Raw genomic sequence first — 65,646 nt, forward strand, 5'->3', positions numbered from 1 at the left:
TCACAAAATGAGTAAGTTCAGGGGAATCTAATGTCAGCATGGTGGTTATAGTTAATTAATATTGTGTTACATACTTAAAAGTTGCTAAGAGAGTAAATTTTATGTGTTCTCACCTACAAAAGAGAAATGGCAATTATGTAATATGATTGAGGTGTTAGCTAATGCTACTGTGGTTAATCATCAACACATTGTACACCTTAAATTTACACAGTGCTCTTTGTCAATTATATCTCAATAAAGCTGGAAATTAAATTGGATTTAAAGTGGTTAAAAAAGAGTCTTTGGCCACACTTGATTGCTCAACCATTGTTTTTGTCAGAGCTCGATAAGCTTCTAAAAACAAGACAATTTTCAAAACAACCATCTCTCTTCTCCCTGCCTCTTCACTGGCAGCCAATACCAGGGGTTAAACAAAAGTTGTGTAAACAAAAGTGTGATCATAGACAATGCTCTTGTGGGGAAGAAATCTTTCTTTTTATTCCTTCCTATCTCCCATTTATGTCACATGCTCCAGTGTCCTGTGAAGGCAAGGCAGGAACTCAAGTGTCCTTGAACAGACTTAGCCTCCTTCCTACTTAAGAGCCCACTAGGCGTTTACCATTGAACCTGGCAATGTTGCCTGGCTCTTCTGTGGCCAGGGAGCCACAAAGTAAAGTTAAACTTTTCAATTAAAGATTGGATGATGATATTTTTACATTTTCTCTGGTCAATTAGCATCTAAAAAATTTCTTGGAAATTTGAAATATATACAAAAGTAGACATAAAATAAACTGCATATCCCTGTCACTGAGCTTCAGTAGGTACCAACTCATGGCCAATTTTATTTCACCTATACTGCCTTGCACTTCCCTTCTACATTATTTTCAGCAAATTCTAAATGTCATATAACTTTAACTGTATGTATCTCTAAAAGGTAAGGACTTTCTCCGTCATCTTTTTTTTTTTTTTTAAACATATCTACCATGCCACTGCAACAACTAAAAAATAGAAGTCCTTAATATCTTCAACTACCCACTCAATGTACAAAGATCATTGTTTCATTTTTTTCTTCAAATACAGGTAGTCTTCACTTTGCACTGTAGTGTAGGACTGTAAAGTGACCATGCAAAAATAATTTACATAATTAATGGTAAAATTATTATTGATCTATGATATTTGCAAATATTAAACAATTAAACATTAAAAACTCTCCTACTTTGGTTATAAATAGATAAGAAAATGAAAAAATCTAGTAAAACTAGTATTTATTTAGTACATAGTAATACATTTAAAACATTAGGAACATCAAGTGTTTTAAGTGTTTTAATTCTTTATAAAATACCTATCAAGAATAGTTTGAGCAGTGCTCGCTCATTTTCTGGTCCTGTAACTTACAATATGAAGGCACCATCTCTTGTATGTCTTGGCAAGTTGTCATACTTCTTTCTAACTTTGGATCCGCTTCCAACATTTTATCCTTAGTGCCTCCAATATTGTGAAATGTATCCAAGAGTTTGTTTAACATAAAGATTTTTGCTGATGTCACTTCCTCTGGGAGTCTTTGTGTCTTTGTCTCTTTGCCACAACCGCTTTCCCCATTTGTGTTGCTAAGTTTGCCTTCACTGATTTCCTCTGGCTGCAGATCTAGAGTCTCTTAGATGGCTGCAGGGTCAACATCCCCACAGTCAGCTGTTTCTTTCATAACTCCATCTAGATTCTGTGTGAATTTCACTTCCAGCGATATCACTTTTTGTCTCTTTGCTGAATTTTCATCTTTGTTGGTCAATTTCTTCCTTCAATTTTCTGTTTTTGTAAAGTGGCATGCAGGTTTATCACTGAGAGACCAAGAGGCTACACAACCACACACTTCACACACTTTACTGTTTTTGTGTGTCCTGAATAATAGTTGCACAGTGACCAACCACCAACAGACTTTGAAAGAAGTGACATGATTAGTCCCCGAACATGTTGGAAAACCTGTGTATATGGAGGACTGACTATGATCATTATACTGAGCCATTTTATATAAGGGACTTGAATATCCTTTACTAGGTGTCCCTGGGGGGTCTGGAACTGATCCCCCATGGATAGTGAGGGATGACTGTATAGTGATTTGTGGGCTGAAGACCTAGTGGTGACATCTGCATTTTATGCAATTATTCATATTTAATATACTGTGGTAACTGAGATTTGAACCACGTTGCTGGAGGACTGGTGTTATAAAACTAAACTGGCAACAGAAATCTGTTCATTTGTGAACAATATAAAGCAAGGACTGCCCACGGTTTGTTTAAATCAAGATCAAATTAAGGTTCACATATTGTGAATGGTTCATAGATCTCTAAGTCCCTTATAGTTTTCCTCCTTTTTCTTTTCTTTTCTTTTCTTTTCTTTTCTTTTCCTTTTTCTTTTTATTCCCATGCAATTTACTTGTTGAAGAAACTGGGTTGTTTATGCTTTGCTGTTTCTACCAGCCTGGATTTTGCCATTTTCATCTCCATAGATTTGTTTAACAAATTTCTGTCTCCCATAATTCCTATTAACTGGCATTAGATCCCAAGGCTTCTAGTTGGCTCCTGAATTCTTCTGAAATACCCCAATATGTTTTGATAATTCCTTTGAATTTTGGAATAAGATATCCTCTGTTTACTTGTACATATTCTAAGCTTACTTGCAGAGATGGAAGTTACCACTTCTCTAAGGACCCCTCGTTCCTTTCAGTGGGAAATGGTATGTGAAGACCAAACTGGTCACTAGAGTTTCTCCTTGCTATTGCATTGGTCACTGGATTGGTCTTTTCAGCGAATTGAACAAAGAGACAGATATAGATAAACAATATAGTGGATTTTAACCAACCAAAGGAATGCATTTTATGCCTATTTTTATGTCTATATTGCTATTTCTATATCTACTATATATACCTATTTCTATATCTACTATAGAGAAAATATGTCAAAAGGTCACACTATTGCTTCCAATCCAAATTCGAGACTTCAAGGCTTTTACTTGCCTTCGTCTATCTTCTATCTGTATATTCTTTTCCCCTGCCAAGGAGCCCAGCTCTCAACAACAATAACAGTGATAAAAATTAGGATAGTATGTAATTATTCACTTGCTCACCACTTCAGAATTATAGTACAACACTACACCCATACTATAGTCATTGAAAAATATTTAATTTCATTTTCCCTCGTTTCCTTCATCTTTAGGGTATATTCCACCAGAGAGATGCAGGCAAATTACTGTGCTTTAAAGTCAATTGGAGTAGTGCCTCTCTGTGATTATGCTGCCTGCTGGAGACACATTTAGGTAACTTTGCTTTTATTTTACTTCTTCTTAGCTCTCTTTTTCCCTGGTCCTCTCTGGTGAACTCGCTGGCCTAATGGTTTAGCTTGTTCTTGTGGCACTACCAGCCTGCTCTTTTTTTTCTTTCTTTCTTTCTTTTTTCTTTTTCTTTTTTTTTTTAATTGAAGTATAGTCAGTTACAAAGTGTCAATTTCTGGTGCACAGCATAATGTCCCAGTCATGCATATACATGCATATATTCATTTTCATATTCTTTTTCATTATAGGTTACTACGAGATATTGAATACACTGTGTATAAAATAGCTACCAGCCTGCTCTCAATTGCTTCCCACCTGAATCTCCATGGTTTCTGAGAGCACCTTCAGGCTTGCCCCACACTCTGTTCCAGATGAAGTCACTTCATTCGGGGAGAGTTCTCCGTTCCAATGATGTGACTCCACCTGGGTAAAGTCTCTGGGCCATTGCTCCAGCATTGGGGGCAAATGCAGTTTCCTACTTCTCTTGAAGGACATCCCAGCTTTATAGCAAGGTATTGAGTAGAGTTAGTACACTCTGACCTTCCAGGTTTTCCTCTCCTGGTGTAAAACTTCCACCCTGTGAATGAGCTAGCATGACAGTGATCAGAGGCCAAGTGTTCTTGGCTGCCACACCTGAGATTAGACTCTGCCCTGCAATTGGGACTGAGATGAGTGCTGAGGGGCGCCCTGACTGCTCCATTGCACTCATTTGGCATTTAGCCTCTGTGACACCAAACTGCAAGCTGGGGGAATGAGAAATGCCATCGGCCTGCACCCCCAAGGAGGTACTGTAGTCCTAGACTGTGAGCCGGGGGGAAAGGGACCCCCTCCCCACCCTCTTGGCCATAACATCCCAGAGTAGAGCTTCCATCATAACAAGCTAGGGAAGGAAAATGGGAGCAGGTTATGGCTGAATTGCAATAGGCTTTTGTTGTTTCTACCAAGACTTACTACATTTTCTTGAATAATATTTTTCCATTTGCTGTATGCCATTAGGACAATTTCCAGAGACTTTACATGGTTGTTTGATAATTTGAGCAGTAATGGTTGTTCCACTGGGGATCAGGTGCACAGAGCTCCTCACCTCCCTGTCCTGGAAGTTGCCCTCCAGCTTATTTCTGATTCCTGTGGGTTTCAGTTGTTCTGATCTTTCACCTCCCAGGTGACTCTTTTTTTCTTCCCACTGAGTATGTGCCAGGTGCTTTTTATATATAGTTCCCATTTTGTTTCTCACACATCCCTGTGAAGGAGGTTCTGAGAGTTGTGATGATCAGGGGTTACAGATCTTTCCAGAAATTACATCTCATTCCTAGATTTTAAGCCATTAGAAAGTTTAAACTCATTTCTTTTTTTTTTTTTAAATTAAAGTATAGTTGTTTTACAATGTTGTGTTAGTTTCTGGTATACAGCAGAGTGATTCAGTTATACATATACATATTCTTTGTCATTATAGGTTATTACAAGATATTGAATATAGTTCCCTGTGCTATACAGTGGGTCCTTGTTGTTTGTCTATTTTACATATAGTAGTTTGTATCTGCTAATCCCAAATTCTTAATTTATTCCTCTCCCTCTTTCCCTTTTGGTAACTGTAAGATTGTTTTCTGTGTCTGTGAGTCCATTTCTGTTTTGTAAATAAGTTCATTTGTATCATTTTTAGATTCCACATATAAGTGATATCATATGATATTTGTCTTTGACTCACTTCACTTAGTATGATAATATCTAGGTCCATCTGTGTTACTGAAAAAGGCACTACTTTCATTCTTTTTTATGGCTAAATAGTGGTTCATTGTGTGTGTGTGCGTGTGTGTGTGTGTGTGTGTGTGTATATATATATATATATATATATGCCCAGTCATCTGTCTATGGACACTTAGGTTGCTTTCATATCTTGGCTATTATAAATAGTGCTGCTATGAACGTTGGGGTGCATGTATTATTTTGAATTAATTTCCTCCAGATACATGCTCAGGAGTGGGATTTCTGGATCACATAGTAACTCTTTTTTGTTTTTTTTTAAAGAACCTCCATACTGTTTTTCATAGTGTCTGCACTAAATGACATTCCCACCTTTTCTCCATACCCTCTCCCTTTTCTCCACACCCTCTCCAGCATTTGTCATTTGTGGACTTTTGAATGACGGCCTTTCTGACTGATGTGAGGTGATACCTCACAGTAGTTTTGATTTTCATTTTTCTGATAACTAGTGATGTGGAGCATCTTTTCATGTGCTTGTTGACCATCTGTATGTCTTCTTTGGAGAAATGTCAATTTAGGTCTTCTGCCCAATTTTTGATTGGGCTGTTTATTTTTTGCTATTGAGTTGTCTGAGCTGTTCATATATTTTGGGAATTAGGCCCTTTAGACTCATTTTTAATCAGAGGGAAGTCACCTGACATTTTACCACACAAAGAAAGAACCACTTTCTAGTTATGTGTTCCTCTCTAGAGAGGTTACCAAGCCCTGCTCTGCCCTCCCACTGAGTCTCAAATAGCAGAAAATCTCTTCAGAAAAATAGGATGCTCACAACAAGAGAAAGCTCATATTTTCAGCACTACCCAGATTCAGGCTTGTGGCTCTGTTGTTGAGTTTAAGTCTTTGTTAATGCTGAAGTGATTCGGTCTAACATAACCCAAAGCCTGTAAAGGTGTACTAACAAAGGGCTTGGATTGACCTATATCAGTTGTTTCTCAGTCTGTTTAGTGGAATGTTATAAGTTACTGCAGGACTTCTCATGGCTTTTCATACACAGAGGTACATTTTTGATTCTCTAAGTGTGGAATATTATATGCACTATTTCCCAGCTTGTTTGGCCATGCAACCCAGTTTCCTTGTGCCACTTACACTCTGTGTTTTGGGAGAGGTTGGACTAAAACATTTATTCATTAAGGAAAGGACAGGGGAAATCCTTACAAATGACTGGAAAATCTTTGCAGAAGAACTGTGTTTCTTTCTGCCATCCTTTAGGGTCTGGTGTGGAAGATAGTACCTAGTTTTTGTCTCTTAAAGGGGGAGCTCATTTGATAAACTGTTCAGAATCTGCAGGGGTCTGTGAGGGCATAGCCAGCTTCCTGTTGAAGCCTAATCTGCATTCCCAACTGGAGGACTCTGGGATAATCCCATAGGTACCTGTTGATCCTTGGAAGAAATCCAGAAAAAGACTTTGGGGCAGGTGGTTAACTTGGCTGTAGCAAGAGCACACTGTTGTATCCTCCAGTGCCAAGCATGGTGCCGGCACTTGTGCATGATAGGAATTTAATAAATACTTGTATACATACTTGAAATCAATAGTAAATCAGTGCACAATTCAGAGTCAAGCTCCCCCTCGTCCCCCACAAAAAGAAAAAAGGAAAATTGGCCCTGCCCGCACATTTGGGGCTTATTCTGAGGGGAGGGAGAATCAGAGAGTTGCTGCTGCTGCTGCTGGTCCCCAGGTGTGGGTGCTTGGAGGGTGTGGTCAAGGTTGCAGAAAGTTCCATCCCACTGAAAGCTCCTAAACCCAATCCCTGGAAGGCTACTGGAACGTTCTCCACACACAGAGTAACCTGAAAGTACTAGACCAGTAGTTCTCTGAGTGTGGCCCTGACGCCCGCAGCACCATGCATTACCTATGGGTTTGTTAGAATTAGAAACCTATGTTCCTCTCTCCCAAACTATTGAATTAGAATCATTGGCAGTTTGTCCAGGAAACTGGTTTCACAGACCCTCCAGGTGATTCTTATTCATTCACATTAATGTGTAAAAATCACACTGACCTTGACTATGATTTTGAGGTCAAAATGATTGCTATGGACCACAATTTTGTCCTTCCCAAATTCGTACGTTGAAACTCTAAGCCCAACACGATAGTATTGGAGGTGGGGTCTTTGGGAGGTAATTAGGTCAGGAGGGCGGATACCCCGTGCCTGGAATCAGCGCGGTTATAAGAGGGATCCCAGAATGCTCTTTGCTCCTTCTGTGAGGATGCCACAAGAAGATGGCTGCATGTTAAGCAGGAAGCTTGCTCTCACCTAATACCAGATCTGCCAGCACCTTGACCTCAGACTTTCAGCTTCCAGAAATGTGAGAAAAAAGTATCCGTGGTGGTGGCATTTTTCTGTAGCAGCCTAAACTAAGAGAGTGATAATCATCAGAGTGGGGGTTGTGAAACCTGGATGAACATTAGGAAAATTTGGAGAACTTGAGAAAACACTGAGGCAAGACCCCACCCCAAACCAATTAAGGAAGAATCTTGGGAGAATATGATTAGGTTATTGACAGCTTAAATGCTCCACAGGTAATTTTAATGTGCAGCCAGCTGAGAACCACTGGCCTGGCGGGTTGGGCTATCAAGGTGCCTGAAAGCCAGGATGCTCAGGAGACCGGGGGAGCAGCACAGCAGTGCCCAGGGAGACTGAAGCTTGTCACCTGAGGACAAGATGGCAGCATGATGCCTGGCCCCCGAGGTTACTTCAGAGGCACTTATTTAACAAGTGGTAGTACTGACCCTGAGGCACGAGCTCTTGCTCATCTCGTATGTATTTACCCTTTCATGCCGGTGAGGGCTTGGGATGCATGCTGTCCCTTGTCCTTAGAGTTTCTGAAACAAGGTTTGTGAGTAGAGACCTGGTGCCCTGAGTGGGCAGAGGTGGTCTGTCTCTTACCAGGCGAAGCCCGCATGGAGGAAACTGCTGATGGTGAGCTAGTCCTCGTGACAAATGGACCACACTTGGCTCTGAGGATGAGGGTTGTGGGCAGACCTGGGATTTGTGGGGTGGGGCTCAGGCTGGGAAGTACAGCTTTTCCATTCAGTGGGAAAATGTCTTGCTTTCTCAGAAGCTCCCATTTCTTGGCCCCATATTCACCTTGTCTTAAAAGCCCTGGGTTGGGAGCGACCTGTTCTTGGTTGGCATGTGGGTTTCCAACTGTGTGACTGTAGCCTCGGGCAGCCAGGGATGCTGTGCCCACACCGTGGCCAGGCCTGTAGAGTGCTGAGCCTTACTTATGACATATTTATAACTGAATACAGTGTTTTCAATTTGCACAGAATAGTTAGAATGTTCTATTAAACTTGTGAAACATGAAAAAAAAAAGTGGTGGTAACATCAAATAAGAATTCTTAACCAGAATTTCAAAAAATTATTGGGTGCCATCTCTGTGTCCTAGATGCTATGGATACAGCAGCAGTGAAAAAGCCAAAGTCCTCAGTCTGATGGGGCTTATATTCTAGCGGGTGGGGGCAAAAATAAACAACTGGTTACACTATGTAAAATAGCACACGGTAATGAAGGAGAAAATTTAAGCAGAGATTTAGAGGGATCATTTTATATAGCATAGTCAGAAAAGTCCTCATTAACGTAACAGCTGAGCAGAGACCTGAATGAAGTCAGGAAGTAAGTCATGTGGGCCTCTTGAAGAGTGAGGAAATGGAGGCGCCAAAGCAAAGGCAGAATCATGCTCGGTAAGTTGGAGGAACAGTAAGGAGGTGCTGTGCTGAGATCAGAGAGGTAAATAGAATCATGAGAACTAGGGGGCGGGGAGAAGGGGAGATGATATGGTCTTCTGTAAGAACACTGGTTTTTACTCGAAGTGATGAGGGAAACCACTGGAGTGTTTAGAGTGAGAGGTGAAGTGCTGGGTGTTATTTTCTAGCAGGGTCACTCTGCTGCTGTGTTGAGACTAGACTGGAACAGTTAAGGGTGTAAAGGCAGTTAGGAGTTTATTGCAGAAGGCCCAGTGAGAGACCACAGCAGCTTGGACCAAGGTGGTAACAATGGTGTAGCTGAGAGGTAGTTGGATTCTGCATGTACCTTGAAGATAGAAGCAACAGACTGTGACAATAAATTGGATATAGGATGGGAAAGGAGGAGTGGACTCAAGGATGATGCTAAAGTTTTTGGTCTGAGAAGTTTTGAGGATGAAATTGTTATTGACTGGGAAGACTGAAGGAGAAGCTGGTTGGGGGGGTAAGGGATGGGCAGGATTCAGGACATGTTTTAGACGTGTTAAATTTGAGACCTCCAAGTGGAATAGCAAGTGGGCAGTTGAATATATGTCTGAAGTTCAGGAGAGAGGTCTAGAGTAGAATCAGAAATATGAAAGTCATCAAAATGTAGATTGTTTCATGCCACGAGAGTGAACCTAGATCCTTGCTACTTACAGGATTAACATTACCTAGAAGCTTGTTAGGGCTGCAGAATCTCACTATCTCCAGAACTATTGAATGAGTATTGACTTTTTATCATGATCCCCCAGTGATCTTAAGAGACTTTAAAGTTTGAGGATGCTTTCAGATTAGATGACCTAGAGTCTGAATTCTGAATGAATATAAAAAATAAGGACTGAGGACCATCTAACTTTGGAGGCCATGGAAATGAGATGAAGATGGAGATGATAGGAGGAAGGAGAATTCAGAGAGAATAGTGTCCAAATCCAGGTTCAGAATGTGTCTTAAGAAGAAGGAAGTAATCAATTTAGTAAATGTTGGAGGTCAGTTAAGATGAGGAGTGAGAATTGACCACTGGAAGCAGCATTACAAATGCTATTGGTGAATTCTACAAGAGCATTTGAGTGGGGTTCAAGAGACTGGAGAGACAGAAATTGGAGACAATGAGTATAGACTTTTATGAGTTTTATTTATAGGAAAGGAGAGGAATGGATTGTAAGTGGATGGGAAATGGAAGTCAAGACTTTTGTTTTTAAGATGAGAAAAAGAAAATCCTTTCATTATATTGGATATGGGAATAATCAGCTAAGGGGAGGGGGAGTTGATGGAGCTGCAGGAAGATTTGAGAGCTGTCCCAGAGTACCTTGAGTGAGAGTGAAGGGACCTAGGACACAAGAGGAGGGATCATCTTTAGTGAGGAGGATGGACATTATTTATGGGAACAAGAGAAAAGGCACATTGATAAATGTGGGTGTGGAAATTATGAAAGTTTTCTTTTGATTGACTCAATTTTATTAATTAAATAGTAAGATAGACTTAAGAACATGAGGATTGGAAAGGAAATATTGGGGATTTAAGCAGAAGGAAGTGTGAACTTCTATCTAAGACAGTTTCCACAGTCTTTTAAAGTCATGGCACACATAAAAACATGAGAATACTTGGGTAAATAGGAGGGCATTTGGAGCCCTGGGCCCGTTTACCAGGGTAGGATGCAACTGGATCAGGGGTTCTGGTTGACAGAAGTCCTACCCAGATGCCCATATGACTAACAAAAGTAATAACTTCTGCACCCTGGTTCTGTTTGGTACATGGCTTCCAAGTGAGTTATGGGAATGAATGGACCAGAGGAAAGTAAAGAGATAGCCAGGTGTCATGAAAGGATCCATGTGTGATATAGTTCACAAATCTGAAGAGAGACAGGTCAGGATGGTTGTGTGTTTTTTAACCATCTTCAGCTCTACAGGCGTAGTCATACAACAGGTGGAGAACTGGATTTAACTGGGTTCAGGGTTATGCCAAGTAAGTACAACAGGAAGAAAGGGGGGATGAGGGAGTTGAGGAGAATGGAAAGGAATGACTCTTAAGTTTGGAGCAGGTGTATAAACTAGGTGAGGAGAGAAACTAGGATGCAGAATGGGTGAGGAATATTGAAAATGTGGGTAGTTCAGTGGACTGTGAATTTTGTGGTGTCTGAGTTTTGGGAGTTGGGATCCCAGGGGGAAGAAGATGATCAGAGAATAGAATGATGGAAATTAAGATCATGATGGGATACAGATATTGATAACAACAAAGCCAGGGTACTTCATGAGAGTGGGTAGCTGAAATAAGGTAGAAGAAAAGGTGCTAGTAAGCTGAGAGGTCAAGGTATCAGAGGAGAATATTAAAATCAGTGAACCTGGAGAGCAAATCTTCAATAAATGAGAGAGAGAGAGAGTAACCCCAAAGAAATATGTATGACCATAAAAAAAGACTAATACCATTTGCTGGAGGAGTCTGATGTCAGAACTTCAAAGAAGGACATTTGTGGAAGAGGAAGATACAATGTGTTAATGGGACAAAGAGGTTGGGAGGACATCCTCCTCCACCTCTGGGTCTGGTGGTACAAGATGTGTGGAAAAGAAAGCAATCCCCTTGAGGGTCCCATAAAAACAGTGTGCTCAGAGGGAGCCAGGTTTTCATTAAAACCATGTGGAAAGAGAAAGCGTGGTCCAAGTGTTTGAAGATGCAGGAGATTTTGCTGTGATTCCTGGGAGGCTGTGAGGAGTTTGGGAGCTGGGGAAGTCTGAGAGATGGGATCAGGTTGGGGGATATGTGGAGAGACAGGGGATGAGAGCTCAGGTGATGAAGGGGTGGGCTTCTTGTCACATGTGACTACTGCTCTTACGGTTACTGGTGAGCAACTATTCCAGATTGTTCAGAATTTTCTACCTAAGAAGCTATAGGTTATCAAATGTCACTTTTCAGATAACATGCTTTTTCTAAGACAAAATATTTTCTTATTATCTATTTGAGAAAATGGCTTGACCTTCCCTTAACGCCTTCTTGAAAATGTCCTCAAAATCATCATTCCAGAAATGAGAAGTGACAGAATCTTGTCTAATTCCCTGACTTAAGATGATCCATTCTAGAAAAGTGATTATCTATTTTCTTCAAGACTTTTTTTTTTTAAATTGAAGTATGGTCAGTTTACAATGTTGTGTCCATTTCTAATATACAGCACAATGCTTCAGTCATATATGAATATACATATGATCACTCATATGTGGAATATAAAAAAAAGACAAATGAACTTATTTATAAAACAGAAACAGACTCACAGACATATAAGACTCTCTTTAAAGCTTTTTTATTGAGTCTCCTTTCTGATTGGAACATTGATCCAAATGTTCAGCAACCCTCACTCCATTTTAGTATAACACATGACACCAGCCTTTGCTAGGATGTGAGGGTGGGTGTTCTCCGGGGAATGTAAATGTGTGTGCGTAGCCAGGATAAGAGTGATGGTGTCCTGAATGCTCTTTAAGCCTGATCTTTATGGACTTCAAGGATATTCCTATCTCCTGTGACCTGGTGACTTTGGTTGTGACTCATCTTGACTAATACCTTTTCAAAAACACTGTGCACTGAAGGACAGCTAGAAAATTCTAGGATTCTGTCCAAGTTCTAATTGAGGAGCAATTCCACACCCTCACAGCCTTTCATTGGGCAACATTTGTTAGCGCTTGTTTTCCAAGTTACCAAATTACTCATTTTAGAGTTCAGCTGCCCAGAAATTACTTTCTTCTAGGCCCACAATAAGAGGCAAACAATCAAGACAGTCTCCAGGATAAGGGCTGGCATGTGGGATCATCCCATCTTTGCTGTGAAGCTCAGGAAAGAGGGAGGGAGGAGAGAAGCCAGCTTTCCAACAGGCATTTGAGTAACCACAGTGGGACATCCCACCTCACATCTTGGCAGGTGTATTAGTTGTGCTTTTCAAGGTCACAGAAAGGAATCCTATACACATCGTCTTCAGTGATGGGATTTTATTGTCAGAATATGAAAGCTTGGGGTAGGATGGGAAATTTCCTTATCAGCTGTGCCTCCTGGGCCCCCACCTGGGAGTGGGGGTGATGAAGCACAGCAGACTTCTTACCTATAATCAAAGGGCAGAGAGGCGATTTGTCTTCTCATTGTTCCCCTCACACAGTAAGGTCAGGGTCCAGCTTCTCACTATGAGGCTCTCCAAGTAGAAATGGTGCCCCAAATTCACCTCTTTGAAGGTCAGCTTCTCTAACATTGGGGGTTTTTGACCTGCGGCTTTGAGGATCCACAAACCCCCTTGAATTACATGCCCAAATGAGGGTTCATCCCTCTGCATTTTCTTGGGAAATGATAACCCATTTCCAAAGGAGTCTTAATCTTTGCTTCAGGTAACCATGGCTAGAGTAACATATTTGGGCTTTACTCATGGCCCATTACAATGTAGGCCGGAATGAATTCTTTTGAATGATCACCCTCAATGGGGTCCATGACCCAGTGGCAACCAGAGGCTTTCTCTCAATGTTGTGTGAGGTAATTCTCTCACTTCCCCAGACTGAATTCTGATACCTCCTCTGGTCTTTCCATTAGTCACAGAAATTCCCTCATCTCTCTGCAATTGCTCATATGCCACCCCCTGACTTGGTAACAGGTGTAGAATTGTTTCCTTGTGTGGTTCTGTGGCCAGATGAGTTTCTTTTACACTGTTCAAATGGACCTTACAGTGGGTCCCATAGTTGCTGCACTCAGTTCTGTTTCCCCCCTACGTGATCAAGGTTGAATAAGTGAAAGCTATTACAGGATTTTCACTTCTTAGAAAGCAGACAGCTTAGATTTGTCTCCCACTCTTCAGTAGCAATGATTCTACAGCTGGATGTACAGAGAGTTGTAAGCAATCCCAAAGGTTTTTGTGGCCCACGCCTCTTTACAGAGGTAGATTTTCAACTACCTCGGAGAGGGTTTTCAGGATACCCAGTGTTGACTCAGACTCAATCAACAGCATTATCAAAACAAATGAAGAGCAAAGTGAAGAAGAAAGTCCAAATGCTGTTATTCAATCACAAAAATTGAAGGTGACATGAACTTATGTTGCTTTTTCAGTCAGTTACTCTAAGTCAAATCCATTTTACCTCTTAATATAAGTGACCCTTTTGTTGGCCAAGGCTCTGCTTGGGCTTCAGGGCCCTGAGTTGGAGAAACTGGAAAGCTTTGAGTACTGTTTGGTTTTGGAACAATGCTGTACATGGTTCAAAGATGTCATTAACTATAAGTGAATTAACAGCAGCACCTACCAAAGCTAATCAAAGCCAGGAAACAAAATTTATTTTCCCGAAGTTTTCAGTTAGCTGAACTTGAAAATGTTTAGAGACTTGATAATGTGAATATATCATAAGGGTCTTATACATTTTTTTAGGCAAGTCTGTTGAGAACAAGGATGATCACTACTCAATTCCCTTGGCATCAAATATCATTGCCAATTTTTGCAGAAACTTCTCATGTGAAGACCAGTGTAACTGTAAAAATACTTTTTCATCCTTTGAGAAAGTTGAACTCTTTTTAAAAAGGAATGAAAATTCATTTCAATCCAAAGGCATTGAGGGCTGTCATTTGTATTTTCTGCTTTTGTTTTGAAAGATGTTTTGTTTTATCAATATCAGATCTTTTATTACAATATTCTTTAAGGTAAAGAAAAAAGCCAATATTTCAATAATGTGCTCTACACAGCTTCAAGAAAGGCATACAAAGCATGATGTAATATTTTACTTTTCTCTTTGGAGTTCAAAAGGGTTGGAACAATGCTTACATTGACTCAGGAAGAGAGAAAACCCTTACGAAGGAAGCCAGGTCAGCACAACCAGCTGGCATTTTGTTTATCTTCTTAGCATTAAAAAAAAAAAAAAAAAAAAAAAAAAAAACAACTTTTTCTTGGCTCTGCTTCTGAACTTACCTGCTATAGTGCATTTCATTTTCAAAGGGCTTGGTTCTTTTCCTTGTATTTGAACACACATCCTATTTGATGGAAGAACTTCCATTAAATTACCGTGTCAGCTCCCATCACGCTCTCTTTTCATGGCTCTTGCTGTCTAGGTTATAAGAACCCATGGCAAGCAGGAGAGTCCTCAAAGGAATGTGTGTTGGATCTTCTTGAAATGTGTTGCCCAGATCTGGTGAGGTCTTTGCCTCCAGGAAGCAGCAGGAAGAAGGTAGGTTGGCCTGTGCTCAGTCTTTCTTATTGGATGGGTTTTTCTTAAGAACAGCCACAGAAAGTAGTGGTGCCTCAGGGACTGACTGATACCAAGGTGAGTGTTATTAATAAATGTGAAATAAGCAACTTCCTCAATGATACTTCTTGGATGGAATTTAGCATATAATTTCAACCTGGTGCTGTTCAGTGCTTCCTCTTAGAGTCCGAGAAGTTGCCTCCTTTTCTCCCACTGGACGAATGTGTTATCACTTTCAAGCTTTTTTGCTGTGAAGACAAAAATAATAAAATCAGCCCTGCCAACTACCTTATTTCAGTGGCCAGTTTTCCTTCCTCTAATGAACAGTGCTGGCCAGTGTGACTGAATCACTGCATGTGGGCAGCACGACTCACGCATGTGTCAGACAGTCAGCGTCCTGGGCAGGCTCTCCCTTTTTGGAGTGCAGCTCTAGGTGGACAGGGACACCTCTTCAGACTTGCTTTAGTTGGAGAAAAGCTCAGAGAGAATAAAGAACCTACCCTTTTCCTTGAAATTAAGGGTTATTGAGCTTTGCTAAGGTAGCGTGGAAAGGTGAAAGAGTGAAACCCCCAAGCTCTACACCGGGGGGTGGTGGGCACTTGTTAAATAGTGTTACGCATGCTGAGGAAATCCTCACTTTGGACTCAGCGTGGAAGTTAAGATTGTTTTACGCAATGAGTGTAGGCCAAGTGAGCATCATTCCTTACACAATGCTGCTGCTTAATGACTGTGTACCTGTGAGGTGTGTTACATGTGATGTACATTTGGTTTTCCTAGAGGTTGTCTCAGTATATACTCATATGACTCAACTCCTTCTGTGTTCTTGGCTTTTCTGTCAGTGGAAGTAATGGTGATGTGTGTTTGCTCACCTCACCAGCTTTTAAACTGAACACTGATTCCCTGGCATGGGGAAACACTTCTCATTTCTTCAGCAAAATGTCCAACAGGCCAAGCTAGTTTGTAGTCAGTTTCTCACCTTGAAAAATCTTGTCTTTTATATAATCTCCAACACTTAAAATGGAGGAATGTCTAGATCACTATCAAATTCTTTTCATATCTTTTTTTAATACTGATACCATTGGATCTTTTGATGAATAGCATTTAAAAAAAAAGAGGGATGGTGTATTAGAAGTTTCCTGGGAATGCTAAAACAAAGTAACATAATCTGGGTAGGTTAAAACAGTGGAAACTTACTTTCTCACAGTTCTGGAAGTTCTAGAAGCCCAAAGTCAAGGTGTTGGCAGGGCCATGCTTTCTTTGAAGGCTCTAGGGGAGGATCCTTCCTCGCTTCTTCCTAGCTTCTCCGAGGTGCCAGCAATCCTTGGTGTTCCTTGGCTTGTAAATTCATCACTCCAATCTCTGCCTCCATTATCACACAGCATTCTCCCTCCATATCTTTGTGTGTTGGAATTTCCCTCTTATAAGAGCACTAAAGCCCACACTCATCCTCAACTTAATGGGATCACATCTGCCATGACCTTATTTCCAAATAAGATCACACTCAAGTTCAAGTGGACATAAATTTTTGGTAGATACTATTCAGCTTAGTACAGGTAGTCTTGAGAATACTCTTCTAAATATTCTAAATCCCTTTAACCTAAATGTGGTTCAAGCAAATACCACTACAGAAATAATCACCATCACATCCCAAGCTCCATTAATGGCACACATTTGTATTCATTTAACAAATAGTTACCAAGAGTCCATCAGACACCAGGGACAGTGATGGGCACTAGGGAAGACAGTAATGAACCAGAGAGATGAGGTCCCTGTTTTCAAGGAGCTTACATTCTAGTCGGGGAAGAGATACACAGTATAATTCATTTGTACTCACAGGCAGTATTTATTGAGAACTGACCATGTGCCGGTCACTGAGGATGAGGAAAAGGAAGAAAGAGCAGAGTCCATGCCCTCATGGAACTTACTTTCTACTGGTAGAGGGACAATGCATAAATAGGTAAATGAGTAAACAAAATAATTTTAGCTGGTGATAATGCTATGAGGAAAGTAACAGGGCAGAGAAGTACAGGGTACTCTTTTGATCTGAGCCCTGAAGGAAGCCAGGGTATGAGAATTGTGACTGTCTCCATTCAGTGTTCTAGTAGGGGGAACAGGAGGTAAAGGCAAGTTCCTGGTACCTTGAGGAAGAGCTGAAGGCCAGTGTGGCCTCTGGGAGCCAAGCAGGATGGAACAGAAAGAAAGGGATTGAGCAGTAGCCTGGGGCTCACGTAGAGCCCAGTAAACCACCATGAGATACTATCACTCTAAATGCTCTGGAAAGCAGTCTAAGGGTTATGAGCAGAGAGAGGAATTTGGATTTACTTGGATTTGATAGGGAACCCCTTTGGCCATTGGGTGTGTAATGGGTAGAAAAGGGATCATATTTAGCTGCAGGGGAGGCAGGGACCTTGACCACAGAGCCATTGGGATTCAGACAGTGAAAAGGGCTGTGAAGTAATCTTGGCATGAAGGAGAGGAGGGGTATGAAGAAAGGTAATTACATTGGATGGCTAGTATCCAGGCAAGGCCTCCCTGAGGAGGTGGCATTTTAGTGCATACATGAGTGACTGGAAGTGACTAGATTTCTCAAGATCTTGAGAGAACAGAAATTGGAAAGTTCTAAGTCCGCTGTGTTAAAGGCAAGAAAGAACAGCTGGAACCTAGATGATTCCAGCCTAGAAAGTCAGCAGATGCACCATGAGGACTGAGGGAAAAAACCCAGAGTAGTGTCAAGTCCACCCCCTGGAGCCTTGTGTTTGTTCCCTGAGCCTCCTCAGGGTCCCAGAAGGGACATGAGGCTCTGCAACTGCCTACCAGGAACAGAGTATTTCACCTTGGCCCTGGAGTCACTGTCTGTGGCCCACAGGCTTCTGTTGTATTGTAAGGGACAACATTCCTCAGTGTAAGAGAAGTGACTGCTTTCTGAGATGCATTCATTTAGAGGATCTCCCTCTGCAAAGCATTACAACTAATCGTTCTCAAAAGCCTGTGCCTTTTCACACAGCAAAACCATTTCCAGGAATCTGCCCTACAGAAACAAAGTTACCAATACTTAAATACAGTGTATGAAGATTTTACTGTGCCATAGGTTATAATAGCAGAAACAACATTAAATAAACTGAAACAATCTCCTTCATTGTTTTCTCAATGATTCATTTTTTAATTAAAAGAAAACTTTTGGGCTGAGTATGCATTCTAACTTTATTCTTCTAGTTTTCCTGATTGATATTTTCATAGACAGTTTTGTCAAAAGTAAATTGAAATGTAGCAAAATTTGGATCAGCCTTGCACTAGATACAAAAACAAAACCCGTTAAAGCATAAATGAAAACAAATGAAGGTGCATTGTGGCTTCTCAGTGTGGTTCAGTGTATAATGGCCCACTTTGATAGATAAATGGCCAATGTTTCACAAAATTGCCTATTTTCTCAGTGAAGGGAGATATCTCTTTTCTGCACATGGCTCATGAGTTACAAATTCGTTCTGATTGCCAGTAAATTGTGGACTAGATGATTAAAAGAACATTCGAATGATAATGCTTTCCTGTATGCAACCAAAGAAACTAAATGGGAAGAAAATATACCCATGACTCAAACCCCAAGTTTCTTTTAAGGAAAAAGAAGTCAGATCTTACCATTAATTTTTGGTCCAAACAGCAGGAGATAAAATACAGAATTTAATATGAGGGAAAAAAAACTAAAGGAATTTGAATAAAGCCTATCAATAGGAAAATGGATGAATACATTATAGTACATCTATAATATGGATGTCTATGCAGCCATTAAAAAGAATGTGTAGGGTCTGTATTTGCAGACTCAAAAAATTATGTATTGTGGATATTTTTCTAAGTTAAAAAAATTTGCTATGTTTTTATTGAATTAGTCAGTTTACACTCTTGTGTCAATTTCTAGTGTACAGCACAATGCTTTAGTCTTATAGGAACATGCATATATTCATTTTCATATTCTTTTTCACCACAAGTTACTATAAGATATTGAATACAGTTCCCTGTGCTATATAGTAGAATATTGTTGTTTATTTTATATATAGTAATTAGTATCTGCAAATATCAAAACCCCAATTTATCCCTTCCCACTCCCTTAGCCCCTTGGTAACCTTAAGTTTGTTTTCTATGTCTATGAGTGCTTGTTTTGTAAATAAGTTCATTTTTCTTTTTTTAGATTCCATGTATAAGTGATATCATATGGTATTTTTCTTTCTCTTTCTGGCTTCACTTAGAATGACCTTCTCCAGGTGCATCCATGTTGCTGCAAATGGCATTATTTTAGTCTTTCTTATGGCTGAGTAGTATTTCATTGTATAAATATACCACAGCTTCTTTAATCTAGTCGTCTGTCTGTTGATGGATATTTAGATTGTTTCCATGTCTTTGTTATTGTAAATAGTGCTGTTGTGAACATTGGGGTGCATATAATTTTTGAGTTAAGGTTCCCTCTGGATATTTGCCCAGGATTGGGATTGCTGGATCACATGATAAGTCTATTTTTAGACTTTTGAGGAATCTCCATACTGTTTTCCATAACAGCTGCACCAAACTGCATTCCTACCAACAGTGTAGGAAGGTTTGCTTTTCTCCACACCCTCTCCAGCATTTATCATTTGTGAACTTTTTAATGATGGCCATTCTGACTGATGTGAGGTGATACCTCATTGTAGTTTTGATTTGCATTTCTCTGATAATTAGTGATATTGAGCATTTTTTTTTCATGTGCTTATAGGCCATTTGTGTGTCTTCATTGGAGAGTTGTTTGTCTTCTGCCCATTTTTGGATTGAGTTGGGGTTTTTTTGTTTATTTATTTTGTTATTAAGTTGTATGAATTGTTTATATATTCTGGAAGCTAAGCCCTTGTCAGCCTCATCTTTTGCAAATATTTTCTCCCATTCCATAGGTTGTCTTCTTGTTTTGCTTATGGTTTGCTTTGTTATTCAAAGCTTATAAATTTAATTTGGTCCCATTTGTTTATTTTTGCTTTTATTTCTATTGCATGGGTAGGCTGCCCTAGGAGAACATTGCTGAGATTTATGTCAGATAATGTTGTGCCTATGTTTTCTTCTAAGAGGTTTATAGTGTCATTTTGTGTTGGTATAAGAACAGACATTGGATCAATGGAACAAAATAGAAAGCCCAGAAATAAACCCACAAACTTTTGATCAATTAATCTTTGACAAAGGAGTCAAGAACATACAATGGAGTAAAGACAATCTCTTCAGCAAATGGTTTTGGGAAAGCTGGACAGCTGCATGTAAATCAGTGAAGTTAGAACACTCCCCTACACCATATACAAAAAGACTCAAAGTGGCTTAAAGAATTAAACATCTTGGCTTTTGATTTTATACAGGTGAGTCACTCATTTGAGGTTTCAAAGCAACATGTCTCTAATTTAGGACAGGCTGTTTCTCAGTTTGGATGTGAATGACAGGTAATCTGGGAAGGTGGACACTTTTCATGATCCAAAGGAGGCTATTCACATGGAGTTCAGTATAAATTGTGTCCCCTGAAGCATAAGTCTGTTGATGTCTCTTGAAAGACCATACTAGTCAGATTCTACAACATACAGGTTGGCTATTCCCAAGAGGAAATGTGACTTGATTTGAAATTAAAAAGCAGACATTCAACCTCACATCTACCACAAAGTACTATATGCTTCCATGAATCTGGGCCACACTTTTGAAAAATCTGAAGTGGATATGAAGTACATCTGTCAAGGAAGACATGAGAAGGAGCACAATAATTTTAATTTATTTATTTTAAAAAATTTATCGAAGTACAGTCAATTACAATGTGTCAATTTCTGGTGTACAGCACAATGTCCCAATCATGCATATACATACGTATATTTATTTTCATATTTTTTCATTAAAGATTATTAGAAGATATTGAATATAGTTCCCTGTGGTACATAGAAGAAAGTTTAAAAAAAATGTATGTATATATAGTGGCTAACATTTGTAAATCTCAAACTCCCAAATTTATCCCTTCCCATCCCCTTTCCCTAGTAACCATGAGATTGTTTACTGTGTCTGCGAGTCTGTTTCTGTTTTGTAGATGAGTTCATAGTATCCTTTTTTTTTAGGTTGCACATATGAGTGATATTGTATTTTCCTTTCTCTTTCTGTCTTACTTCACTTAGAATGATGATCTTGAGGTCTATCCATGTTGCTGCAAATGGCATTAGTTTATTATTTTTTATGGCTGAATAGTATTCCATTGTGTAAATATACTGCAACTTCTTTATCCAGTCATCTGTCGATGGACATTTAGGTTGCTTCCATGTCTTGGCTATTGTGCTTGCTATGAACATTGGGGTGCATATATCTTTTGGAATTAGAGTTCCCTCTGGGTATACCCAGAAGTGGGATTGTTGGGTCATATTGTAGGTCTATTTTTAGCTTTTTTGAGGACTCTCCATACTGTTTTCCATAATGGCTGCACCAAACTACATTCTCATCAATAGTGTAGGAGGGTTTCCTTTTCTCCACACCCTTTCCAGCATTTATTGTTCATGGACTTTTGGATAATGGTCATTCTGTCTGGTGTGACGTGATACCTTTTTGTAGTTTTGATTTGCATTTCAGGAGCACAATAATGATCCATCTTGGCAACGCAGATTCTCCAGTGAATGGGAAAGTTGGTAGATGTGAGCTTAAGAAAGTGAAGGCTAGTACATCCATATGTACCCACCTACCTACCTACATACAAACCACAAGATTTCTGTGACTGACACAACTGCCCAGTCATGAACACAGTGTAGAGGTTTTGTTGGTACAGTAATGTTCTTCACGTACATTGGGTAAACATTAGGTTTACAGATAAAGGAACTTAATGTATAAGTATTTACAGGAGTAAGTGAGGTATAAATATTTAGCACCTGAAAGGGAGAGAAAGAAGATGGTGTTGTGGTTACCCCCACAGAGGGCGTTAGAACCCTCCACCCAAAATTTGGTTCAGATATCAAAACTGATGAACACATACATACAACCAAGAAGGTATGACAGGTTTATCACTCATATAATGAGGTCTTCTTGGGAAAGCAGGGTGGGCTTCCAAGCAAGTCCAGAAGTGGACTGAAAGCTGGGAGAGCTTGGGGTTTTATGGTGGTTAGGTAGTGGGGCTGGGGTGATGATTCCTATGTATAGGTGAGGCTTGCATGATCTGAACTTCTTACCAGTGCTAAAGGAGTGAGATTCTAAGCTTTCTAATCAGCTTGCCCTGATGTGGGTAAGGAGAAAGGGGAGTGGTGGAGCTTGAAAGTGACCAACAGTCAAATTCATTGACTAGTGCTTTTTATATCCTAAGAAATCTGTGCCTAATCTAAAGTTAAATGTTTTTCCTATGATTTCCTTTAGAAGTTTAAAGGAAAGTTTAAAGACTTTCAGCTCTTACATTTAGGTCTATAACCCATTTGAGTTGATTTTTATATATGATGTAAGGTAAGGGTTGAGAGTATTTTCTTTTTGTTTTTGTTTTTTTACATATTGATATAAAATTGTTTCAGGACCAAGTATTGTAAAGATTTTCCTTTCCCCATTGAATTACTTTTCAAAATTGGTTTAACTATTTTATATCTTTTCTGTTTCTATATAAATTGTAGCTTCAGCTTGTAATTTCTTTTAAAACTTGTAGGGATTTTAATGGGGATTTCTTTGAATCTATGGATCATTTTGGGGAGAATGGATATCTAAAAATTACTAACTCTTCTCATTCACTGACACAGTGGATATTCTATTTTTCTGAGTACTCTTTTTTTCATGTTGTTTTATACTTTTCAGTGCATGTATTACATATTTTATTAAAGGTATTTCTAATTATTTTTTAAATTTTGATGATACTATAAGTAAGATATATTTTAAAATTTCCGCTTGCTACTATATAATATACTGTATATTTACTTTTTTTCTTTTCTGAATTAAGGTATAACTGACATATAACATTTTATTAGTTTTTTTAGGTGTACAACATAGTACTTTGACATATGTATATGTTGTGAAATGATTACCACAACAAGTTTAGGTAACACTCATCACTGCACATTATTATATTTTTGATTGTGATGAGCACTTTTAAGAACTACTGTATTAGCAACTTTCAAATATGTAATAGACTATTATTAATTATAGTCATTATGCTGTACGTTATATATCAGGGTTTATTTAATTTATAACTGGGATTTTGTGCCTTTTGACCACCTTCACCCATGTCACTCGCCGGCCCTGCTTCTGGCAACTGCCAATCTGTTTGCTTCATTGATGAGAGTTTTTTTTTTTTTTTTTCTTTTTAAGATCCCACATATACATGAGATCATACAGTATTTGTCTTTCTCTGTTCAACTTATTACATTTAGCAAATCCCCTCAAGGTCCATCCATGCTGTCACAAATGGCATATTTCTTTGTTTTTTATGGCTGAATAATATTCCATTGTGTATATATGCCACATTTCCTTTATCCATTCATTCATTGATGGACACTTAGGTTCTTTCCCTGTCTTAGCTATTGTAAATAATGCTGCAATGAACATGGGATGCACATAACTTTTTGAAATGATGATTTCTCTTTCTTTAGTGATAGCTTTTTAAAAATATTCTTGAAGTGTAGTCAGTTTTAAATTTTATGTCAATTTCTGGCATATAGCACAATGCTTCAGTTATATGGGAGTATATGTATATTCATTTTCATATTTTTTCACCATAAGTTACTACAAGATATTGAATATAGTTCCCTGTGCTATAAAGCAGAAACTTCTTTTTTATCTATTTTATATAGACCAGTTAGTATCTGCAAACCTTGAACTCTCATTTTATGATTTTCCATCCCCTTCTCCCTGGTAACCATAAGTTTGTTTTCTATGTCTGTGAGTCTGTTTCTGTTTTGTAGATGAGTTCATAGTGTTTTGTTTGGTTTGTTTTTTTTTAGATTCCACATGTAAGTGATATCATACAGTATTTTTCTTTCTCTTTCTGGCTTACTTCACTTAGAATGATATTCTCCAGGTCCATCCATGTTGCTGCAAATGGCATTATTTTAGTCTTTTTATGGCTGAGTAGTAATCCATTGTATAAATATACCACAGCCTCTTTATCCAGTCATCCACGATGGACACTTAGATTGTTTCCATGTGTTGGCTGTTGTAAATAGTGCTGCTATGAACACTGGGGTGCATGTATCTTTCTGAATTAAGGTTCCCTCTGTATATATGACCAGGAGTGGGATTGCTGGATCACATGGTAAGTCTAGTTTTAGTCTTTTGAGGAATCTCCATACTGTTTTCCATAATGGCTGCACCAAACTAGATTCCCACCAAGAGTGTAGGAGGGTTCCCTTTTCTCCACAGCCTCTCCAGCATTTATCATTTGTGTACTTTTGAATGATGGCCATTCTGACTGGTGTAAGGTGAACCTCATTGTAGTTTTGATTTACATTTCTCTAATAATTAGTGATATTGAGCATTTTTCCATGTGCCTGTTGGCCATCTGTATGTCTTTATTGGAGAATTGCTTGTTTAGGTCTTATGCCCATTTTTGGATTGGGTGGGGTTTTTTTTTATTATTAATTTGTATGAGCTGTTTATATATTCTGGAAATTAAGCCCTTGTCAGTCTCATCGTTTGAAAATGTTTTCTCCCATTCGGTAAGTTGTCTTTTGTTTTGCTTATGGTTTTCTTTGCTATGCTAAACCTTGTCAGTTTAATTAGGTACCATTTGTTTATTTTTGCTTTTATTTCTATTGCCTGGGTAGACTGCCCTAGGAGAACATTTCTAAGATTTATGTCAGATAATGTTTTGTCTGTTTTCTTCTAGATTTATGGTGTCCTGTCTTACATTTAAGTCATTTTGACTTTATTTTTGTGTATGATGTGAGGGAGTATTCTAACTTCATTGATTTACATGAGGCTGTCCAGCTTTCCTAACACCACTTGTCAAAATGACTGTCTTTTCTCCATTGTATTTTCTTGCCTCCTTCGTCAAAGATTAATTGACCATAGGTATGTGTTCTAACTGTATTTTGAAAGCTCCTAATCTGAATGCCCCCTTTAGACATCTTGCAGCCTGCCATTCAGTTATAAAAAAGTACATGTTGAATTTTACTTACAAATCAAAATTGTATGGATGTTACTGTAGGTTCTTAATAATGTATTCCAAATGTACCTTTGTCTCTTCTCTGGTCCTTGAATGCACTAAAGAGATTTTTATCTTCAGAAAAGCTGCTAATATAAAACAATGCTTTATCACTAAGAAATCAAATTTGATATAATCTAAGATGGTGTATGTAAGCAAGAGGAAGAACATGAGAGCCACCTCAATCTAGGTATGTTGGTCTATGATTTTGAAAGCATTCAGTTTTGTTCCCAAGACTAGTGTCTTTTTGTGAAAACACTTGAGAGTATCAAATGCCAGCAGGGTACCAAGAATTTGAGTTCAGCTCAAAGGCATTATTGTGTTCAATCCTAAGACCTACCAGCCTCTCTCTCCTATCAACACTCTGTCCCTTGCTTTAGTTCTACCTCCCTGTCCATGAGATCAAAGCTGTACACTCCAAGGATTTCAGAGATGAAGCCTAGGCTAACTGATGTGCTGGAATTGATTTCTTCCCTGATACTTCCTCCTCTACTTCTCCCCATGCGGCATAATCTTCACCATATATTTAAAAAATTTACTTGCAAAGTTTAAAATCCTTTCAACACACATGTGTACCTACTTATAAATAACCATTCTGTCCAAGAAAGGGCTTTCAATACTCAAATATCCTTCGTACAAAATCATACTTTTTTATATGTATGAAAAGCATTTTTTTCCAATGAGCGCCTAATTCCTCTAGCTCCACTGAGATGTTGGCTTTATTTCAGTTTAAACCTTCTAACACTTTCTAATAACAGTGGGTCTTTCTCTGAATAATAGCAAGTGAAATACCAACATGGAGGACCAGTTTTATAAATGCCCCTAAATTGAACACAAACATATTTTGCACTGATAAACTATTAAGAGCAATAGATAGAAACTAGAGCAAAATTATTTCGTTAACTCAATATTTTATTTGGTGTCAAGGCATTAACTTTGAGGTTCTATAAGTCATTTGATTAATAATTTTAGAAGAACCCATTCTAGAAAATACTTATTATCCATTGTGCCACCAGATTTGAAGAGGGCATTAACTTTGAATTAATTTATTGAAGCACTTACAGTTTTTTAATATCCACTTAGGTACAAAACTTTTGTAAGAAAGATAACACTTTTAGTTATTGCATTATATAATTTCCTATTTTACAGGAGGCATAATGCAAACTCATATGCATAAATATACATGATATAACCATTAAAAGATTTAAAACTACAAACTAGAATTTAACAGGCAAAATGCTTAATATGGCTTTTAGGAAAAGTAACTGTTTAGAAATGATTTGTTATTGCCCCATTCAACTCATTCTTCATCAAGTGAACCTAAAAGTATGATATTCATTTAAAATGGTACATGTTATCTAAGCCAATGTAGTACACATTTTTAACATGTAGTATGCAATGATTCCTGGTTTTCTTAAATGTTCATATATACATATATATAGATATACAGTACACAGTTGTTTTAATACCCCTGAACATCTTGATTAAAACTATTACAATTGTTCTATTATAAAACTACTTGAAAAGTGGGTATAATGTCTTGGTCTTGCAGTTCAGTCCTACAGAATTGAAAATAAAATGTTGGTTATAAATCCAGTCTTTACAAAAACTTGAATAGTGGCCTCACACTCATATTTGTATTACACTGAAAACATCTGATTCGCTTAAAGGTATTTACATCTTCTTGTCCTTGGTTTCTGTGTGAAATATACAGAAGTTAAGAATGAGACAACTGTAGGCAGGCCTATTTGTTAGGTTTTTCTACTTGTTCATTTTTGCATAAGTTCCAAATCTCTTCTTTTGAGTTGTTGTTTATTTCTATTTGCCGTGTGTTACTGCTGCTGCTTTCAGTGCTCTGGAAACACTAGGTGACTACTTCTAGGAACAGGAAGAAAAGATTTAACTCCTGAAACACCCAACTCAGTCTCTGATATACTATTGCTGCATTCAGGTGTTTGATAGCTGCTGAGAGGACTGACCTCCTGTAAGAAAGGGAAACAAAACAGCATGTCACATTTGACATTGTGACCAGCTTCTGTGATCAGTCCTAACTTCCTCTCTGAACAAGCTTGTAGGAGGTTCTTCCTTAACAAGGAGCAAATGAAAATGAAAAAAGGAAAAGATGAGTGCTTAACTTCCCGTAGACCCACTGCCTGGCTTTCATTAGGCCCTTTCTGGTGTCACAAAAGAGCTCAGTGCAGGAGTCAGTGAATCAAGTGCCAAAGGGTCTGGGGTCTCCCCACCAACAGGAGCTTCATGAAGCCCTCGGCCTGAGGAAATCAACCAGAGGGGACTAGTCCCACCAACTAGTTGTAAGCAGTTCTACAAATCAACCCTGGTGCCTTGAGTGAGTTACTTACCTTTTCTGACTTCAGAGCTGTAAACGAAAAATTGGACTATTACTCAACAGATACTCTGAGTGTTTAACTACAAAACAAAACTGCGGTGCTTGGCATGTGGTTAGAGACCATCAAAGAGCAACATCCTTGCTCTAGTAGAGCTTACGTCCTAGAGAATTAAGGTTCCTGTGCAGCAGTTCTGGGCTGAGGCAGCCCAAGGTCTTCCACACTGGGAAACTGCATGCTCTCATTTTCCTAGGGTTCCAGAACTCCTCTGCTCATCTGGTCTAGGCCCTTGAGGGAACCCAGGAGGGAACACTTGGATAGGTGAGTAGATGACGCTGGGACAAGACCTTTCCTGCACGCTGTTCTCCCTTATCTTGTAGTGTTCAGTTCTGCCAACAAGCAAACAAGAAGAGAGGCCTACCAAGTGTGCTGCTCCAAATGCGTTTAAAGCAGATGATACTGATTGCTTTCCTTCTTTTTCAATTTAAAATAATGCAACCATACAGCAATGTATACACCATAGAATTTAACAGGCAAGATACTTCATATGGCTTTTAATGGACAATAGTAACAGTATGGCCTCTGCTGGCTGTTGAATTCTCCTGGGTGTCTTCTTAAATCTGTGCACTGAGCCATGAGCCTAGTAAGGCAATCCCAACTCATAATTTGGTTTAAAATGCCAGCAGACATGGCATGCTAAAATAACAGCTTACTGGTATTTATGAGGAGGTGAGGTGGACCTAACTCTGGGCATCCACAGGGGTAGTGCTGTCAAGGCCCTGAGGGAAGAAAGGTGACACAGTGTGTTCTTTGCTAATCCACCCCTCTGTCAGCATCAGGAAGGCAACGGGAGTGCATCTGGATGGCCTGTGGCAGGAAATGCCCACGTGATATAAAGTACCAGTGAGCACCCACAACAGCTAAAATTGTGGTTTGATCTTGAGGCTGGATGTGGACAGGTAGGGAGGTGTGAGGAGTGCATGGACAGTCACCTGGGCTTTGGGAGGGCCATGGCAACCCTTCCTGGGCTAAAACCCAAAAGTTCTCTTAATTAAACATAAGGATACTCATATTGTGCCTCTAAAGCTCAAAGAAAACCTCTTGTTTGTTTAGAAAAGGCACTGCCCCTAAAAGAAGTTTTAATTGTTTAACTGTAAAGAAATATTGTTAAATCAGAGTAACTAATACAATCCTGAGCATCTGCTGGAAGCTAAGAGACACCATAATCCCAGTTCTCTAGATGGGAGAGCAGGAAGAAGTAAAGGAAAACAGTGTGGAGGAGATGACACTGCAGTGGATCTCTAAGGACATATGGGACTGTGACAGGTGAGGAGACAGGGAGAGGTGTAGGGTGTGGTGTGGAAAGAGAGAATAACATGTGAAAAATAAGTTACATGAAGGTCAAAGACACATTTGTAAAGAAGGAAATGGGGTGGAAAATAAGAATGACAGAGCAGAGGTATGTGTTAGAGTGGATCTCAGCCCAGGTGCACATGAGCCTCATCAGGGAGCTTACAGAAACCCCAGTGTCCAGCTTGCATCTCAGGCCAGTTGCATTAGAAGGGTCTAGGGCCTGTGGTCCAGGCATCAGGGATTAGAGAAAATCAAGTGGATTTCATTATGCAGCCAAAGATGAGAACTTTGCTTTAGGAGATTTAATGTGCATTTTCATGAGAAGAAAACATGTATTAGTGCCTGTTCTTTCTATTGATTTAAATATGCATTTCTGTAAATTTTTTTTAATTTAGAAGACGGGCTAACATGCCACTTGATTAATAGGCCCCTCTTTGACCAAACAGGGGAAAGTGATTTCAACTAACACAGAAGCTCTTCTAAAGGGAATTACTTCCTAATAACAGAAGGAACTGGGTATCTAACCAAGAAATACTCGGAGCTTCTCAGGCTAGAAAAGGCACGAGCCTGTGAAGCTCTCAGGACGCCAAATCCAAACGGGTATTACTTCGCCCTCTGCTGGTAGGCTCGGAGAAAAATAGTAACCTTGGGGAACAGTCAGAACGTGTTCAGTGGGCAAAGGAAAAACGGGAGGCAGCTGGCCTAACACCCACATCAAAGACACATTTAAACAACTCCATGTTTCTTTTTAAGAGCCCAGAAAGTATCAAAGGACCAATTTTTTAAGGTCCCTTTTAACACAAAGCTGTCCAGGGCTTATCTTACTTTCAGTACTATTTTTTTATGAACAGTGCCTTACTGTGGCAACCCAATATGGTCATGTCACAGAAACAGGTACAAAACTGTCTCCCTTAGATGCTAGTCAACAGCAGCCAGTTACTAGCAGTGAACACTTTTTATACAGGAAAGTGACTGGGCCAGTGGAGACAGGGCTCCTCTTCACACTGACTGTCCCACGAGGAATCCTAAAGCAGGGTCCTGGAGGCTTAAGAAAAGTATTCTGAACCACAGCTCAGGGGCAGCTCCTGAACAAAGTGTTCTCCAGCCAGAATTCTCAGTAGAGACCCCAGGTCACCTCCTTAGTCATCCTTGCGTACCTGCTCTCCAAGTCATACTATACTGTGCTTCTAAAATGTTCCCAACTGGGAACAAGAAAAGCAAACACTCTAGAGAGTGAGCCAGGGAGGTCGTGCTCTTCTTCACAGATGGTCAAGTTACATATTTCTTACACGGGACCGCAGCCTCATCACTATTCCTCCCCGACACACACACAGCCCCACAGTTTCACATGTGATTCATCAGGACTGAAACCTAATAAAGCAGTGAGAGGGCAGGGGCAGGGGAGCTGAGGAGGAGGAATAATTCAGTGGTCTCACCACACTCACTTGAGAATCTGTTCTCTGCGCTCCCCACAGGGTGGTGTCAGTCGCCATCAGAGGGGACGAGAACAGGATGTGAACCAGGATTGACATGGCTTGGTGAGCAAATCACGCATCATTAAATGCCTCTTGCAAAAGGTGCATCCTCACAAAATCACTGCTGGGTAAGGAGCAGTTTTATTGTTTCCGTTCACCAGGAGGATCAGGCTGGGCCATTTCATCTCTTGGCATTTATTAACCAATCTTTTATTTCAAGAGGTTAATGAACTCTGTTGGAATCTGCGCTCCTCTATTTGACATTCTGATTGGTTTTTAAAGGAAAGACTCTCACTGAAACATCATGCATGATACAGCAAGTTAAAGAAAACCAGAAGTGAGACCATGTATAGAAGACCGTTAGGTTATCACTCAGCCCTTTGCTGTAAATTAACTCCAATTTTCCAAAATAGTTCTCAGATGAAAATCAGTGTTCCCTTTTAAAGTAAAACAAGACAGAAGTTACATTAGTTCTAGTTTTGGCATAAAATAATGAAACCAAATGGAAAACACACAAAACTTTGGAATCAAATTTTTAGGCATCAAACAGAAGGGGAGGGGGAAGTAATGCTTTTTCTATATGATTCTTTCAAGCTATTAGCCCAACAGTAATCTTTCTAACCTTGATTACTTAATGAACACTTTTACCTTTCTCCTATTTATTTCCCAGCTATGGTTTAAAAGTAACCTGGTGATGTACATTGACAGATTTGTGAAGTCACTTCCACAACAATCCTTCTTTGTCCCATTCTGGAGGGAAAGGGGCACTTACCTTTTGTGACACTGGCATTCTTGAATTATTAACAGTTGCTTACAATGCAGGATTGTTTCCTGAACTATCAAACCTCCTTAAATCATCCCTGGAATCTGCAATCTGGAAAGTACACAATTTATCAAGTTGTGTTTTCACAGTTACACTGTGACATATTCAAGGTGAGACAAAGTCACTGTGGAAGGCCCACACCAGAAATGTGATCCTTCTCTTCTCTGTCAGAAATTCTACAGAACAGACCCTCAAGTCCTATACTGTATACATGCAGACTTCATGGGAAACTAACAGCAAATGCATGAGAAACAGTCTCTAAGAAAAAAGGTAACCACATGAGCCTTTATTTTTTTTTAAGAGTCACATGTCAACAAAAGAATATAAAATTTGCAAGACTTTGATTGTTACCTTATTTTTCCAGTGGCTAAGTATTTCAGCTCATTTCCAGCAAGGTTAAATAAGGTAGTCAATTCTACTCTGTCCTAGAGACCATGACTGTCCAAGTATAATAGGGGAGTCTCCCAGTGGAACCTGCACAAGTTATGACTACCTTCCTTCTCTCTTTAAAGTAAAAGGCATTTATCAAGAAAGTTTGGTCAGTGTTGCTGCAGATATCAGAGTGCCAGAACAGGCTGAGCTTGATGCTATAATAATGCTTTCTTTGAGACTGAGTCATTGACGTACATATTTGGATCTCAAATTTCACAGCTTCAAGACTGACTAAACAAATTACACAGGCCACCCATTTTTCTTATTTGTTAAGGAGAGTTGTTACTCTATCCAGAACACAAGTCTGCTGTAATGTTCTCTTACAGATAGATGACTTACAGGCCAAAGTTAAGAATGTGGAAAGAAAAAGGATGTGTTAGTGTAACTTGTGGTAAGACAATTAACATACACAATTTTTAACTTCATGGTTTTCTGACTAGCTGTGCTAAATAGGGCTCTCGTATTGTATAAATTGTATGTTGGAAGGAAGCACTTTTCTAAGCAAGGTAAGGGATGTTTTGATTTGGAGCATTAACTATAAGGAATTTCTATCAGGGAGTGAGTGTTATGATGCGGCTCCAAGAAGTCTCTCTGCTGCTGGGTGGAGCCACTCAGTGCCTTCCCTGATGTGTCCTGCTTACCTTGCTTATATCAGATTCAGATTTGCAGGAACACATGCTCTGAAGTTCCTTCACAAGGTCGGCTTCATCATCTGAACCCATAGAGAGTCTTTGATCCAAATTCAACATCAATGATATATTATTCTCTAAAGACCTACCACAAAGTTCAGAAGAGTTTTTCAAACTGAGAGCAACAGCCCAATTCCCAATATGGAACCTAGACACCACACATTTTTGGGGGATTTGGTGGAGGGTAGGAAAATAATTTTAAATCCTTTAAAGGCATTCATAAATGTCATTTTAGGCAACAACCCACTCCCATTGGATTTTGATAACTCCCACTCAAAATTCTCTATAGGATAAAATATTACACAAAGAAATCCATGCTGTCTTATAACATTCCAGTCTCCATACTCTTCCCTTTTCTTCTGTCTCCAAGGCTAAGGCATTGAACACTCTGGTGTATGGTGTAGGGGGCAGTGGGATAGTGGAGAATGTATGAATCTACCACTTACTAGCACTATGGCCCTGGGTCAGATTTTCTTTTTGGACTCAACACTTCAGCTCCTGGGCCCCCTTATCTGGAACGAATTCCTTATACTACATCATAGAATTAGCACAAAAAATTACATAGGTTCCTTGAATAGAGCAGATCTAACAGTGGGCCTGGCAGAAACAAGCACATGAAACTTTCCTTCACCCTCTCCCCCTTCTGTAATTCTGTAAACCAGGCCACAGGATTTTAAATGTTATCTGCCAAGCGAGAGGGCACACAGTTTACTCAGCTCCACTGGGGGCCTATTTACAAATATTCTATAATAAATAATTCTTTATTTCAGCTTACAAATTTGGAGCTATACTCAATTCCCCAGGAGCAACGTAAGAGAACAAGTCATGCTATGTTTCTGTAATTCTGTCATTTAAAAAAAAAAAAAAATGGTAACATTTAAAACCTGTTTAAAAGTTCACAAATAGGATTTACCCTAACTTTGCAAATGTATTAAGAATAATTATCAAATTTGTTATAAAATGAAGCCAATGATATTTCTAACCTTTTAACAAACTAATAGCAAAATAGGCTATTATTAAGTTATATTAAGCTTAAGGAACTTTTTTCTTTAGATTTCATTCATTCATTAGATTTCAGTTTAATACTAGCATTTGAATGACCTCTATGTTTTTAAGAAATTGTATTAACAGCATAGTTGTTGCACAAACTAATAAGAATGTGTATTGTTATGAGTTAAATCTGCAAGGTAAACTTACTTTTTGTTTTGACAGAGAAGCATTCCTGTTACAATTCAGCTGCAATATTATTTTTGATACCTGTTTAAAGAAAAATTGTAAGCATTTTAAAAGAATGTCCCTGTGCATCTTGAACTTTATTTAAAAGAAAGAGTATTGTAATTTTTTACTGAAGTATAGTCAGTTTATAATGTTGTATTAATTTCTTAGTACAGAGAAATTGTTTTTGGATTAAATCCATCTCTTAAGACACTATGGAAAGGTCAGGGAATGACTACCTCATGTATATTTATAACTAAAGTCAATACAACTCACACCTCCTGAAGTTGAATTCGGGAATCCTGAACTCTGCTTTTATCAGTGGACCCTACTCTCAATGGTTTCTTCCCCATGCCCTTAGATCTTTGTTCTCAAAGTACCTGAAAAGGAGTTAATACCTGCCCTTTGATGATGGTAATTTCCCTTTCTCTACTTTTGTTTGCCTTCTAACACTATTGACTATAGGTTAAGCAGAGTTTCTGATGTGTGGGCCCCATGATGTATTACAGTGCAGGTGGCATTAATAGTGTACAAATTTAACTTTGTTTTCTGTAAAATGCAAAGCAATTCGAAGTAGAAACAGTATACAAAAAGCCACACCATTAAGCAATACTGCATATCATACCAATATTTCAAACTGCAGATTTCAATCCATTAAAAAAAAAAAACAAGAAACAGAATAGGAAATATCAGACTGTACTGCCTTCAGTAAACATACCAATTTGTAATAGTTATGGGTACATGCAAATGCGTATTTATCCGTGCGTAACTAGTCATGCTGTCAATTATTTCTCACTGTGGGTTGCAGTCGAAGCATGAGAAACACTCAGCCATTTCCGAACCAAAATGTCTGTTTCTGTAATACAGCCTACATTTTGTAAGTTCATGAAAACATTTGCTTCTGAGTGAATTCTAAAATTGTATGAATGTTTATCTATTCTACAATTTTGAAATCCCAGTCTATCCCTTCCCGCCCCGCACCCCCTTGGCACAACATTGTAAAATGATTATAAATCAATAAAAAATGTTAAAAAAAATTAGGCAGGAAAAATAAATAAGAAAAAAGAAAAGAAGTTGTATGAATGCTGCTAGCACAGGTTGTCTCTGAACAATAATTCTGAAATCTCCTGACTAAAGGCAGATCATCAGAGAATCTCTGTACTTGTTTCCTCATCCCTACTTCTGTCATTATTGTCAGAAAGCATTAACTAGCAGTTTTTCCCTAATTCCAGATAAGTGCACAGGCTTGCGCCCTGACCTCCAGAAGCCTGTGACCTACATCTTTGTGCTTTAGGTCAGCAAAGAAAGAGGCTGTGTCTTTACCAAATTTCATGAGCTTCCACAATGGTCTGCAGGGAATGCAAAAGGGTTCCTATTTTGGTATTTTTTTAAACAGTGATTAAAAAAACAGAAACAAAAACAAAATTCAACCCAAACCTTGTTGTAATGATTTTATATCAAATGTAATTGTTGGAAAGATTACTATGATAAAAAATACCTAGAGGCATGTCCACCTTGGTTCTTAACCAAACAGTGGTTTATTCACCTCAACACTGGCCAATGAATTTTATAAATCTCTGTGTTGAAGTCAGTGTAAACCTACAATGTTATTCATCTTTCAAGTAAGTTTTCGTACTTCAAAGAATATCCAATATATCCAATAGTTCTAAAACTAATTACTGAACATATAAATGAATTTAAAATCATTTATAATTATTTACTGTTTAATATTTTGCATGATAGTCTGCCAAGGTAGACTTATTTCCATAATATAAGTTCATATTCATTTAATGGGTTTTGTTTGTCAACTCTAAAGTATATACAGACAATGCTTATTGTTTAGGTAATTACTTACCTCAGGAAAGAGGCTGATCCTGAACCCTTAAGAAATTCTCACACACTTGGAGCTGCTACAGTGAAGAGTCTGCATGGTGTCCAGGTACGACTGCCATGGGTTATTCCACGTGCCGCAGGATTAGAGGGGCACAGATGGAAGAAAACAGCATTGGACTTGCAAGATACAAAAACACAGATTACAGAACCATGGGGTTGTCAAAGGGATTTGGAGCAGGTAGCCATGGGTTTCTGAGCCTCAGTTTTGATATCTATAATCAGAGGTGGCAATCCTCATCACAGAGCTCTTTTGAATACTACGAAGGGATAGATAGAGAGGTAGAGGGTATAATCCTCGCTACAGAAATTCACGTAGGGGAGTCTCTTGCGGGACTGGAGTCTAATGACTTTATTCCATGAGTCAAACTTCATTACTTCTAACTTTAGGAAGTAATGGCAAGCTTTGGGGATCAGAATGTATCCTATTATAAATATATAACGCTTATTTTACAATGAGTTTTTTTTCCCAGTTACTGTCTATTTAATCATTTTTAAAAAGTGGTCACAATTTATCATCACATATTTGGCATAATTTCAAAACTCTGGCATGTATTGATATGGTTAAAAGCCATATTAAATTTTTATTAAAAATACAAGCTTAAATATGGAAATATACTAAAGCAACTTTTTTCTGCTTTAAGAAATATAAGATTTCAGACATCATATCCTTTTATTTTAGCAACCCCTCTGCTATAAAGTTGCCATAAAATTACATGAAACGTATTACTTCAGGAGCCCCCTTGTACCCTGAAGACCTAAAATTAATTACGTATATTAGAAATCCTCAATGCATATGAGGTTGGAACATCATTCTTACTCAAAGATGATCTCCTTTAGGGAGGACATTTGTAATTTGTACAATTGTTGATTATCCTATTGTCAAAGCCAGCCCCAGAGATAAATTATTCTTTGTTAGAATAAAAACTTACACATTTCTTTTCTGTATATGATATCCAGTTATACACACAATCTGTTCACTGACTTACTAGAATGTCAACTATATGAGGGAAAGGATTTTTATCTCCTGTTTTCACTTCTGTGTTTCCAGTGCTTAGACTAAATCTTGGGACAAGGTACATCCCATGTATGAAAAAGAAACATGTAAGAGACCCTAACATACTTCTAAATATTTAAGGTTGGTTTAGGGATGCTCTTTGGCATATTTCTTTCCTTTTATGGGTCAATTTTTATTACATATATATATATAATTGTGTGGCTCCTAAGAAAAATTAATCAAAAGCAGATGATCATTAACAGAGTAAAGAAAAAATTAATTTTAGACTTCTAGTATAAAAGGTTATCTTTTCATGTAGGGTACTCTCAACATTTTTGAAATGTACCCTACTCCATGTACTTTATTCCTTGAAAATATGCATTGACATACTCAGTTTTGTTTTGCTGAATGCATAATGATAAAAATAACAGCACATCTGCATTCAGAAACCACCTGTGGGTGCCCACATGTGTGTAGGTGAACATGCCTGGCCCCCTTACCTTCTTCACTCAGATCCGGCTTGTTCCAGGTGAATGAAGAGAAATGCCCAGACTTCTTGCAAGGACTGGTTCTCACCTTTCTCCAGGCACCACTTTCTTTCTTTTGGCTACAACTGTTGTAACTTGAAACTATGGATAAAGGGAAACTTCCTCCTTTGAAATCAGCTGTATGCTGGTCCAGCTCTGAAAGGACACAAAGGAGAGTGGCGATAATGTGGTTTCATGGAGTCAAGCAAAATCCAACATTTCCAGTTCCCAAAGAAATAGCCTCTTCAGAATCATGGGCCTGCTTAATATCCATGCAGAGGTTTTGTCAATGAGCAAACTTTACTTTGAAGTCTGGTGTTTAAAGGTGAGCCAGTAATTAAAAAACAGATGAGTTCTAGAGCAATGTTGTGAAACAACCATTATGTCGAGATAATTTCTCTAGTTACACAGAGAAAAGAGAGATCCCTAAAACCAAATTCAAACAAGTCTTACATATGTGTGTGAATTTCCTCTCCTCTCAGCATGAAACCACATACCTGCTCTCTGGAGGGAACAGCCATGCAGAACAGCTTTATTAATCAAGATGCTGAGAGCAGCTCTCACCACAGCCTGCTCCCTTTGGCTAGGGATTTTGGTTGTGTGCCCAAGGCCTGGCTGTCTTTTCTCAGAGGTTCCTGACAATATTGCTTCTTGAACTCTGGACACAATTCCACATCCACCTTGTGAGAGAGGAGTGGATTCATTGTTAAGACCAGACCTCTTGTGAATTACATTATGAGGGACAAGTTTGAAGACCATGAAGCAAAACCTAAGTGTTTCTATATATATCCTATAATTCCCAGGTAGTTTTGGAATAAATGAAATTATCCAACACCAGAGTAGTTTGAGTTTGGCTTAAAAGTGCAATGTATTTCAAATGAAGCTGTTCACATGTCTCTCTCCTTTTTCTGTATAAGATCTTGGAGAGCAGGAATCAATGTTTGAGTGTTGAATAGATAAATGCCCAAATAAGTATTTATTGTAAGGGGGAAGGTGGAAAGGAGAAAACTTTACACACTGAAGCAGTCTGGGAAAACGATTGCCTAAAAATCTGTGTCTAAACAGCTTAAACTTACTTGCCGTTTTCCTTAGTAAGATACATAGATTGTATTTTAATATTTCTGCAATGGGGATTCATTTTATAATCACTGGCAAATAAAATCTGCCTACCCCAAGGTGGGTCTACATGTGGAGGGTTAGCCCTGTAGAAGGGATGCAGTCAACGAGCCATCACCTCAAGTGGACTCTTCACATTAATAGCTGTAGCTGTGGGACTTGAGCCCAAATTTGAAGCCCTCAATGCCAATTAAGATTCTTTCAAAAAAGACGACACTTTGTTGTAGCATTAAAAAAAAACAGTTATTACAATTAAAGGCTGTAAATTAAAAAACTACTCCCAGAGTAGGAAACTTGTCAAAGCTATTAGGTCATTGGCATAAGCCTTTCAAAACTGTTAAAACTATTATCCAGATAACAAGCATCTGTCTATGGTCAGCTTCTTTGTTCATGTCTAGTGATACATAATTCAGAAAAAAAAATACACAATTACTCTTAAAGTTGCTAAAGGGGTAAAGATGATAAGCTTTGGCAAAAAAAGAGAAAAATTTCTTAATTCCCTTATATGTTTCAGAGACAACTCTCCACAGCATTTCTGTACCTCCTGTGTAAGCTGTTGTCCTGGACTACATTTCCAAGAATGATAGTACAGCAAACAGACTTAGAAAATACAGTGCCTCCTTCTGGAGCAGTGGGCAGATTTGTTTCCTCAGCAGGGTAATGAAAATTTTTCCTTTCAGGACAAAAGGTACACAGATTCGCCAGCATCTACTGTTAGAAGACAGGGTGATTGCCATCCAAGCTTGAAGTTCCACAGCTTTGATGCAAAGACAGCACCCACCTGGGCCACTAGGCATCACCCCAGGGGACCCGAGAAGCTGGGGGAACTGATGCACATATGAAACCTAGGCTGCAACTGTGCTGTAAGCGATGAAGTGCTGGCTTCTGACCCAGCATCCCGAACCAGCAGCAGGTAAACCTGTCAGCTTACAAGGAGCATAAAATTTTCTGAGCGTCTACTTCTTGACAACGACTGCTCCAAACAGGAAAGGCCAAAACTGGCTCCTAAGAATCCTGAGACTCTGAAAAGGCTTAAATTTAATCATGATACTGCCACAGGGGTCATTATATGAATAAATGTATTTCTGCTTTTTAACAAGAAAATGCTATGTATTTTTTAATATAGCACTTCTTCTTTTCCCCCAGTGAGCTATTACTAATTTGACAGTTTGTCTTACAAAATAGAAGATGTATTATTTGCAGCCCCTGCTTTCCAAAATGGATTTCTGCCCAGGATGCCGGAAAGCACAGAATCAAATCTAATAGCTAATCTCAGAGACCTTACTAAGTAATCTGGATGGAGATAAATTTTTCCTCCTTTCAATTTCCTTCTGATTTTCTATCTCATTAACCTTATTGTATATATGTCTGTTCTCATAAGCTGCTCCGAAAGAAAACCTAGTAAGTACATAAGTCTCATTAATAAAGGAGGAAGCTTTTCACTTCATCAACAGAATGAAGTTGTGTCATTTTGTTCGGTTTTTTCTTTCTTTCTTTCCTTTTTTTTTTTTTTTTTTTTTTTTTGGTTATAGGATCCTTGATGGAATGTGTCATGTGGACCTTCCTCAGGAGACACTGCACAGCAAGTCACCCACAACTCAGATGAGAGTTTTGTAAACAAAGTGAAACTGCTATCAATCTAGTCTTAGCAAAAAACAGTTTCCCTAGGAACTGCTCAACAGACAAGTCCTGGTGCTCCTGCGCCAGCAGTGTGGAGCCCAGCATTCTCTGCTGATGGCAGAAGCTGCCCCTGCAGCTTTCCCACTCACCCCCCAAAATCCCAAACTGGCCTGGGCTCTACTTTACATGGACAAAGAAGGAGAAATGACACTTAATTCACTGTTGCTTGTATATACCCTGGGATTACAGGACAAGACAGGAAATACTTTGGTCCAAGAAGTGCTTCCAGTGTGCCCAAGCCGGCCAGGCACACGCTGAGCTGTTGCCAGACAGCCGGGGCCCAGTCAACCATCTTGCACATGGGATCGCAGGGGGAGGGCACCTGCCCTCGTAACTAGAGACACAGGGAGGAGGAAGGTGGGGGCTCGGTTTGGAACAGGGATTCTTTTCCTTTTGTTTCCATCAGTCCAAAATTTAGAAGATAAACACTTAAAACTGTAAAACAAAAATGTAGCCGATTCTGATTTTCCCTCCACCTGGGGTGGCTGAAGGAGGGATAGGTAACACCACGCTCTATCATGTGTGTTAGCATGAGATGCGGAGATAGATCTGTAGCTCATGACGTGAAATGCAAGGATTCAGACGTGACAGTGCAGTAAGACACCTCAGATGAATTCTTACACATCAGTTCTGGAAGAAATCAGTTTTCACACGTACAGAGAGTACCTCACAAGGTCTTGCAAATAATAGGTGTTCAAGAAAGGATTCTGAACAAATGAATAAAGATGACATGAAATAGTTTAATAATTTGGTTAAGTGAGAAGATGGTACATCTGGACCTGTGGCATGTTCACCTTGTATTACTTTTAACTTCCCTAGAATGCAAGTCAGCTAAAATGCTAACTTCATCAAAATGTACAGAGTTCTGCTGGCATGAGGAAATTCATTTGTTTTCAAATTTTAAAATGTGTACATTTTAAGTAATACTGTATCGTACACATAGTTTAATGGGAGCAATTCTCTTTAGAATTATATTTTATAAAGTAGAGTCCCTTTTTGGTAGCACAGAAGGTTCATAAAAGGATGAAGATTTATTTACTATGAGGAGAAATCTCAATAATTTAGAATTATTTCACAATTAACTCTGTATTTTATAAGAAAGCAGATTTATGTAAATCTTTATGATATAATGATAATTATGATATAATATCATAATAATTAGATACCAAGACTGAGGATAATATATGAATATTTGTATGTCCTACATGAAGGATAGAATTTGGTATAGAAAAAACATGAAAGAGTGGCTCAGTGACTCTAGCAGCACCGCTAAAGTGACATCACTGTGTTACACCAGGCTTTGGGATCTGTTATAATTTCCTTTTTCTTCAAAAAAAAGGAACAATCATATTTCTCCCTCTTTCTCCAATATTCTTCTAGCAAGAATAATGAGATCATGTACAATTAATAACAGTTGAATATTAATTTCCTACTAAAGAAATATAATTATTATTTTTTTTAATGCTAGAAGCCTGATGTTGTCCTAAAAGATCAGTTTACCTTCGTCCCTGTGAGGAACTGGAAGAATAAATTGTGAACAAGTGCCGGTGTGCTTCTGAGAGCCCCCAAAGGCTTGGTTCCTTCCTGCAGTTACAAGAGTTCTAATGTGTTGCAGGAGTCATTCATTCCCATTGTGCACTCACTCCAAGAGCCCATTTTATTAACCTACCTGAGTGATTCCTGGTAAATTAAAGGCATTACCCTTTCCCCTCTTTCTGTTCTTCACAGCACACCCCACTTGCCTGTTCTTAAACACAGCGGAGGAAGGTGTAGAGCTTGAAGCTTGGAACTTTCCTTTCAAAACAAGTAAAATCAATCCTTCTCAAAGGTTCACCAGAGAGCTGGAGAAGGGGAAAAAGAGGTACACTTTATCCAAAATAGTGCTGTATCTACAGAACCAAACTGGTAAACCGGTAAACTTGTACCTTTCAGAGAAGCAGGGCCCCTGCATAAGGAAGACATGCAAATTCATGACGCATTCGATGTTTTTCTCTTAGGTAAACTAGGGACTTTGATGTGCCATGTAGGTTACTCCTTGATAAGAAAATGCACGATTCTGGTGATAACAGGGGAAGCTATGCATGTTTGGGGAGCAAGGGTTATATCGGAAATCCCTGTACATTCCTTTCAGTTTTATTGTAAACCTAAAACTGCTCTTAAAAAATAAAATCTTTAAGAAAAACTAGTATCTTTTGCAATTATTTATGTGATTTTTTTTTGGCAATAAGATTTAAATAATAAAAGTGATGAAATTAATGGAAATCTCTATAATTTGAAAAGCTACAGACCTATGACTATGTTTACTTTACCTATCTTCCTGCTGGTTAAGGTTGTACATTATATGTGCTTTGGTCAAAAGCATAGATTTATAACCAGGCAACTGACTTTAGCAGAGCTTGGGGCAGAAGACTTCTGATTAAATTACAAATTTCAGAAACTAATTCAAGTTACTAGTGGCAGGCACTGTTCATGAAATCACTGAAGGCATTCCCACTCCACACTTCTCCCTCTGCCTGCCTCCCCCGCCCCACCCCACAAATGCACGTACATTCATATGCTCTAACACAACAGACACAGAATTTTGTTCAGGAATTTGGTGGAGCACTTTGGTCTTGGGAAGTTCATTCTAGCCATGGTCTGGGGTGGAGAGGTGGGCATGAAAGTAGTTCTAGTTAATGAACCAGTAAGGGGAAGTCTTAGGTTTCTGGGAGTTTCAGAAAAAGCTGTTTTCCTCCCTGATACAGAGGAGATGGAGGATGCTGAAGCTCCCTCTCCACACAGCATCCTGCTTCCTGCCAGCAGACACGTCTGTGTGAGGGTGTGGTACCCAAAGCCCTGCAGATATCCTGCAGTCTGAAAGGTGGTCAAGAGACTCACCCAGATCTGAGATGTGGGTGAAGGTGTGAATGGACGGCAGCAACACCTTCTGCAAGATGTCTGGTTATGTAAGGGGAAAAGCCTCTTTTTGTGAAGCAGCTAGCAGAGGGGTTTTGGGTTACAGCTTAAAATACTGTGCTGATACAATGAAGATCCTGTCCTCCAAGTGTGGCCCCCTGTGCAGGATTACACAATAAAACCCTGCTAAATTGAGCTCTTTTACTTCAGATCCATCCTGACACTCAGCTACTGGCCTCATTTAAGAATATTAAATTAAATAGTAATGTACTAGCTTTGGTCAGCACTAATTAATTTTGTTATTTGGTAGAATATAGAATATTTTATTATTCTGAAAAATCACTAACAGTGATTATTATTCTTAAAAAGGTGTCAACAGAGTTCTAATTTTTTTCACATGACTTCTTAATATTTATGACAGGACAGGGTAACAGTCAAATATTAACATTAGCTCAAGGGGATGGACAGGGAAGGCTCCAAGGAAAGCAGTAGCTCTTCCTTAAGAAGAGTGGTTAACTCTCTAATCTAGTTTCCCACAGCATTTTAAAATTGGAGAGACTCCTTGAGAACAATGAATATTTGCTTTTTTTTTTTAGTACATAATATATTCCAGAAACTACTATGGATTTTGTATGTGTTATCTTATTTAACCCTTGAATATCCAAAAATTTTAATTGCTGCAGACCACATGTAAGTGGCAGAGCCCAGGCCCAGGTTGCCTGGCACGCAAGGCCCCTCTCCCGGCAGCAGCCTGTGCCCGTGGGCTGTTACCTCGTTCACAACTTCCCTTCTCAGGAACCTCTGTAGCAGCCCATGCACAGGCTCCCCGTCCCACTGCAGCTGAACCCAGTGGAAATGCTGCTGTACCAGCAAGTCAGAGCCCTGGACACAGGCCTTGGCAATGGTTCCCATCAGAAAGTGGTTCTCATGAAAGCAGTAACATTCAGATGTTACATTTCCTAAAACAAACCAACAGCAACACTCCAACCTCAGCAAGCGGTATCAGGGGACAAATCCAAATTCACATACATGAAGGAAAGAAGACCAGGAAGCCTAATGTGTACTCTGGGGAATAGAAAGATTGAAAGGATCTTGAAGAAGCTTGCTTCTCAGCGAGCCCTCTCCACTATCTTTACTTTTCTGGAAAGTACAGGGTCTCTCAGTGCTGTGATTTTCCAGAGGTCCCCAAAAGTCCCCCAGCAACTCAGACAGTGAAGATTTATCCAAATTCTCTAAGATGATGATGATTTTCTTGGTAGCAGAGGATTGTTTCACTGAGATCAGACATGCTGTGATCAAAAAGGAAATTTGGTGATTAAAGGTTTTACAGAAACCTATATAAACTGGCAAAAAGTTAAGTGTGCAAAGATGTGACACAATGGGAATGCTCTTAAACTGCTATGGGAATATAAGGATCCTGAAAAACAGTTTGGCATTACTGAATACACACACACATACACAATGGTCCAATACCAGTTCCTTAACAAATCCCAAAGGGAATCAACCCAAATGTCCACCAACAGTAGACTGTACTCCAACAGGAGTATATTCATACAACAGGTATGAAAGGGAACAAATCACAACTACAAGCAACCATGTGGAGGACTGCTACAAATGGTATATCCAGAAGGAACCCTACTTCAAAATGACACCTGCACCCCAATGTTCATAGCAGCACTATTTACAATAGCCAAGACATGGGAACAGCCTAAATGTCCATCAACAGATGACTGGATAAACTGTGGTATATTTATACAATGGAATACTATTCAGCCATAAAAACCGACAACATAACACCATTTGCAGCAACATGGATGCTCCTGGAGACTGTCATTCTAAGTGACATAAGCCAGAAAGAGAAAGAAAAATACCATATGAGATCGCTCATATGTGGAACCTAAAAAACAAAGCATAAATACAAAACAGAAATAGACTCACAGACATAGAATACAAACTTGTGGTTGCCTAGGGGGCAGAAGGTAGGAAGGGATAGATGGAATTTCAAAATTGTAGAATAGATAAACAAGATTATACTGTATAGAACAGGAAAATGTACAAAAGATCTTATGGTAGCTCACAGAGAAAAAAAATGTGACATTGAATATATATATGTTCATGTATAACTGAAAAATTGTGCTCTACACTGGAATTTGACACAACATTGTAAAATGATTATAACATGTAAAAATGTTAAAAAATATAAATAACTATTCAGCCATAAAAAAATAAAATAGTGCCATTTGCAGCAACATGGATGGACCTGGAGAATGTCATTCTAAGTGACGTAAGCCAAAAAGAGAAAGAAAAATACCATATGATATCACTCATATGTGGAATCTAAAAAAAAAAAAAAAAAAAGACAAACTTATTTACAAAACAGAAACAGACTCACAGACATAGAAAACAAACTTATGGCTACCGGCAGAGAAGAAGGGATAAATTGGGAGTCCTAGATTTTCAGACACTAACTAATGTATATAAAATAGATAAACAACAAGTTTATACTGTATAGCACAGGGACCTAAACTCAATATCTTGTAGTAACTTATGATTGAAAAGAATATGAAAATGAATATATGTATGTTCATGTATGACTGAATTATTATGCTGCACACCAGAAATTGACACAAGAGTGTACACTGACTATACTTCAATTTGAAAATATATATATAAAGAAATCACACAAGGATGCATACAATATAATTTGAACATTAAAATTCAAATGGGGCAACACTAAACATATAATTCAGGGGTTCATATGTAGTAATACTTTTTTAAAAAGCAAAGAAAATGGTTACTACAACAAGACAGACTAGTGGACATCTCCAGAAGGAAAAGTTTGTGAACTGAGTGTGGCACATGGGTACATTCTGGAAACTGGGGATATTCCGTGACCTGATCAGTGGTTAAATGGTTATTTTAAATGATTCACTGATCTGTAAATATAAGTAGTATGTATCTGATAGAGGTATATTTCACAATACAGAAAGTCAAAATCCTTAAGTGACCTTTAATGGCACATACGTAAAATATTCATAAAATTATGGAGACAGGACCTCAGAGACAAGCAGAACCCTCCTTTCATTTTACAGATCTCAGAGAGGTTACAGTGATCTGACTAAGGTTTCAGAAACAGTGGTTAAGGAAGGACTACAGTCTGGGACTTCTGATTCTTATTTAAGGGGTCCTCACACTAAAGACAGGGGGTGCTGAACTACATATCAACCCCAAATGAAAGATGGAAAGTAAATGGAAGATTGTTATTTTATGTAGAAGATAAGTCAGTGGACAAAATATAATTGAGACAGTGCCTGGCACCTGCTAAGCACTCTAATGTCATTCAAATTGTAGTTAAAATACATATAATTCTTCCTATATACCAATGAATAAAAAGATTAAAATTACTTTTTAATGTTTTAGAAGATTCTGAGATGCCCCAGTCATAGCTAAATTAACCTTGAAAAAAGATCAATTTAAGATACTTGAGAGTAATTCTGTCATGCCTTCCACTTTTCACAAACACTTCTGATGGTGTATCACACTCCCTTCGGCCTCCTTGTTACTATAGACACAAATGCATTTTCACTTTCAAAAGAACTCCTTGAGCACTGTAAATGAATCTCTTCTGAAGCTTTAAAAACTAGAAAAGTAGAAACAATAACAACCACATCTCAATTTAGCTGTACTTGGGGGGGCTGGGTCCTCTTCAACACAGCGATTGAGTCAAGAGTGCTAAAATTCTATGCTTCTCAGGTTCAAATGTTATTTCAGAGACATGGAAGTCTGAGAAACCTGTAGTTTTTTTTTTTTTTTTTTAAACAACGATGATAAGCTAACAACCTTTTATATCCAGTGATTAAAAAAAAAAAATTGGCCAGGTTGAATGGTTGATGTATCTGCTTTTCTGTAACTAAGGACTGCAGGTCTCCAGCTTTTCCCTGATGTGTGTGAAGTGTCTGACTAGCTCCAGTAGTCCTGAAGCTGCTGCATCCAGAAAGAGCGTGTCTGCAGGAAGAGGAACTGCATCTCAGCAAATGTTTTCCCATGCCTCCTTGCTGGATGTACCATGCTAAGCACTGTGGCATGCTAAAGGTGATCAATTCTAACCAGGGATGTGTGCCATTTTAAACTGAACCTATTAGAAGGAAGCGCATTTTGACAGGTAGGTCAGAAGAAGGCTTTCTAGGTTTAAGACATGGCACAGTCAGAAGAACAAAGGTTGGAGGGGACAGGGGCCTCAAACCAAGGTCAGAATCGAGGGGCATGTTGCAAGAGGGGTATGTTGGTGAGCTCAAAGCTGACACAGGCCTCAGTCAGGTTTGGTTGGGAGCTAGGGGCAGAGGAATGAAATCAGTGGAACAGAATCCAGGAGGCCCATTTTTGAGCAGCCAGGCAGCAGGCTGGGTCTTCACCCTGGGCTACACATTATGATCTCCTAGGATCCATCCCCAGGGGCTCTGATTTAACTGGTCTGTTCTGAGCTCAGGTGTTGACATTTTGTGATCAGCCAGGGTGAGATTTGCTGATATGAAGTCTCAGAACCCAGAATGTCAAGTCATGGGGGAGAAACTACCAGCCATGGGAATGGGTGAAAGTCTTTAAGGAGGGCGATAAACATGATTTGAATCCTGCTTTGAGATCTTACACTGGTGTGACTAACTGACAGGAAAGGAAAGAAAAACAGGAAAACACACCCCCGGACTCTTATTGATGAGGTGAGGACAAGAGGGAGTGGGACCCTCATCGAGGGCCAAGGCACAGAACAAAAAGGTGTTTTGAGATGGAGTCGGTAATGCTCAGTGGTTGACTGTCCTGACAGAGCAGTGGAGAGAAATACCAGAGACAACTCAGAAGCTCCCATCAGAAGAGGCCATGCAGGTAATGGAGGCAGAAAGCATACGAGGAAGAGCACACATGAGGCAGGGGAGATGGGGATGGGCTGTTTCATGCCTGAGTGTTTGCTGAGTCAGGCATCTCTCCTGAGCTGTCCAGCAGGGGCTGGAACAGAAGGATAGGAGGATTCAGACTGGAGATAACTGAGTTTACAGGAGTTCGGGAGACATAGACTCATCCTCCTGGGTCTACAGGCAAGAACTGTATTGCTCATTAATCCCTCAGTGAATGGACAGCTTGTGCCCTAGATAAAAGGAGGTGGGGGTGCTGTTCATGATTGTTGGGTCGTTTCCATCTCATCCCTGTTCATCTTGATCTTCCCTGAGGGACTGATCAAGGGTCAAATAGACTGGGTTTCTTTGATGAAAAGCTTGGTCTTCAATACTGCTGGCCTCAGTTACTCAAAAATATACTCAATTTTTCAGTAACATCTACGTCTCCATCAGACCACTTACAAGCAACATCCTGAAGCAAGTTGGTCCAAAGGTAAATTTCATTTTAGTTGAGAAATAGCATGTTTTGAGTTCAGGTTAACATAGTTTCAGTTCTAATATATTAACCAGCCACAGAAGCAGAAACTCATTACACCTTCTGGCTTGAAGGATTTATCAGCCCCTGATCAGGGTTCGTGTAGACACAAGATGGCCACCCACTCCACGCTACAGCTGGAGATTCCTTTTGGCCAGTGCTGGAAAGCCGTTCAGATTCCCTTTGCCCTGTGATAATTCAAAGCCCTATTTCTAAAACAAATCTACTCTTTTTGTCCTATTCTCTTACAACTTTATAGGCTATGTCAGCCCTGCTCCTCTCCAGAGGCTGGTCATCTTAAATAGACACCCCCTTGGGTAGGCTCAGGGCTATTGTCCAGTGTTGCACACCATTGTATTAAATGTTCTGGATAGCAGTTCTACAGCAAGACTCATGGGCTTAAAAATAATTAACATATCACATTTATAGTTAAATCCTAACTCCTTTATGTCTAACATGACCTCAAGTCCAAAATCTCCCCTTTGAGATGGATGGCAGCACATCTTCTATACTGTTCACTCAAAACAAAGCTCTGTAGGGATGATGCTCCGAGTCCAGATGAGAAGCAAGGGACAAACATTCCAAGAGCCTCCACAAACGTAGGGTCTAAGGAGGAAAACTCATTTATGTAGACTTCAATTGCACAGCCTCCTCCTATTATCACACTAATTCCATCTCTATTACTTCTGAAGTAGAAATTTCTCTCAGGAATTCTAAGCATTTCTTTGAAATAGCAATTTAGTGTTTAATTTTTTTTTTGCTACTACTGTCACATGCAATTTTAAAAAGCATCTGTCTTGCTAACCCAACTCAATACCTTACACCGAGGAGAAATTTGACCCACTTCTAATACACGTTCATACACTCCTTAGCAAATAACGGAGCCATGTGGCATGACTCTCTCACACAAGTCAATATGATAAGGAAGATGTTATTTTAAAATAAATACAAGATAAGCCTTGCTAGCCTAAAGATAACCCTTGTTGACATGTTCTGTTCCACATTATTTTCTTCACTGGCACCATTTTAATTTCCATATAAGTTTTATTTCTTAAAGCTAGTTATTTTAAAAAATCTGCTATTTTTCCTTCTTGTATTTTTTCATTCGTACACTTTTTAAAAAAATTCCTTCTCTATGCCTCTTTTCACTGGCTTTCTTCTGCAGAATTGTAGAGAGGAACATATACAGTAATGCATGTATGATGCCCATTGGAAGATAAAAGTTCAACTTTCTAACCACAGCCCAATTCAAGTAGTTTAAATCTCTTTCTTTAGAGAAAATACGGTTAAAAACCAGGGATAAGTTTAGAATGCCTTACAAATCAGTGTATTCCTCACTTGGAAGTCATGTAATTTGATCAATTTAATTTATTGGTAAAAAAAGCAAGAGAATAGCTGAAAGATTCCTATCCCCAATATTCTAAAAGCCTACATGGAATAGAGGAGGAGACCCCCTTTCTCTCATCCAGATCTCTGCTCGTGCTATTCTCTGTCCTTTTCCATCACCCTTTGACCAAAAGAACATTCCCTGCTAGGTGCTTTCTGCACAACAAAAAAAGGGACACCACAGTATCCACAGACCCTTCCCACTGGCTGACACAAGATTCTCTCACACTGCTCAGAAGCCTCTGGTGCCCCCATCTATTCAGAGTGTATGTTTTCTTTGACCTCCTCATTGGTCACCAGTCAACAGCAGCTGGTCTTACTGAGAAAATGATGGTGACAGTGGATGGAGTTTTAGGAGATGAGGATGGACAGCAGCAAGGGAGAGATTTGAAGCCAGACTGTAATGTTCTTGACATCTGGGACCTTCAGTGTTTATTCTGGAGCCACTGCAGTGTAATAGCAGGGAACTGTCCTGAGCAGTTTTCTATTCTAGGGTGAGCCCTCTGGAAGCCTGTAGGGGGCCTGTGGAAGGAATGAGACCAGAGGAAATACGAAGGGTCTCCATTGTCCCTTGAGCAAGAAATGATAGGTGGCAGGGGGACAGGAGAGCAGGGGGTGGAGACGAGATGTAGGAAGCAGAGTCAGAAGAACTCAGGGCTGAGTGGACGTGTGCACTCTGGCAGATGAGGATCTATGATACACTCAGCTGGCAAACTTGGGCAAATGCCTTCACAGTCTCGGCAGATGAATCTTGTGTTTATGTCTTACTTTTGTTATTAAAAAAAGGAAGAGGATATTTGATACTTATAAATTGCTGAGCCACATACAGAATAAAATCCTTTAATACTTGGAGAGGCTACACTACTTCCTACATGAGAAAGGAGTTAGAGTGGAGATTTTTGGCCTTAATCTATAGTTCCAAAACTTCCTTTTTCAAACTCAACTCACTCTTATCCTTATGCCCTATTATCAGCTATTGCCTTAACAACTCCTGCACACTCTAATCTTACTTCTTTCTACCTCCATCATAAGCAAGTCCTTCTACCTGCTGACAACTAAGTATGACTAACTCCTTTTTCTTTGCCCATGCTATTTCCTGATCAGGAGATTCATCCACTCATTCAACAAGCAATTATTGGCAATCAGTGTACAAGGTGAAACAGAAGAATAAGCTACATTACTAGCTTTCAGGGAGCTCGCAACATGTGTGTGGGCCAGCACAAAAGCCCAGATAGTACCCTCACTGCCTTGACCTAGAGTTAGGTGGGGCACAGAGGTAAACAAAACCTACTGCTGTTCATCAGAGGTGGTTGTCATATCTGGGGGGATTAGAAAAGCCTTCATTTGAGGTGTCCTTAGAGCATTTAAGCAGGGGCTTCCATGGCTATTTTGATCAGCACTGTACTGGGCATAGTACCTGCCATGCAGCATAGTGTGTGTGTGTGAGAGAGAGAGAGAGAGTTTGTGCGTTTATTCTAGATGAAATCTTAGAGTAATTCTAGGCAAAAAATGCAGCATAAACAAAGAAGAGTAGAGAGTGGAAAAGCAAAGGATATGTGTGGAGAAATACCGTATTTTCGCTGGAGCTTAGGTATCTATTTTTAAAAAGGGTCAGATATTCCAAAGAAGATATATAAATGGCCAACAAGTACATGAAAAGAAGCTCCACATCAGCAACCATCAGGGAAATGCAAACCAGAACCACAGTGAGATATCAATACCTGTTAGAACGGCTATCACCAAAGAGTTAAAAAGTGTTGGTGAGGATGTGTAGAAAAGGGAACTCTTGTACAATGTTGGTGGGAATGAAAACTGGTACAACAACTATGAAAAATAGTATAGAGGGTCTTCAAAAACTAAAAATAGAACTACCATATAATCCAGCAATTCTACTTCTGGGTATGTATCCGAAGGCAATAAAATCTTGCAGAGATCTTGAAGAGATATTTGCACTCCCATGTTCACTGCTTAATTCACAATAGCCAAGATATGCAAACAACCTACCTATTCATCAGCAGATGAATGGATAAAGAAAATGTGCCATATATATATAGTGGAATATTTTTCAGCCATGAGAAAGAAAGAAATACTGCCATTTGTAACAACACAGATGGATCTTGAGGGCATTGTGTTAGATGGGATAAGTCAGAGAGACAAATATTGCATGATATCATGTGTATGTGGAATCTAAAAATGCCAGTCTGATGATACACAGTAGAATGGTGGTTGTCAGGGGCTGGAGGATGAGAGAAATGGGGAGATGACAGTCAAAGGGTGCAGTTATAAGATAAATAAGTTCCAGAGATCTAATGTAAACATGGAGGCTATAGTTAACAATACTGTATTCTATACTTGTAAGTTGCTAAGAGAGAAAATACTAACTGTTCTCACTGTGAGAAGGAAATGGTAATTATGTGAATTGATGGAGATGTTAGCTAATGCTCCAGTGGTATTCATTTTGCAATATGTACATGTATCGAATCAATGCATTGTATACCTTAAACTTACACTATATCTCAAAAATTAAATTAAAAAGGGACAGATAAGCAAATCAGATGGGTCAATGTCCTTGAATGGAAGGTCTTGAATAGCATTGACTTGATTCAGTGAGTGATGAAAGAATGTGGGAGGCAGAAATCACACAGAACTTTCAATCAGGAGTCTGGTGGTCCATGAAGGATGTTCAGGGAGAAGAGGTAGGCAGAGCAGCCACTGCCAGGGGAAAGGGGGCATACAGTAGGATGGTACCATAAGGGTGGATGAAAAAGGCACACTGAGACCCATTTGGCAGGACATGAACACAGACTGGCTGTGTGAAAAGTGTGAGGGGTCCATGAATGAGAACCTGGGGGTTCTAAATGGTCCTCATACTGCTTTAAAAATAGAGATAGTTAAAAATATGGAAAGAACAAGCTCCCAGATTTTCACAGAAAAACCTGGATTTCTGGCTTCTTCTTCCAAATCACAAGATCTCAGGACCCTGGGTCTATGCTTCTACCACCAACAAGTGGCTAGAGCTGAAAGCTGCTGCCCTGGGGAGACCAAGATGTGCCTCCCCTCCCCCAGTCCCAATCAGCTGGCTTCACCCCTTAATGTGGCTTTTTGGCACTTGTGGGCATTTAGGTTTTTTAAGTCTGCCAATAAGACCTGAATTCCAAGTGTAGGGGCCAAGAGACTTGTGCCACTCACCAAATTGGGCAATTAGGAAGAAGAGGTGTTTTTGTTTTGTTTTGTTTTGTTTTGTTTTGTTTTTTAACAAGATGTTCCCAAAAGTTTAGAAACACTGAGTTGGTCACCTTTGCATCCTCCTTGACCTAGTTCACTGTTCTCAGATTTTTTTAGCTCTCTAAGTTTAGAGCAGAATCCAGTCTAATTGCTTATCTACAATGATAGGGTGAGAACAAAATATTTTAGCTTTTTACATTGAGATGAAACAAGATGGAACCTTGAAAAAACATACGGGCTTCTGTTATAAAACTAGCAGGAGAAATAAACATTTGGCACAGGTGAGTTTTTAAGGAGCAATGGCTGGCAGTGATTCAGGTCAGGTTCAGGAGCCAGACTGTGTTTTTTGTTTTAACATTTTTTATTGATTTATAATCATTTTACAATGCTGTGTCAAATTCCAGTGTAGAGCACAATTTTTCAGTTATACTTGAACATATATATATTCATTGTCACATTTTTTTCTCTGTGAGCTACCATAAGATCTTGTATATATTTCCCTGTGCTATACAGTATAATCTTGTTTATCTATTCTACAGTTTTGAAATCCCAGTCTATCCCTTCCCACCCTCTGCCCCCTGGGCAACCACAAGTTTGTATTCTATGTCTATGAGTCTACTTCTGTTTTCTATTTATGCTTTGTTTGTTTGTTTGTTTGTTTGTTTGTTTGTTTGAGATTCCACATATGAGCGATCTCATATGGTATTTTTCTTTCTCTTTCTGGCTTACTTCACTTAGAATGACATTCTCCAGGAGCATCCATGTTGCTGCAAATGGTGTTATGTTGTCGGTTTTTATGGCTGAATAGTATTCCATTGTATACATATACCACTTCTTTATCCAGTCATCTGTTGATGGACATTTAGGCTGTTTCCATGTCTTGGCTATTGTAAATAGTGCTGCTATGAACATTGGGCTGCAGATGTCATTTTGAAGTAGGGTTTGTTCTGGATATATGCCCAGGAGCGGGATTCCTGGGTCATACGGTAAGTATATTCCTAGTCTTTTGAGGAATAGGAGCCAGGCTGCTTGTTCTGAGCCCTGCTCTGCTGTGTTTTCACCATGGGATCTGTGGATAGGGTACTTAACTTCTGTCTCAAGTGTTTATAAATCAGGTGTTTAGAATAAAGCTTACCAGAGTCAAAGCTTAATATATATTAGCTATTATTAGTATCATGGTCAGAGAAAAACAACTTTCTGTAGCTAACTTTCACTAGTATCTGGTCAAAGACTGACCTCAGTACCAGAGCAACATTCAGATTCTGGTGGGATTTTCCTGTCCCCAAAATATGTGCCTCAGGGTTTGTGGACTCCTCCATCCCTCTCTAAAACTGCTTCTGAATTTTATTTTTTGATTTAGGAACTCCTGGTTATTTCCTTCTTCCTCATCCTAGTCAACTGCTACCCCAGCCACAAGATGTATTCCTTGATCATAGCTCCAAAGATGAGAATCACCACTTCCCCTAAAAAAGAGACCTGAATTCACATTTCAACCCTCCTCTTCACTCAGCTCACAACTGCCTCCCTCCTTCACTCCCCTCGGCCCCCAGGGTCTCTGTGGCTTTGAGGTCTTGGAGACTGGAGGCTGGTCCGTTTCACTTTTGTTTCACAACCACTAGTCACGCTATGCTATGTAGGGTTACACTAACTCCACCTGTGGTGAAGCTTGGGGTGTTAAACTCTAGAGCCTAAGGATAGAAAAATTAATGAAAACATTCTATTAATAGACATTTTAATCATGGTTCTGCCACTATGCAGTTGTGGCAAGTTACTGAACCTCTCTGTGCCTGTTTCCTCACCTTTGAAATGGAGATAACCATACTGACTTGCACAGGGCTGCTGTGGAGATTAAATGAGTTAATTAATACATGTAATGTATTTAACAAAGTACCAGTCAACAGCACTCTAAGAGTGAGGTGGAGAAAGCAGTTCACCCCAGGGGCAGCAGTAAGGGGTTCTTTGGTTGCAGAGAATTTATAAATAAGAATAAAATTTACCCAAAATTGATCTGCTTTTATCACTGTGCAGTTCTAAACTGCATCAAAGACACAATACTTAGCTCCACCAGGTGGACTGCTCCTACCAACTCCTCCTTTAGCATCATCTGGTGGCAGTTATATAGTATGCTCATAGCAGATAATAATTTATAAACAAAAGATGAAGAAAAAGAAAAAATATAGGATGTGCAATAAATGTAATGATATGTACATGAAAATAATTTTTTGCAAGTGTTCACCAGGGTCCCAGTTTTCATCCGAAAGCTGCTGAATAAATTAAAAGTCCACTTAAATTTATCCCAAGCAACATTTATTTCCTTGTAATGGCATCACTGACGAGATGTGTTTTTGTTACCACAATTCAGTTTGCTGAAACAGACTTACCACTACTGATGAACAGATCTGCTAGCTGCTCCTTGGAGAAATCAGGGTCCATTTCGGCTCTCACTATTTCACAGGAGAACCCTGCAGCCATTTGTCTGTGCTGTGATAAGAAGAGATGGTCATTAGTTCTACACACTTTCGAGTTTTCAGGGAAAAGGAGAGGGTGTGCAAGTAATTGATACCTTCATTCAGAGCAGCAGCTGATGTGCTACGTAGTCTTGCAAGCTTCTTTCTGGGCCGTGGAAAGTGACTTTATGATATTGCTCAATCTATTAATAAACCAAGAAGAGACCTTAGGTACTTTTTAGGCTTTTGGTTAGCATTTTGTTAAGCAGAAAAAAAGTGGTACACAAGTGTGGAATCTCCTTTCTGATTGTCCTCAGCCTTTCAAAAGATTAAAAATATTCTAGAGATTAGCTGTATTCACTGGGCATGTCAAGTCTTTCACTTTAATATGAAACACGGGCAAATATAGCATTTATGTGGTATATTTTATATAGTATTTACATACTTATAGCAAGAGATGACATTTTATGAAAAAGCACGCACCGTCTACCCTCTGTTTTCTACAGGGAGGGTCAGTGTATTAGCTGGGAACACAGTTCCTAGAATATTCTGTCCCTTGCAGATGTTAAGTTTTGTCTTTATTATACCTTGTGTGTGCTCCTTAGTCTGAATTTTCCTAATGCTTATTTTACTTTTCAGAGTAAAATAGAAACAAATATTACTAATTTTGGAAAATACAAAGAAACATAAAGAAGCAGAATAGGAATCACTGAAGCAATCACTGTAAATGTCTTTGTTTCCTTTCAGCTTTTTTCTTCACATAGTTGATGTGTGTGTATTTGCTTTTTATGAACAATATGTGAGTGTAATAGTGTAATCTTTTTACAGCTGCTGTATATCAGATGATATCTCTGTGTTGACTTTTTACATAAAAGACTTTTTCATGAGTATAAAATTCTTCAATAAACTCTCTGTATGATTCCATTTTTTGAAGCACTGAATTCCAGAAATCTAGGTAGAGACTGATCACTTTTACTTTGTAAAAAGGAAAATGTCCTTCCTGGAAGCCTATAGGGTTTTTAAGTGAAATCTTGACCCTCACGTATAAGGATACGTCGCCTGAGAACATGTGGAGATGCAGTGGATGTTGGGACAGAAAGCCAATGACCTTTTACATAGGGCAAAGGCAGTGACATTTAGAGCAAGATGTGGAAAGGGAAGCCTTCCCCCGACCTCTGCCATCCTGGGGCTGGGCTCCCACTCCCAGCCTACATGATGCAGAGAAGCTTTCTTCTTGGAAAAGTCTTGTAGAAAAGCACCTGTGCAGGTGAAACGCCGCCTTACCAGTACAGGTGACATAGCTTGTGTGTGAAGCCTGAGCCACCCAAACTTAGAGACGTGTCAGACGTGAAAGGGTCTGTTCTCTCTTTATAATTCAGGATGGGACAATGCCAGGGCATGTGTGTGTATCTTTGTGCTATTGCTGCTCTATTGTGCTCTGATGAGTCTGCTCTTTTTAGATCAGAGGGGAAGGCCACATCCTTTAGGGTGGCTGGAGTGGACTTCTGCAAAGACAGTGACTGCCCCTGGCTCATCACAGGAAGAGGCAGGTTCTGAGACATGAAAGGCTTGAGGGAAAGTCCTTAGCATGGAAGGAGGAGGCAACTCCTTCCTTACCTGGGGCCTGTAAGACTTGAGCTGTGGCCTCCAAGGAGACCAGGACGTGCTTAGAGGAACTCCTGGAAAGTGGAGGGAAACCAGGCTTGACCACTGGGTGTCAGACCATGAGCTAAGGAGAGAAGTGATCCTTAAAGTGGCCCCTGGATGTTGCACTTGGGACTGGATTTTAAGCTCTGAAAGATAACATATCTGGTAGCCACCAGTGTTTTTCTCTGAGTTTAAACACTATTCTACCACTGCTAAGTCTTCAGTAAAAAGGGAGACAACTGGGGCTAGGGCAGCAGAGACCTGGCCTTTCATTCCAGGCTGTGATCCCAGAGCCCTGTGCGGAACTGAGCCCCTTTGCCTTTGGCTCCTCTCCACCCAGAGGCCAGTTGCTCCACATCCCTTCTCACCTGACAGTCTGGGCAGAAGTGGGCCTGGACACAGAGGAGGGGCTGCTACAAGCCTTATGAAGGGAAAGACCTTGGTCAGTGGTGTGACCACCTCTCCACCTCTTCAGGGACACCTGTCACACTGCTCTGTCCCTCTCCCTGCCCATCCCCACTGAATGTTACCTCTGTGAGGACAGACAGGCTGTCTGCTCTGGGCACTGCCCTCTCGGGAACACAGAGCTGCTCTATGAGTGTCTGACCCAGGAGGGAATAGACAGGCTGTGTCTGCCACCCAGGCTTCCCGTGGGCCTTCTCATTACTCACCTGCACCTGCCTGCTGCCTAAAACTCCAGGGACTCCACCTGGGTCTTTTCCTGTCCATGGCACTCACCTCCCACAGGGTGGGCTCACCTGTCTCCTGAGGCTCACTGGGTCCCCTGAGCACCTGCTGAATCCCCATCATTGAGGCTCCACCAGAGTGTGAGCAGGATGCTCTCCACTCCTTGTGTCCTGGGTCCCAGGAAGGAGGTGAGGACAGGGCTGGGATGGAGAGGGGATGGCTGTGGGTTCTCTCAGGAGCTGACTCTGTCCTCTGACCTCCCACATGCCCCTCACAGCACCACAGTCCCAACCACAGCTCTCTGGGTCTCCTTTCTACTTTGCCAGAAGAAGCCCTAAGACTTCTGCTCTCAAGCAAAAATCATATGATGTGTGAAATTCAGGGTTTGCCCCCCTGCTTATCAACACAGTCCACAGATCCACACTGTATTTGGGGAAGGGAGTCCTCTCCTCTTCAATCAAAGAAACTGGCCATTTCAGCCGGTGAAGGTGTCCACCATCCTCATCGGTATAAGGGAGGATGTATCAATATCTAAAGGAGGCCAGGATTCTGTCACATTTACTGTACTGAGAACACTACCTAGATGTGGTGTCTAGTGTGACAGCGTGACTCCTGGTAGAATGGAAGCCCTGGAGGGCAGGGCTGTTGCCTGCTCAGTGCATTAAATGATTGCTGTTCCTGTAAATGTGTCTGTCCCTAGGGTCCCTTACTATATACTTGAGGAGTGAATGAACCCAACCAGTCCCACCGCACAGACCTGAGTGGGCCTAGGACTCCATTTTTTTCCCTCCCAGGGATCCCTGCTCTCACTGACCTAGGACAAGGACAGCTAATGGAATAACAAATCACATTTGAAATAGGAAAATATTTTAACCCAAGGCCACAATCAGTGATGCAGGAGGCAGAGGCTTCCTCAAGGGCAGGAGGAAAATGACCAATTTGCACAACCACAGCCCCTCCAGCTGACCTTTCCAGGGGCAAGGGCCCCAGAAAGCACTTTCCATGAAGGGCCCCCTCTGTTTTTACTATCATCCTAGGGCCTGATCTTCGCTCACTCCAGGGTGCAGAGGAGCAAACTGAGGTTCATGTAGGTGGAGTGACATTCCCCCATCTCATCACCAGTAGGTGGCTGAATCACCAATGTCCTATGAGGGCAGAGTGCTCACTTTTGGACTAGAAGGTCAAGAACCAGCTAGGTGGTGGCCAAAGCTCTATAGGTGCCCAGGAACATGTGTGGTTAGGGGGGTTGCTGCCAGGATGGCAGGCACCAGATTTGCCACCAGAATCTCCAGTCTGTCTCTCTGGATGTTTCATGCCATGCAGGTCTCATTCCTGCTCCCTGCTGACACATCTTCCCCCTGGGGTGGAACAGAGGAGAGATAAGAGTCAGAGGCAACACCATGGACCACCAGGGCAGGGTGGTTTGGGCTAGAGCTCAGACCAAATCCCCAAACCTCTGGGACGTGTGCCAAGAGGTGGGACAGGAGAGCCCTCAGCAGAATAAAGGTTATCCCTATCACCACAAAAGGTATCAGTGGGTGATGATTAAATGCATCAGTTTCTCAGATAATTGTGTCAGCACAGAAGTGACAGCACCTCCCTGTATGAACTACATCATCCCTGTGACTGCTGTCAAAACATTCCATTTTAGACATGAGAACACAGAGACTGATCCTGGGGTGGGAGGGATCAGGATTGTCAGGCCAACATGGACACGTAAGTGTGGAAGAAAAACAGGAAAATCTGTAGAAAAATGTAAAAACACCATTGACTTAACATGAACTGAGATTCTATCAAAGTCTCTGAGATTCTGTCTAATATGCAGACATTGACATTGCATCTGGCGAAGGCAGGGCCTGGGCTGTGAGGGCAGGTGGGAGAGATGGGGAATCTGATTCTTTTGCCAGCAGGTCTCTAATAGAGATACCAAGGGAGGTGCAGGGCAGCTCTGGGACCCAGGGCTTCCTGGGTGTGGAGTCTCCTCGCTCGCACTCACCCTGAGCCTGCACTGAGGTCTGCTGGTGTCTTGGGGCCCTTGCCCCTCTTGCAGGGAGATAGAACTGGGGACCCCATGGACCAGGTCCTTTCTGATGTCCTGAGTAGAGTCCTGCAAACACAATGCCCAGCAGCCAGGCAGAATCATCAGAGCCCTGTCTGAATGTATTGGCTGATTCTCAGATCTACATCTCCACTCCAGACTCACACATACCACTCTCTGCACAGATCTACATGAGGGACAAAAACCTGACAACCTGAAGCCCTTGGATTCCCATTGGCAAAGCAGAGGTAGGAGGCCCCTAAGGAGTCCTCTTTCCCCCCTGCCAAGCCTGTCCTTGGGTGTGACCATGACAGGACCACCCGGTTACCAAGTGCTCAACAACCCGTTCCTGCCTAGAAGAGAATACTCCCCTCAAGTTCCCCTTCCCCCAAATGGAGATGAGGAGAAGTAGCCCTGACCAGGGAGGGCTCCCAGAGGTGGCTGTGTCTGGATTGGTCTGCTCCAGGCCACCTATTTTACCTTAGGTGAATTCCTGGTAAAAGATCAGAGTCATCTGAATTGAGGATTGAACCAACATCTACAGCATCTGAAAAACCTCTCATTTCAGGATTTCCTGAAGCTGAAGCCCTGGGAGGTGGGGACACAGAAGGAGAACAAGTTTCTCTCTCAACTGTCTCCAACCAAGTGAGCTGGCTCTGGGGCCATCACTAGAATGTGGGCGCCTGGTTACCTGGTTCTATTTCTGTTGGGGTCTGTGGTAAAAGAAGTGACATCACTTCCTAGGGTCCCCTTACTTGAACCCCATGCTCAGACAACACCTCCACACACAGCCCTCTGTGTAGCTGCCTGCTCACCCTTCTCCATGCAAACCCACATCTTCCACAGTTACAGCAGCCCTGCCTCTCCACAGCTCCCGGGGAGGGTCTGAGGGCAGCTGTGAGGAGACAATCTGGCTTCCAGACTCAGCTCCTCATTCTTACCTGTCCTCCATCCTGCATATATCCTGGCGTCTGTCCAGGCCTGTCTGTCTCCTCACCTGCACAGTGGGGATTATTCTATCATGTACTTCTAGGGCTGTCCTCAGGTACATGTGGGATAAGACCTGAAAAGTGGAGGAGAATTGCCCCATCTAGGTGATGCCTCCTCCCCTTTTTACTTACTCTTACTACCTCCCCTGTGTCTGTTTTTCTCTTGATCCCATCCCATAGCCTGTATTTAATGTCAACCTTCACATGTGGGTGTGTATGTCGTTTGTGCAGGCTTGTAAGCCAGTGCTAAATCTCTGTGTGGCCAGCAGAAAACTGCCTGCACATAGGTGGGATGGGCAAGAGCATCCTGAGGTCTGAGAGTTTCTAATTTCCAAAGCAAAGCTGATGAGAGCTATTGAGGTCCTGTCTAGGAAGTCAGAACATAATGACTCAAAGCTATACAGGTAGCAGGGGCTGGAGATGGGATCACAGACTCATGGACAGTCTGGCTCAACTGCCTACACTAAAAACCACAGGGCTGGAGGCAGATAGGATATAGCTGGGGATAGGAGACTATCCCCTTCATGGGGTACACAGACTGGCAAGCTGGGCTTCTCTGGCTTTATGCACAGGGGCCAGGGACAGACAGGCAAATGATGGCTGCCATCACCAGACAGGCTTGTCAGTGTCATTTGCTGCTTCCTTTATGTTCCTGTCCTTAAATTACTCTCCCCAAGACGCAGGATGGATGTCAATTTTTACCCAGGTCCAAACCCAGTATAATCAGAGTCCAGATCATGAGGCATGGAGTATTTTTTTGTCACCTGTAGTACTACATCTTGCTTGAAACCCCCTGGGAAGCAGTTCCTCCCAGTGACTTCATTATAAAATGGTATCACTTTTGCCTTTTGTTTAGATTCCTCATATTAATTATATCATATAATATTTGTCTTTGTCTGACTTACTTCGCATAGTATGATAATCTCTAGATTTCCCCGACATACACCTCAATGTTCACATCAGCTCTATTTACAACAGCCAAGATGTGGAAGCACAGTAAATGTCTACCAACAGTGAGTGGATGCGAAAGATGTGGTATATATACACCTTGGAATGCTATTCAGTCATTGTAAGGAATGAAAGAATGTTATTTCCAACTAAATGGAATGTATATAGAGATTATCATACTAAGTGAAGTAAATCAGACAGAGAAAGATAAATATAACTTATATGTGTAATATATAAAAAAAAGGATACAAATGACCTTATTTACAAAACAGAAATAGAGTCACAGACATAGAAAATAATCTGTGGTTTCCAGGAGGAAAGTGGCGATGGGGAGGGATAAATCAGGAGTGTGGGATTACAGATACAAGGGCCTACTGTATAGCACAGGGAAGTATATACAGTAACTTGCAATAACCTATAATGGAAAAGAATATGAGAAAGAACATATATACATGTATAACTGAAGCAGTATGTTGTATACCAGGAACTTATACAACACTGTAAATCAAATATACTTCCATGAAAAAATAAAGTGTATCAGAACTGATCTAATCTCAAAAGTGTCCAAGATTTATGTGGCCCCAATCTGCCTTCTGGAACTCACTTCCCACCCCTCCCCTATCCATGCAGCAGCTGCTCAATCTCCCCACCTGCTCAAACCAGAACCTAGGACTCTGTCTGATCCCTCTTTCTTCTTCACCCCACATGCAGTCAGCTTATCCCCTGTCCCTGGGTCCCAACTCCAAATGCATTCATCACCTCTCTGTATCTCCCTCACCTTCCCTGTCTAATCCACCACTGCCATTGCCCCAGATTCATGCTCTTTGCTTCCCTTTCTTACTCCCTTCAATCCAAGAGAGGGATGTTTAAAATACAAATCTGTTCCTGTCACTCTGCTAACACACAAGAAATGTCTCAGGGTCATTTTGGGGAAAAGCCCCAATCCTGAGCCAGATCTGAAGCTCCTCCTCCTGTCAGCAGCCCACCTACTTTTGCTCCCCTCAGTCCAGCCACACTGGCCTCTGTCTGTTCTTCCAAGGACCACCCCCTGCCCTGCCTTCAGCGAAAGCCCATTGAGCTCTTTACCTGGTTGACTCCTCCCTCAGGTTTACCTCAAATGCTGGAGGTTGGTCTGCCCTGGGCTCACAGTTCCTCCCCCAGGGTTCTTTCCATAGTCCTGGGAGATATCAGTGTGGCCTCGTGGGCCCCAGTACTTGCCTGGGAAGTGGCAGGAAGCTGGGGCTCTGGGAAACCACAGGTCCCCAGTCCCATGTCTTGTCCTGCAGCTGTCTAGCAGGTAGCCCAGTGGGCTCAGTAGCCTTTGGTGACTACAGGTGAAATACAGATGGCCCACAGCACATGAAAAGATGCTCAACGTCATTAATCACCTGAGAAATGCACGTCAAAGCCCCAATGAGATGTCATCTTACACGTGCCAGAATAGCCAACATCAAAAAGTCCACAAATAACGTATGTTCGTGAGGAAGTGGAGAAAATGGAGCCCTTGTACACCATTGGTGGGAATGTAAATTGTTACAGCCATTTTGAAAAACATTTGGAGATTCTTCAAAACCTAAATATAAAACTCATATGATCCAGAAATTCCACGCCTGGATATATATTTGAAGAAAAGAAAAACTCCAATTCAAAAAGATAGTTACATCCTAATATATATATATAACAGAATTATTTACAATAGCCAAAAAATGGAAGCAGTCTAAGTGTCCAACAATAGATGAATAAATAAATATGTATATAATTTATTTCATTTGTATTTATACATATATAGAATGGGCTACTACTCAGTCATAAAAAAGAATGACATTTTCCCATTTGAAATGACATGGAATGATCTAGAGGATATTGTGGTTAGAGGAATAGGTCAGGCAGAGAAGATAAATACTGGATGTTATCACTTATTTGTGGCATTTGGAATATAAAACAAGTGAATGTATATAATGAAACCAAAACAGTCTCACAGATATAGAGAACAAACTAGTTGTTACTTGCGGTGAGAGGGAAGTGGGAAGGGCCAAGAAGGGATAAAGGATTAAGAGACACAAACTACTACATATAAAATAAATAAGCTCTGTGTCTATAGGAATGTTTACTTGTATGTTTTAAACTTAAACAAGCCCCACTTTCATCCTGGGGGTGTTGGCGGATGCTGGGGTGGGGAGAAGCTACCTTTGTAAAATAGTTGGCAAGCTTTCCAACAACTCAAAGGCATCAGCTCCTCAGGCCACCCCGAGGTGGATGTGTGACCAACTTTTCCATTTCTTTTAAGAAAGTGGTCTGTTTGAAGTTTCTGTCCTTCCGAGACTCAATTTTGGATACGTGATGTTTTTTATGAGGGGAGTTAATTAGGTTTTTTCATTTTCTTTTATTTTTAGAGGAAATACTGGGGATTGAACCCAGGACCTTGTGCATGATACGTATGTGCTCTATCACTTGAGCTATACCCTCCTCTTGGGACTCAATTTTGTAACTTTTGTTTTTCAGAAAATTTTCACGTAGCCTAACATGGCCAGTATATAGGTATGCAGTTGTTCATTACATTTTTATAATACATTTTGTAAAGTATTTCTTGTCTTCTTCATAATTAACTTATTTTTTTATTATCTTGACAGGTTCACCTATTTCCAAATAGAAAACAATACTTTCCTTTTGCCAAAAACAACATTTATTTGCATCCATCAAGCAGAGTGGTTGGTTTCCAATTGGTTATTTTAGGTTTTCCATATTAATTTCTCCTCCTTTTCCACTGAAAAATACTGTATGGTATCACTCATACTTGGAACAAAAAAAGAAGAAGAAGAAGAAGAAGACAAATGAACTTATATATAAAACAGAAACAGACTCACAGACATAGAATACAGACTTGTAGTTGCCAGGGGGAGGAGGGTGGGAAGGGCTAAACTGGGAGATGAAGATTTGCAGATATTGACAGGTATATATAAAATAGATAAATAAGTTGATACTGTATAGCACAGGGAAATATATTCAATATCTTGTAATAACTCATAGTTAAAAAGAATATGAAAATGAATATATGTATATTCACGTATGACTGAAGAATTGTGCTGTACACTAGAAATTGACACAACATTATAAACTGACTATAACTCAATAAACAAAAATGGAGGCAAAATAAAATAAAATAAAATAAAAATAGCAAAAAAATTCTCTCTTAGGAACAGATCTTACCAAACAGAGTCCCGTGAATTCTATCGTGAGATCCATTTCTCAGGTAATTGATAAATGATTTCAAAATTGACAAATTCTCATAAGGGAAAGAAAGGTGGAAGAATGAATGAGATGGCCCAATGGTATGTTTTGGAGAGAGCCAGCCCAGAATCAGGGCATGCAGTCCTGCTCAGAATTGAGCAATTTTGAATTTCAGATTCTTGGCTGTAAATGCCTCACATTAGAGCCCCTCAGATTCAAACCTGACCCAAGACAGTCTTTTTTTTTTTTATCATTACTGAATCCTTCAATGTTGGTGCTTAAATATCATTTGCTGAACAAATCCTCACAGATACAGCAACATCACATGTTTTAGTGAAGCTGAACTTGAATAAAGAGATCTCTATATCAGGATAGACTCCCTGCTCTGCTATCAAAGGGACAAATGCTGAATTTCTCTCTTTGTCAAAGTTGTTATCTATTTTTTGAATGCTAGTTTGTTTCCCCATGTTTTTGATAAAGCTGAATTGATTGCAAAGGTAAAATAAGAACTTCCTTCCCTAGGGCTATGTTCATTCTTCCAAACTGAGCTGGAAAACACTGTTGTTAGTTTTAGTAACATTCCAAAGAACTTCTTCCCCATATATTGCTTCTAGAGAATATTCTTAAGCCTGGGTAACCAGTATGAAAGATGTGGAAAGAATCAGGTATAATGAGAATGTCTGAAAGAAATTGTTCTCTTGAGCAAACTAGCCTATTTCCAATAATGTCATTATTTTTATTAACATTTTTTTTGACTTATAAAATACATTTGAACAATAGCAATCTCCTCTCCCTGGGGCCTTAGAAATAATATCCACCATCTATGGAGAATTTATTACATTCTGGTCATTTGGCACATACGAATATGATCCTCACAATAAACCTATGAGAAAGGTCATAGGATCAGAGAAATTCGATGATTTCATCACAAGTACTAGGGTCTGGAGCAGGGATTTGAACACAGGGCAGAAGGAGGCTAAAGCCCATTTTCCCACCTTACTGTACTGCTTCACTAAGTCACCAGGAAGCTGCTATGTGTCCAACATGAAGTTGAACTCAATTAAAAATAACTGCATGGGCCAAAG

The 65,646-nt window shown here is 40.0% G+C and overlaps 2 pseudogenes; one reads left to right on the forward strand and one right to left on the reverse strand.

Moving 5' to 3' along the window:
* Window positions 1-26,068: 26,068 nt before the first annotated feature.
* On the reverse strand, window positions 26,069-55,161 carry LOC141579004 (cortactin-binding protein 2-like; annotated as a pseudogene).
* Window positions 41,541-41,640, forward strand: LOC141579271 (U6 spliceosomal RNA; annotated as a pseudogene).
* Window positions 55,162-65,646: the final 10,485 nt, after the last annotated feature.

The sequence above is a fragment of the Camelus bactrianus genome, chromosome 11 (genome assembly GCF_048773025.1).
Source record: "Camelus bactrianus isolate YW-2024 breed Bactrian camel chromosome 11, ASM4877302v1, whole genome shotgun sequence".
Classification (NCBI taxonomy): Eukaryota; Metazoa; Chordata; class Mammalia; order Artiodactyla; family Camelidae; genus Camelus; species Camelus bactrianus.